At 44.2% G+C, this 72089-nt stretch overlaps 2 protein-coding genes and 2 long non-coding RNA genes across 20 annotated transcripts; 3 read left to right on the top strand and 1 right to left on the bottom strand.

Annotated features, from left to right (window-relative positions):
- The first annotated feature begins 31772 nt into the window (after nucleotides 1-31772).
- LOC120976734 (uncharacterized) lies at nucleotides 31773-32477 on the top strand. Its single transcript, XR_012180990.1, has 2 exons — nucleotides 31773-32085; nucleotides 32165-32477. It is a non-coding gene; the product is annotated as an uncharacterized lncRNA (long non-coding RNA).
- A 2403-nt stretch (nucleotides 32478-34880) lies between these two features.
- Nucleotides 34881-37674, top strand: LOC109738326 (putative receptor protein kinase ZmPK1). The gene has a single exon (XM_020297431.4). The coding sequence runs from the start codon at nucleotides 34961-34963 to the stop codon at nucleotides 37397-37399; it is 2439 nt and encodes an 812-aa protein (XP_020153020.1). The 5' UTR covers nucleotides 34881-34960; the 3' UTR covers nucleotides 37400-37674.
- Nucleotides 37675-43951: 6277 nt separating this feature from the next.
- Nucleotides 43952-53066, bottom strand: LOC109738313 (uncharacterized). Its single transcript, XM_073510567.1, has 6 exons — nucleotides 51639-53066; nucleotides 51003-51143; nucleotides 49181-50915; nucleotides 47688-47911; nucleotides 45898-46838; nucleotides 43952-45734 (listed from the first exon to the last, which is right to left on the bottom strand). Exons 1-6 carry the CDS (start codon nucleotides 52941-52943, stop codon nucleotides 44528-44530), a joined length of 5553 nt encoding a protein of 1850 aa, XP_073366668.1. The 5' UTR covers nucleotides 52944-53066; the 3' UTR covers nucleotides 43952-44527.
- A 3087-nt stretch (nucleotides 53067-56153) lies between these two features.
- On the top strand, nucleotides 56154-63193 carry LOC123497861 (uncharacterized). Of its 17 annotated transcripts, none has more exons than XR_012205031.1 (6): nucleotides 56154-57814; nucleotides 58185-58293; nucleotides 58382-59016; nucleotides 59111-59155; nucleotides 59389-61497; nucleotides 61571-63193. It is a non-coding gene; the product is annotated as an uncharacterized lncRNA (long non-coding RNA). The 17 variants fall into 17 exon arrangements; XR_012205032.1 differs by having other exon boundaries at nucleotides 59389-61501; XR_006672213.2 differs by lacking the exon at nucleotides 59389-61497 and having other exon boundaries at nucleotides 57056-57607; nucleotides 57690-57814.
- The last annotated feature ends 8896 nt before the right edge of the window (nucleotides 63194-72089 follow it).

Below are 72089 nucleotides of genomic sequence, written 5' to 3'. Positions count from 1 at the left end.
GTTGGTTATTGATCAGAGATGTGTCTCAATCATGTCTACATAGTTCTCGAACCCGTAGGGTCCGCACGCTTAACGTTCGATGACGATTTGTATTATGAGTTATGTGTTTTGGTGACCGAAGATTGTTCGGAGTCCCGGATGAGATCACGGACATGACGAGGAGTCTCGAAATGGTCGAGAGGTAAAGATTGATATATTGGACGGTAGTATTCGGACACCGGTATGGTTTCGGAGTGTTTCGGGTATTTATCGGAGTACCGAGGGGTTACCGGAACCCCCCTGGGAAAGTAATGGGCCACATGGGCCATAGGGGATAGAGAGGGCAGCCCACAAGGGGTGGCACCCCCCCATGGGGAGTCCTAATTGGACAAGGGGAGGGGGCGCGGCGCCCTTTCCTTCTCCCTCTCCCTCTCCCTCTCCTTCCCCCTTTCCCCCTCCGAAGAAAGGAAGGGGGCCGAATTGGACTAGGAGTCCAAGTGGGACTCCTCCCACTTCGCGCGCCCCTAGGCCGGCCTCCTCCCCTCTCCTCCTTTATATACGGGGGCAGGGGCACCCCAAAGGACATCAATTGTTTCTTAGCCATGTGCGGTGCCCCCCTCTACAGTTTACTCCTCTGGTCATATTGCCGTAGTGCTTAGGCGAAGCCCTACGCGGATCACATCACCATCACCGTCACCATGTTGTCGTGCTAACGAAACTATCCCTCGACACTTTGCTGGATCAAGAGTTCGAGGGACATCATTGAGCTGAACGTGTGCAGAACTCGGAGGTGTCATACGTTCGGTGCTTGATTGGTTTGATCGCGAAGACGTTCGACTACATCAAACGCGTTAAGCTAACGCTTCCGCTTTCGGTCTATGAGGGTACATGGACACACTCTCCCCCTCTAGTTTCTATGCATCTCCTAGATAGATCTTGCATGAGCGTAGGAAATTTTTTGAAATTGCATGCTACGTTCCCCAACACATCACAATAAGCCTTGCAAGCAATGTGACTAATGAGTTAGTTACGGGATGATGTATTAAGGAACGAGTAAAGAGACTTGTCGGTAACGAGATTGAACTAGGTATGAAGATACCGCGATCGAATCTCGGGCAAGTAACATACCGATGACAAAGGGAATAACGTATGTTGTCATCACGGTTTGACCGATAAAGATCTTCATAGAATATGTGGGAGCCAATATGAGCATCCAGGTTCCACTATTGGCTATTGACCGGAGAGGTGTCTCGTTCATGTCTACATAGTTCTCGAACCCGTAGGGTCCGCACGCTTAACGTTCCATGACGATTTGTATTATATGAGTTATGTAATTTGGTGACCGAATGTTGTTCGGAGTCCCAGATGAGATCACGAACATGACGAGGAGTCTCGAAATGGTTGAGAGGTAAAGATTGATATATAGGATGATAGTATTCGGACATCAGGAGTGTTTCGGGATGTATCGGGTACATATCGGAGTACCGGGGGTTACCGGAACCCTTCGGGGGAAGATATGGGCCATATGGGCCATAGGAGGGGAGCACACCAGCCCACAAGGGGTAGCGCCCCCCCCCCTTATGGTAGGAGGCCGAATAGGAGAAGGAGGTGGGGGTTCCCCCCCCCTTTCCTTCTTCCTTCCCTCTTCCCTCTTTTCCCCCTCCGGTAAAAGGAAAGGGGGAAGGCCGAGTTGGACTAGGGGCCTAAGTAGGATTCCTCCTACTTGGGCGTGCCCTAGGCTGCCTCTCTCCCCCTCCCTCCTTTATATACGTGGGGAGGGGGCGCCTAGAACACACACGAATCATTGTTAGCCGTGTGCGGTGCCCCCCTCCACAGTTTACGCCTCCGATCATATTCACATAGTGCTTAGGCAAAGCCCTGCGCGGATCACTTCACCATCACCGTCACCACGCCGTCGTGCTAACGGAACTCTCCCTCGACACTTTGCTGGATCAAGAGTTCGAGGGACATCATCAAGCTGAACGTGTGTAGAACTCGGAGGTGGCGTACGTTCGGTGCTTGATCAGTCGGAACGAGAAGAAGTTCAACTACATCAACCGTGTTGTCAAACCCTTCCGCCTTCGGTCTGCGAGGGTACGTGGACACACTCTCCTCCTCTCGTTGCTATGCATCTCCTAGATAGATCTTGCCCCAAGGAAGGAATTGCCTTCTTTCTCATGCCAACCAGATGGATGCGGCCCAGAGCTGAGTGAATTCCCTCTGGGTGAGTGCTATGGAGATAGGTGAGCGTAGGAATTTTTTTAAATTGCATGCTACATTTCCCGACAATAAGTGTTCTCCCCAAGTATGCACCATTGTGACAATTCATCGTGTTGAGAAACCACGTGATGATCGGGTGTGATAGACTCTACGTTCACATACAATGGGTACAAGACAGTTTTGCACATGCAAAATACTCAGGTTAAACTTGATGAGCCTGGCATGTACAGACATGGCCTCGGAACACTGGAGACCGAAAGGTCGAACGTGAATCATATAGTAGATATGATCAACATAGAGATGTTCACCATTGATGACTACCCCATCTCACGTGATGATCGGACATGGGTTAGTTGATTTGGATCACGTATCACTTAGATGACTTGAGGGATGTCTATTTAAGTGGGAGTTCTTAAGTAATTTGATTAATTGAACTTAATTTATCATGAACTTAGTCCTGATAGTATATGCAAATTATATTGTAGATCAATAGCTCGCGTTGTAGCTCCCCTATGTTTTTGATATGTTCCTAGAAAAAACTGAGTTGAAAGATGATAGTAGCAATGATGCGGACTGGATCCGTGATCTGAGGATTATCCTCATTGCTGCACAGAAGTCTTTGATGCACCGCTAGGTGACAGACCTATTGCAGGAGCAGATGCAGACGTTATGAACAGTTGGCAAGCTCGATATGATGACTACGTGATAGTTTAGTGCGCCATGATTTATGGCCTAGAACCGGGACTTCAAAAACGTTTTGAAGCACCACGGAGCATATGAGATGTTCCAAGAGCTGAAATTGGTATTTCAGACTCATGCCCATTTCGAGAGGTATGATACCTCTGACAAGTACTTTGCCTACAAGATGGAGGAGAATAGCTCAACCAATGAGCATGTGCTCAGAATGTCTGGGTACTACAATCGCTTGAATCAAGTGGGAGTTAATCTTCCAGATAAGATAGTGATTGACAAAGTTCTCTAGTCACCATCACCAAGCTACTAGAACTTCATGAAGAACTATAATATGCAAGGGATGGCGAAAATGATTCCCGAGCTCTTCGCGATTCTGAAATCGACAATGGTAGAAATCAAGAAAGAGCATCAAGTGTTGATGGTTAACAAGACCACTAGTTTCAAGAAAAAGGGCAAGGGAAAGAACAGGAACTTCAAGAAGAATGGCAAGCAAGTTGCCACTCCCGGGAAGAAACCCAAAGCTGGACCCAAGCCTGAAACTGAGTGCTTCTACTACAAAGGGACTGGTCACTGGAAGCGGAACTGCCCCAAGTATTTGGCTAATAAGAAGGATGGCAAAGTGAACAAAGGTATATTTGATATACATGTTATTGATGTGTACCTTACTAATGCTCGTAGTAGCGCCTGGGTATTTGATACTGGTTCGGTTGCTCATATTTGTAACTCGAAACAGGGGCTACGGATTAAACGAAGATTGGCTAAGGACGAGGTGACGATGCGCGTCGGGAATGGTTCCAAGGTCGATGTGATCACCGTCGGCACGCTACCTCTACATCTACCTTCGGGATTAGTTTTAGACCTGAATAATTCTTATTTGGTGCCAGCGTTGAGCATGAACATTATATCTGGATCTTGTTTAGTGTGAGATGGTTATTCATTTAAATCAGAGAATAATGGTTGTTCTATTTATATGGGTAATATCTTTTATGGTCATGCACCCTTGAAGAGTGGTCTATTTTTTGTTGAATCTTGATTGTGGTGATACACATATTCATAATATTGATGCCAAAAGATGCAAAGTTGACAATGATAGTGCAACATATTTGTGGCACTGTCGTTTACGTCATATTGGTGTAAAGCGCATGAAGAAACTCCATGCAGATGGACTTTTGGAATCACTTGATTATGAATCATTTGATACTTGTGAACCATGCCTCATGGGCAAGATGACTAAAACTCTGTTCTCCGAAACAATGGAGCGAGCCACTGACTTATTGGAAATAATACATACGGATGTATGAGGTCCAATGAGTGTTGAGGCTCGCGGCTGGTATCGTTATTTTCTGACCTTCACAGATGATTTGAGCAGATATGGGTATATCTACTTGATGAAACACAAGTCTAAAACATTTGAAAAATTCAAAGAATTTCAGAGTGAAGTGGAGAATCATTGTAACAAGAAAATAAAGTTTCTACGATCTGATCGCGGAGGTGAATATTTGATTTACAAATTTGGCCTTCATTTGAAACAATGTGGAATAGTTTCACAACTCATGCCATCTGGAACACCACAGCGTAATGGTATGTACGAACGTTGTAACCGTACTTTATTAGATATGGTGCGATCTATGATGTCTCTTGCCGATTTACCACTATCGTTTTGGGGTTATGCATTAGAGACAACTGCATTCACGTTAAATAGGGCACCATCTAAATCCGTTAACACGACACCATATGAAATGTGGTCTGACAAGAAACCTAAGTTGTCGTTTCTTAAAGTTTGGGTTGTGACACTTATATCAAAAGGCTTCAGCCTGATAAGCTCGAACCCAAATCGGAGAAGTGTGTCTTCATAGGATACCCTAAGGAAACAATTGGGTACACCTTCTACCACAAATCCAAAGGCAAGATATTTGTTGCCAAGAATGGAAACTTTCTAGAGAAGGAGTTTCTATCGAAAGAAGTGAGTGGGAGGAAAGTAGAACTCGATGAGCTAATTGTACCTTCTCTCGAATTGGAAGGTAGCTCATCACAGAAAACTGTTCCCGTGATGCCTACACCAACAAGAGAGGAAGCTAACGATAATGATCATGAAACTTCAGATCAAGTTACTACTGAACCTCGTAGGTCAACGAGAGCATGATCCGCACCAGAGTGTTACGGTAATCCTGTTCTGGAAGTCATGTTCCTTGACCATGACAAACCTACGAACTATGAAGAAGCTATGATGAGCCCAGATTCCGATAAATGGCTTGAGGCCATGAAATCTGAGATAGGATCCATGTATGAGAACAAAGTATGGACTTTGGTGGACTTGCCCGTTGATCGGCGAGCCATGGAGAATAAATGGATCTTCAAGAAGAAGACAGACATTGATGGTAATGTCACCATCTACAAAGCTTGACTTTTCACGAAAGGTTTTCAACAAGTTCAAGGGGTTGACTATGATGAGACTTTCTCACCCGTAGCTATGCTTAAGTCTGTCAGAATCATGTTAGCAATTGCCACATTTTATGATTATGAAATTTGACAAATGGACATCAAAACTGCATTCCTTATTGGATATCTTAAAGAAGAGTTGTATATGATGCAACCAGAAGGTTTTGTCGATCCTAAAGGTGCTAACAAGGTGTGCAAGCTCCAGCAATCCATCTATGGACTGGTGCAAGCATCTCGGAGTTCGAATATACGCTTTGATGAGGTGATCAAAGCATATGGTTTATATAGACTTATGGTGAAGCCTGTATTTACAAGAAAGTGAGTGGGAACTCTGTAGCATTTCTGATATTTTATGTGGATGCCATATTGTTGATCTGAAATGATATAGAATTTCTGGATAGCATTAAAAGGATACTTGAATAAGAATTTTTCAATGAAAGACCTCGATAAAGTTGCTTATATATTGGGCATCAAGATCTATAGAGATAGATCAAGACGCTTGATAGGACTTTCACAAAGCACATACCTTGATAAAGTTTTGAAGAAGTTCAAAATGGATCAGTCAAAGAAAGGGTTCTTGCCTTTGTTACAAGGTATGAAGTTGAGTAAGACTCAAAGCCCGACCACGGCAGAAAAATAGAGAGAGAATCAAAGTCATTCCCTATGCCTCAGCCATAGGTTCTATAAAGCATGCCATGCTATGTACCAGACCAAATGTGTGCCTTGCCACGTATATGGCAAGGGGGTACAAGAGTGATCCAGGAGTGATCACTGGACAACGGTCAAAATTATCCTTTAGAGGACTAAGGAAATGTTTCTCGGTTATGGAGGTGATAAAGAGTTCATTGTAAAGGGTTACGTTGATGCAAGCTTTGACACTAATCCATATGACTCTAAGTCTCAATCTGGATACGTATTGAAAGTGGGAGCAATTAGCTAGAGTAGCTCCATGCAGAGCATTTTAGACATAGAAATTTGCAAAATACATACGGATCTGAATGTGGCAGACTCGTTGACTAAACTTCTCTCACAAGCAAAACATGATCACACCTTAGTACTCTTTGGGTGTTAATCACATGGCGATGTGAACTAGATTATTGGCTCTAGTAAACCCCTTCTGTGTTGGTCACATGGCGATGTGAACTATGGGTGTTAATCACATGACGATCTGAACTATTGGTGTTAAATCACATGGCGCTGTGAACTAGATTATTGACTCTAGTGCAAGTGGGAGACTGAAGGAGATATTCCCTAGAGGCAATAATAAAGTTGTTATTTTATATTTCCTTATTCATGATAAAGGTTTATTATTCATGCTAGAATTGTATTGATCGAAAACTTAAATACATGTGTGAATACATAAACAAATACCGTGTCCCTAGTATGCCTCTACTTGACTAGCTCGTTGATCAAAGATGGTTAAGGTTTCCTAACCATGGACATGAGTTGTCATTTGATAACGGGATCACATCATTAGGAGAATTATGTGATGGACAAGACCCATCCGTTAGCTTAGCATAATGATCATTCAGTTTATTGCTATTGCTTTCTCCATGTCAAATACATATTCCTTTGACTATGAGATTATGCAACTCCCGGATATCGGAGGAATACCTTGTGTGCTATCAAACGTCACAACATAACTGGGTGATTATAAAGATGCTCTACAGGTATCTCCGAAGGTGTTTGTTGGGTTGGCATAGATCGAGATTAGAATTTGTCACTTCGAGAATCGGAGAGGTATCTCTGGGCCCTCTCGGTAATGCACATCATAAGAAGCCTTGCAAGCAAAGTGACTAATGAGTTTGTTGCAGGATGATGTATTAAAAAATGAGTAAAGAGACTTTCCGGTAACGAGATTGAACTAGGTATGAAGATACCGACGACTGAATCTCGGGCAAGTAACATACCAATGACAAAGGGAATAATGTATGTTGTCATAACGGTTCAACCGATAAAGATCTTCGTAGAATAAGTAGGAGCCAATATGAGCATCCAAGTTCCGCTATTGGTTATTGGCCGGAGAGGTGTCTCGGTCATGTCTACATAATTCTCGAACCCGTAGGGTCCGCACGCTTAATGTTCAATGACTATTTAGTAGTATATGAGTTATGTGATTTGGTGACCGAATGTTGTTCGGAGTCCCGGATGAGATCACGGACATGACAAGGAGTCTGAAAATGGTCGAGAGGTAAAGATTGATATATCGGATGATAGTATTCAGACACCGAAAGTGTTTCAGATAGTATCGGGTATTTATCGGAGCACCGGGGGTTACCGGAACCCCCAGGGGGAATAATGGGCCTTATGGGCCATAAGAGGGGAGCACGCCATCCCACAAGACGTGGAGCCCCCTCCTTAGGCAGGAGGCCAAATAGGAGAAGGAAGAGGGGGTTCGCGCCCCCCCCCCCCCTTTCCTTCCTCCCTTCCCTCTTCCCTTTTCCCCCTTCTGGTAATATGGAAACGGGGGCGAATTGGGATAGGACCCCAAGTAGGATTCCTCCTACTTGGGGCGCCCCATGGCTGCTCCCCTCCCCCTCCCACATATATATATGTGGGGAGGGGGCGCCTAGAATACACACCAACAATTGTTAGCCGTGTGCGGCGCCCCCCTCCACAGTTTACGCCTCCGGTCATATCTTCGTAGTGCTTAGGTGAAGCCCTGCGCGGATCACTTCACCATCACCGTCACCACGCCGTCGTGCTGATGGAATTCATCTTATTCCTCGACACCTTTGCTGGATCAAGATGACGAGGGACGTTATCGAGCTAAATGTGTGCAGAACTCGGAGGTACCGTACGTTCGGTGCTTGATCGGTCGGATCTAGAAGAAGTTCGACTACATCAACCGCGTTGTCAAACGCTTCCGCTTTCGGTCTACGAGGGTACGTGGACACACTCTCCCCCTCTCGTTGCTATGCATCTCCTAGATAGATCTCGCGTGAGCGTAATTTTTTTTTTGAAATTGCATGCTACGTTCCCCAACAATAAGTACCTTTATACAAGTTTTGATACAGTCGCAATTTAAATATTGTTATATCATTATAATCATGATGAGTTATTATATCAGTGGATGAAAGAAATGTTGATTAGATTCAAGTGGAGGCAACATGGTGCAGATCCAAATATGTGGAGGCAACATGCTGCAGATCCAAATAACATTATCATAATAACATGTCATACTTTGGATCTACACCATGTTGCCTCCACTTGAATCTAATCCATGTTTCTTTCCCACTGGTATGATAACTAATCATGATCATAATGATATAACAACTCATCATCTTCATCATAATAATAACTCATCATGATTATCATAATAACATGTCATACTCATCATCATCATAGTCATCTAACAACTCATCATTCTAGCACATCACTCATCATCATCATCATAATAATAATAACAACTCATCCTCGTCATCATAGTCATGACCAACACTAGTTAATTGTTCTTAGCACATGATGAATACTAGATAGGACTTGCTACCCTCTCTAAGGTAAAATAGCATAAAACAGGATAGCCCCTGACTCTCCATTGGGGAGAATGGAGATCATCATGTCTCCAATTCGTGGGCTTCGCACCATGTTGCCTCCAAGTATCTCCCTACGATCATCCACAACTTTTCTCATCCTTTAATTGTGAGGTCTTCCTCTCTTCAAGAAATCGTGTATGCACAATGGAGAACCATAGGTAGACTTGGCCATAAGCTAATAATATCAATGTCACCTTTCATATGCATCAGATGAGGCGCACAATCCTTCGGGATTTTCTGTTGAAGAACATAATAACAACATAGTTAACAATGTAGTTTAGCTTTAGAAGGATGTATGCAAAAGATGCACTGGTGTCATAATAGTGAAAAATCTTACCATGCCATTTCTATGGATGTTACCGTAGTTCAACACGTGGACTAGTGGCACGTATTGACCATAATGTGGAGGAGTTTCATAATTGTTATTGAAAGTCTCAACATAAATAATAAAGGGAGACTCTTCCTAACAAAAGTCTGATAGGAGCTAATCTTCAGGCTGGTCGAGAGACGTCGATGCAGCTGTAATCTCACGGCCAAAATTGTTTCCAAATCCCGTCGATGTGTTTCCAAATCTGGGCGATTTTCTCGCCATGTATTAACCCATAATCACTCCCTAATAATCGTACATGCCCCAAACCCACCCCACACATCCCTCGTCCCCTTCTCCATCGCCTGCTCCCGACTCACCTCCATCCTTGAGCTCTCACCCTGAATCCATCTGCCATGATTCAGATTAATCGGGCCGGTGCGCAGTCCCATCCGGTGGCTGCACCTCTTCTACACGGCGCGCACAAGGAATGATCTCACAACCCCTTGCCGTCCCTAGAATCTATAATACCTTCTTGGCACGCGACCACCGGTTCACCATGGCAGAGTGTACTCCCGGTTGAGGAACGAAGCCATCACGCGAGTAAGACAACTGGATTCTCCCCCTCGACCCATCTAACCTAGGTAGTGAGTCTAAGAAATCTTGATATACCCCTCTCATATTTATTTGTATGTTCTAAGTGTTGTTCTCTGTGTGCATATATTCGTATAGTCCCTTTTGTTGGGCCCGAATTTTGGCACTCCATTGTGCACTATATGACTTTGTCATCCACCGTTATCTCTAAATTTGTTGTGTACATGAGGCACATATGCTTCCCAATTTATTGTCACTGTTATCCTCCTTGAAACATGCCATGCTCCCATATTGTTCCCAATATGTTTTTGAATTCTAGTAATTTTGCTTCAATATTTCCATCTTATTCTCTGTTTTTTCATTACCCAATTTAGTAGATTGGTGCTTACATGTTATTCTTGCTTATATAGCTTGCTTCAATAATAGTTTTTTACCAGTTATTTTTCATTTCTATGTTTCACTTATATTTCTCGCATATGGTTCTATGGTAGTGAAGTTTTTCTTGAACCACATTACGTATGCTTCTATGTGGAAATTTTGCTTCAACTGCTTCACTTTTATTTCTTACAAATGCTTCTATGGTACTAGAACTTTGCTTCTACAGCTTCCTACTTATGTTTCTCACATATGCTTCTATGCTAGTAAATGTTTACTTCAACCACTACAAGTGTATGCTTCTTTTAGTGAATTAATTTGTTTCACCTACTCCTAACTCTACTTAACTATGCCTGATTGATGTTTCAGTTATATATAAATTTTTGCAGCATAAAATTGTAGTCGTGCTTCTTTTGGGCACATGTCAAGAATATTATAATGATGTCTAGAGCATTACCACTGGGATGAGGCGCCACTCTTTGTCGAGCGGATTCCTTTTTGGCGACAAACTAGCATTTCACGTGGAGCTCTTGCATGATCCGATGCTTCCAGGCAAGGGTAAAAATAATGGTGTATGTGTTGTTCTTGTTTTTTGTTGAAAAAATAATTGTCATTAACAATTTGTTCTTTGAGGACAACTAATCCATTGAAGCATATGTAATTTTCATAGAGTATCTATTCTTCTATTTCAATGCAAACAAACAAATTGCTATTTCGTCGGAAGCAATTCTTTAGTCAGTGGAAACAAGAGAGTGGTGCTTCTGAATTATTGTGTCGAGATGACAATAAACCTAACTCTACAATGCATTCCTGATGTTTGAAGCAACTTCTATGGAAGCAATTTCAGAATTACTTTGAAGCAAATTTTATTTTCTTCAGAAGCAAGCTCTAGTTTTTTTATGCAATGTTTGATACAAAAAAATTGGAAGCACGTCACCGATATACCCGAAACAATTCTTTGGTCGCATGAAACATATTTTGTCTGCTCAAACAAAATACATTGGACACAACTTCTAACATGAAATAGTCTGGAACAATTGTAATAATACCAAAGCAATCAACAGTTTCCATGCAGCCATATGGAAGACATTTGATCGAAACAAATAAAAAGGCAGTCGAAAACAAGAAGGGAAACAAAACTAAAGTTTTGGAAGCAAAGATCCTCACAATTGAAAATAGCGAAGGAATCAAACAAAAATAATCCTTATACGGCTCAAAAATTCTTACGAGGCAAAGAAAATTTTAGGAAGCAACGATCCTATTTGGTAGGAAGCAGAGAAAATTTTGTGAAGCAATGATCCTGTTTAGGAAGCAATGGTTCTCATGATTGGAAACAAATAAGGAAGCAATGATCCTGATTAGGAAGCAATGGTCCTCACGATTGGGTAAAATATCTTTAATTAATCATGCCTGGATTTGGGGAAGAAGCTGTTAGAAAATAATATAATGGCAATTAATGCAAAAGCATGCATGCAAACTGACTCACGATGGGGGAGTTTTGCTAGCAGATCCAACGACGTGTGTGCTTCCAACCGAACGGCCACAAACTAGTCTGATAAGTAGCAAAAATCAGTAGTCTGATGCCTAGTGCCTCCCAATAATAAATGAGACAAGATGATTTTTCTCCTCGTAAATTAGTTCAGAGCCATCAATGTAGTAAGTTTTGTCTACTACCTTCTGTACATTTCTTGAAGAATGTTAATAAGTTTTCAATGGAAATAATCTATCAATGATTTTTAAATATACAATATATATTACTTAACAAATTTATTTGACAAACTCACAAAGAGGTAGAATTCGAAGCGTGTCCACATCCACCCAATATCTTCAATTTCATCTTCGGGCCAAATATCGAAGGTTATTTTAATATCCTCCTTAAATCCATAGGCCTTGCATAATCCTCTCCAAGTTGAGCAACCAAAACGTGAGCTATTTGGTGCATTAAATAGCTTAACCCAAAAAGTGAAACCATGCTTCGTACTAAGGTGAGCTCTCTTCGTCTTCGTACTCTCCCTATCTTTGAAACCGAGCTTTTCCAAGACATATAGTATTGCATGACATGGGATGAACTACTCGAATTGTAGAAAAATGGAAATTACACGTTGAAGCAAAAAATCACAAGTCATGCTTAATACGGAAAAAAAATACTTGTCATTGTTACGTACCGTAAAAACGTCGAAAGTCTCCTTCTAAGGTTCTACCTGTATAGCAGTAGCGTTGCACCATTACCCCACGCTACTGCTAAGGTTCTTCCTATAAGGTTTCTCCTAGTAGTGGAAGGGGAAACTCAGTGCACACTTAGCAGAAAAATGTCGGGCAACACCCCACACAAGAGGGGTAGAGGGCTATTTATAAATGGGCGTCACAAACAAGCCGTTGGTCGGAATGCTCTGATCAACTTGCAACTCACGAAAGACTTCCAACTGTAGCACCGTATATCGACCAGGGGTGAATGGGAAATTCAACACTTCCTTCGAAAAAGCAAGTTCCTCAAAGAAAAACAGAGTACATAATACTAAGAACAAAGTAGAATAGACGTAAACCTAAAGAAGCAACAACTGACTTAGAGGAATATCAAGTTAAAATGGCCGAGTAAGATAGTATTCGTATCATCCATTAAATAAGAAGCGGTAGAAAAGCCAGATACAACTTGTAGCGACCAGACCTCAAATGGTCTGTGCTGCTGTGCACCAGTGTCATCCCTGGATCAGTAATGCTGACACGCACAGTACAAATGGAGGATTTATAACAGAGTAGCAATCACACACTTATTACATCGAATATCTCCAAAGAGATTAAGTATGATAAACATGGCTTAAGGCCATCTAATACGATAACAGCGGAAGACTTGGAAGATAAGTGAGTCCATCAACTCCAGCGGCATCACTGAGTATAAGACCATGACCTAAGGCACCTTACTCGTCGTCTGAAAAGTCTGCAACATGAAATGTTACAGCCCGGAAACGGGTCAGCACATAGAATATGCTGGCAATGTAACACATAGAGAGTAATGAACAATAGTAATGCTATACTACATGCATATATGGCTGGTGGAAAGCTCTATGGTTACAATTTTGCGAAAAGCCAATTTTATCCTACATCAAAGGAATAAATTTTATTTAACTATCATGGTGGTTGTGAAACATTGAGATGGTTGACAGCATCTCAATCCCAATTAAATGTCATCAATAACCCAACAAAATTAATTAGAAGTAACATAGTGATGAGATTCACATGATAATCCAAGTACTAGATACTCAAGATGTCCATAACCGGGGACTCGGCTAACCATGATTAGTTTGTACACTCTGCAGAGGTTTGTGCACTTTTCCCACAAGACTTGATCTCCTCCGTTGGATTACTCGCACTACATGATGTTTGAGTAACGGATGACCAAGACACAGTCTTTCAGAAGTGTTTGCACCTTACGTATGGGTAGACAGTTACACCTACTTTCCCCTACATCTGCTAGTCTACCACTGTAAGAGTTCACACTACTTAATCAACTATGCTAGAGCCCATAATAGCTTGCGGCTGCACACGGAAGTTTCTAGCATGAATAATCTCATGATCCCTTTGAACCTGGGTGGCGGTCCAAAAGAAAAACAGGCAATCCTGGAATACCCAGGTACCTCAATCCACCCAGATGTGAGTTTTAGTTGCCACCTTAAGTAAACCATTAATATCAATCTCACATCTGTCATGAATTTCACTCAAACCAAATCCACGTCTACGAGCATAGCATGGCAATAGTAATAGCAACGCAGAAGTAACTCCCAAGGGTTTGATAATAAAAAGGTAATAGGTTCTACCTCAACTACTTCCCAATACCCACAATTTAATTAGATCCTAATCATGCAAGTGTTTGAGGAAAAGATCTAATGCAATAAAACTGGGTATGAAAAGTATGATCAAAGTGTTACTTGCCTTGCTGATGATCCGCAAAACCTAGCGATTCGAAGTAACAAGTGGCACACTCCGGGTACTCTATCGCAAACAAACAAACATACAATCAATACTCATCTAATGCACAGGTAAAACTCGAATGAAAGATCCAACCAGAAAGTTCAACTTAGGAACTCCGGTTTGCAAAAAGAATCAACTCGAAAGAAGCAACGAAAATCAAACGGCGAAAGAAAGTAGCTTCGTTTACTAATCTGGATCTAGGTCAAATTTTACTGTAGCAAAAACTTGTTTGAGTAGGTTAAACGGAAAGAGAAATTCGAGACGAAACTCTAGGCGTTTGAATCGCCTGATTCCGATAAACGAGCGAGAAGTTAAACAGAAACGAAGATTCGATCAGAAATCGAATCTGAGATAATCGCAGAAAAATCCGACGAAAAAGAAAAACGGACGAACGCTTAAAGAACGGACGTTCGTTAACAGAGAAAAACCGACGAACGCGTTCGTTGAAACGAACGGTTCGGTGAACGCTCGCAAAATAATAAAACCGAAAAAAAACCGATCTAGGGTTTTTTTAAACGAAGGGTTTTTTTTAACAAAAACCGGCAACGACGAACGGCAGCGAGGCAGTACCTCGTCGGGGCGGCTCCGGCGAGGCTCCGGCGGGGCGGCGGGTGCGGCGGGGGTGCGGGCAAGGGCGAGGGGGCAAGGGGCGTCGAGGGGCGCGGCTCCGGCGACGAACGGCGGCGGCGGCGGCGAGGGCAAGGCGGGCGGCGGCGGCGAACTAGATGAGAGGAGAGAGAGAGGGGGGTATAAATAGGAAGGGGGGCAGCAGCTTGGGGAAGGGGCAAGGTGCGGCGGCGGGGCTTCCCGTGTCCGCCATGGACACGGCGACGGCGGCGTTGTGCGGGGAGAGGAGAGGGGCGCGGGGGTGGGCCGGCGGCCTGGGCTCGGCCCAGCGGGCGCGCGCGTCCTTTTTTTAAAAATAAGTTCCACGGAAAGTAATTCACAGAAAAATAAATAAAAATCAGAAAAATATAAAATAAATTTTCCCCGTCTAGTTAGAAAATCTAGAATAGGGTGGACATTTTTTTAACACAAAATAAATATTTTGAAAACATGCAATATTTTTAATGCAATAAAAATTGCAAATAAAATCCGAATAAATTCCAATAAATGATTTTAACATTTTTCCTCCAGTATTTCAATTATTTTGGAGAAGTCATATTTTCTCCTCTCGTTTATTTTTAAAATGAAATATTTTCCGGAGAGAAAATAATTAAAACCAAAATCCTCGTCTTATTATTTGATGAAAATCAAACTTGAAAATTCGAGAAAATCCCCAACTCTCTCCGAGGGTCCTTGAGTTGCTTAGGATTTATCGAGGATTTGTCAAAATGCAATAAAACATGATATGCAATGATGATCTATGTATAACATACCAAATTGAAAATTTGGGATGTTACACAACTCCTTTCGGCCATTATAATGCTAAACTTCGAGGTTAGCAACCGCACCAACCATGCCTACCACAAAGATGCCTCCCCTAGTCCAACAATGTCAAAGCCTCAAAGACAACGAGGTAAGACACAGAGCAACCCGGTAGTATAAAGAGCGAATCTAGAGACATATACAAAGACCATGACTCACAAACGACCTAAACCAACGTACCCCACCTATGCGCCTAAAGGGAGTCCTCAAGTGGATGACACAACTCAGTCGGAGCTAAAGAGTGCGTCGTCGAGGAAGCGATGGCATCAATGTACATGGCGCCTTGGAGGTCCACACCCTAAGCAATAGCCAACCTCGACTCTAGCAGCTAGCACAAGGACTCCGGAGAGGAGGTGTTTTGCCTTTGTTTCGTGGTTGTGGCCTCTGTGTTCATCATCTTTGAGATCTGATCACACAGGGTTGACGTAGTTGGCTAGGGGAGACGAGGTCGTATGGTACGACCAGCGATACGAGCATGTCTTGTCATACCGTCTTCTCTTTTGGATAGCCCGGCACGGTTGGGTTTCTTCTCACTTGATCTTCTCTTCATATAGTAGGTTATTATGACATCAATTATGATTTTTACCCAGAAATAGGCATTTTCCATTAATGCTTAAAATCTCCTGCTCCTTTGGGATTATGAAGAAAACAGGCAAAAAGAATGCGCAAACGCGATAAAATTCTATGTCTATGATCCAAAAACAAGAGGTAAAAGGTGATGCAAAATTCTCTCATCACTGCACAGAGACCGATATCCGCCACTCGTGTAGGAAGCGAGTGAAGAACCCCGCCCCTTAGGGAGAACCACGAGCAAAGCTGGCGCCAACAAGGGGGTCAGGTGGGAGTGTCTGCGGTGGCTAGGGTTTCGGCATTGTCCTGCCACGAGAGGGGCGGCACAGGAAGAAGAGGAAGTGGGGATGAGGCGGGATTGCGAGTTTACTACAATACTCCCTCCATAAAGAAATATAAGAGTGTATTAATGACAAAAATAAGTGGCTGGCTATCAGTAATAAAATTGAAGGAATAGGTTGTGACATAATTTGTCTGCATGAAACCAAGAGAGGGAGCTTTGACTCCAGTTACATTAGACACTTTTGTCCCAAAAGATTGAATACGTTTGGTTTCCAACCTGCTGTGGGTGCTTCTGGTGGTCTATTAGTGGTGTGGAATGACTCCGCGTTTTCTGGAGAAACTGTCTTCCAAAACAAATTCTCTATTTCCATAAAGTTCTCCTCTAAGATTTCTAACACCAGCTGGTGTCTGACTAATATATGGACCCTGTCTGACTGAAGAGAGAATTATCTTCATGAACTAGTTTAAAAATATAGAATTTCCTTTTGATTGTAACTGGCTTGTGCTGGAGGATTTTAACTACACCATATATCCCTCTAACAGAAATAGAGAGGGAGGTAACATTAATGACATGATGGTTTTCAATGAGGCCATTAGGTCCCTGGGACTACTTGAAATGCTCTTAAAAGGGAGGGCCTTCACTTGGAGAAATATGCAAGGAGCTCCTTTGCTTGAAAAGCTTGGTTTGGTTTTTTATTTAGAAGCTTGGACATCAAATTTTCCCAATACTGTGGTCACTTCTTTATCCAAGCCTATTTCAAATCATGTGCCTTGTATTATTTCTATGGGCCCTCTTATTCCCAAGTCAAAGATCTTTAGATTTGAAAACTTCTGGCTTCAAATTGATAGCTTTAAAGAGACAGTGAAAAATATATGGTAGCAAGAAGTGAATGAGCCCAATAGTGCTAAGAGAATCACTGCTAAGTTTAAGAGATTGAGGAAGGGCTTAAAGATCTGGGCAAGAAACATTTCTCAGCTTGCAATCAGTATTAGCTCCTGCAATGACATGATTCAGTTTCTTGATGATATTGAGGAGTTCAGAGAACTGTCCAATGTAGAATGGAATGGCAGGGAGATTGTTAAACATCATCTTCTCAACTTATTATCTCTCCAAAAGGCTTATTGGAAGCAGAGGACCACTGTTAGGTGGATCACACAAGGGGAAGCCAACACCAAATATCTGCAAGTTAAGGCCAAACTTAATTACAGAAGGAACCACATTGTGAATCTACAAGATGAACATGGCATTATGTAGGAAGATCATAATTCTAAGGCTGCAATTTTGTGGAGGACATTTAAGAACAGATTGAGCAACACAGATCCCACTTTCAATCTATGACAGTTGGACTCTTTAATTCAGAAAAATCACAACATGATGGATTTAGAGAAGCCTTTTCAAAAGAAGAAATTGATGCAGTTGTTATAGAGCTACCTTTAGATAAATCTCCTGGGCCTGATGGATTCAATACTGACTTCATCAAACACTATTGGGACATCTTTGCTCATGATTTCTATCTACTAATTGAGGATTTTTTATCATGGGAAAATCAATCTACAAAGCGTTAACTCTTCCTACATCACTCTTCTGCCCAAAAAAGATGCTCATGTCACGGCAAATGATTTCAGACTCATCTCTCTACTGAATTGTTCAATTAAAATCATCACAAAATTGCTGGCCAATAGATTACAAGTTGTGATTATGGAGTTGGTTCATAAAAATCAATATGGGTTCATAAAGCACAGACCAATTCAAGATTGCCTTGCTTGGTCCTATGAATTCATCCATCGGTGTCAACAATCTGGCCAAGAACTTATTATTCTCAAACTTGATTTTGAGAAAGCCTTTGATATGATTGAGCACACGGCTATTAGAGAATTACTTATTGCAAGAGTTTTTGGTCCAAAATGGTTAATGTGGATGGATATGATTTTTGCTTCTGGGTATTCCTCAGTGCTGCTTAATGGAGTTCCTGGCAAACAGTTCAAGTGCAAAAAAGGAGTCAGTCAGGGGGATCCTCTCTCATCATTAATGTTTGTCATTGCTACAAATCTGTTGCAATCAATTCTTAATGAAGCAATGGAACACAATCTAATTCAAGCTCCAATCATGTCAGCTTCTTGCAAAGACTTTCCTGTCAGATAATATGCTGATGATATTGTTTTAATCATGCAAGCTTGCTCTGCTCAGTTAAACCAGCTCAAGAACCTATTGATGCACTTTACAGCCTACACTGGCTCAGGGTTAACTTTGAAAAATCTATGATGGTGCCTATAAATACTCCTCAAAGTAAGATGCAAGAGTTGTCCCTGTCTTTGGGATGCAAAAAGATTGGATCCTTCCCATTTACCTACTTGGGCCTGCCTTTGTGTCTGGCTAAACCTAAAATTCAGGATTTGATGCCCATCATGAAGAGAATTGAGAGAAGGCTAGCTGGATGATCTTCCTTTTTATCTTATGGTGACAAGCTGGTGTTGGTCAGATATGTATTCTATAGTTTGCCAATCATTTTGATGTGCACTCTTACATTGCCAATTGGAGTTATGGAACTGATTAACAAATACCTCAGACACTTCTTCTGGAGAAAATATTGTTGGGGATCGTTGCAGAAATTAAAAAAAATCTACGCATCACCAAGATCAATCTATGGAGTTTACTAGCAACGAGAGGGGAGGAGTGCATCTACATACCCTTGTAGATCGCGAGCGGAAGCGTTCAAGAGAACGGGGTCGATGGAGTCGTACTTGTCGTGATCCAAATCACCGATGATCCAAGCGCCGAACGGACGGCACCTCCGCGTTCAACACACGTACGGAGGGGTGACGTCTCCCACGCCTTGATCCAGCAAGGAGGAGGGAGAGGTTGAGGAAGAAGGCTCCAACAGCAGCACGACGGTGTGGTGGTGGTGGAGTGACAGTTCTCCGACAGGGCTTCGCCAAGCACACGCGGAGGAGGAGAGGTGTTGGGGAGGGGAGGGGCTGCGCCTTGGGAAAGGTGTGGCTGCCCTCCCACCCCTCCACTATATATAGGGGCAAGGGAGAGGGGGCCCGGCCCCCTTAGATTCCATATGGTGGGAGGGGCGGCGGCCAGGGGGAGGTGGCTTGCCCCCCCCCCCAAGCAAGGGGGGCGCCCCCCTTTAGGGTTCCCCCAAACCCTAGGCACATGGGCCCTAGGGGGTTTGGCGCCCAGCCCACTCAGGGCTGGTTCCCTTCCACCTACAGCCCATAAGGCCCTCTGGGGCAGGTGGACCCTCCCGGTGGACCCCTGGAACCCCTCCGGTGGTCCCGGTACAATACCGGTATACCCCCGAATATTTTCGGTGACCGTATGGTGACTTCCCATATATAAATCTTTACCTCCGGACCATTCCGGAACTCCTCATGACGTCCGGGATCTCATCCGGGACTCCGAACAACATTCGGTAATCACATACAAACCTTCCTTATAACCCTAGCGTCATCGAACCTTAAGTGTGTAGACCCTACGGGTTCGGGAATCATGCAGACATGACCGAGACACCTCTCTAGCCAATAACCAACAGCGGGATCTGGATACCCATGTTGGCTCCCACATGTTCCACGATGATCTCATCGGATGAACCACGATGTCGAGGATTCAAGCAATCCCGTATACAATTCCCTTTGTCAATCGATACGTTACTTGCCCGAGATTCGATCGTCGGTATCCCAATACCTCGTTCAATCTCGTTACCGGCAAGTCACTTTACTCGTTCCATAATGCATGATCCCGTGACTAACTACTTAGTCACATTGAGCTCATTATGATGATGCATTACCGAGTGGGCCCAGAGATACCTCTCCGTCATACGGAGTGACAAATCCCTGTCTCGATCCGAGCCAACCCAACAGACACTTTCGGAGATACCTGTAGTGCACCTTTATAGCCACCCAGTTACGTTGTGACGTTTGGTACACCCAAAGCATTCCTACGGTGTCCGGGAGTTGCACGATCTCATGGTCTAAGGAAATGATACTTGACATTAGAAAAGCTTCAGCAAACGAACTACACGATCCAGTGCTATGATTAGGATTGTGTCTTGTCCATCACATCATTCTCCTAATAATGTGATCCCGTTATCAATGACATCCAATGTCCATGGTCAGGAAACCGTAACCATCTATTGATCAACGAGCTAGTCAACTAGAGGCTCACTAGGGACATGTTATGGTCTATGTGTTCACACATGTATTACGATTTCCGGATAACACAATTATAGCATGAACAATAGACAATTATCATGAACAAGGAAATATAATAATAACCATTTTATTATTGCCTCTAGGGCATATTTCCAACAGTCTCCCACTTGCACTAGAGTCAATAATCAAGTTACATTGTGATGAATCGTACACCCATAGAGTTCTGGTGTTGCTCATGTTTCGCTCGTGGAAGAGGTTTAGTCAACGGATCTGCGACATTCAAATCCGTATGCACTTTACAAATATCTATGTCTCCATTTTGAACATTTTCACGGATGGAGTTGAAGCGACGCTTGATGTGCCTGATCTTCTTGTGAAACCTGGGCTCCTTGGCAAGGGCAATAGCTCCAGTGTTGTCACAGAAGAGAGTCATCGGCCCCGATGCATTGGGAATAACTCCTAGGTCGGCAATGAACTCCTTCATCCAGATTGCTTCATGTGCTGCCTCCGAGGTTGCCATGTACTCTGCTTCACATGTAGATCCCGCCACGACGCTTTGCTTGCAACTGCACCAGCTGACTGCCCCACCATTCAAAATGTACACGTATCCGGTTTGTGACTTAGAGTCATCCAGATCTGTGTCGAAGCTAGCATCGACGTAACCCTTTACGACGAGCTCTTCGTCACCTCCATAAACGAGAAACATATCCTTAGTCCTTTTCAGGTACTTCAGGATGTTCTTGACCGCTGTCCAGTGTTCCATGCCGGGATTACTTTGGTACCTTCCTACCAAACTTACGGCAAGGTTTACATCAGGTCTGGTACACAGCATGGCATACATAATAGACCCTATGGCCGAGGCATAGGGGGCCGACACTCATCTTTTCTCTATCTTCTGCCGTGGTTGGGCATTGAGCCGTGCTCAATCTCACACCTTGCAATACAGGCAAGAACCCCTTCTTGGACTGATCCATATTGAACTTCTTCAATATCTTGTCAAGGTATGTGCTTTGTGAAAGACCTATGAGGCGTCTCGATCTATCTCTATAGATCTTGATGCCTAATATGTAAGCAGCTTCTCCAAGGTCCTTCATTGAAAAACACTTATTCAAGTAGGCCTTTATACTTTCCAAGAATTCTATATCATTTCCCATCAATAGTATGTCATCCACATATAATATGAGAAATGCTATAGAGCTCCCACTCACTTTCTTGTAAACACAGGCTTCTCCATAAGTCTGTGTAAACCCAAACGCTTTGATCATCTCATCAAAGCGAATGTTCCAACTCCGAGATGCCTGCACCAGCCCATAGATTGAGCGCTGGAGCTTGCATACTTTGTCAGCATTCTTAGGATCGACAAAAACTTCTGGTTGCATCATATACAATTCTTCCTTAAGGAAGCCATTAAGGAATGTCGTTTTGACGTCCATTTGCCATATTTCATAATCGTAGAATGCGGCAATTGCTAACATGATTCGGACGGACTTCAGCTTCGCTACGGGTGACAAGGTCTCATCGTAGTCAACTCCTTGAACTTGTCGATAACCCTTAGCGACAAGTCGAGCTTTATAGATGGTAACATTTCCATCCGCGTCCGTCTTCTTCTTAAAGATCCATTTATTTTCTATCGCTCGCCGATCATCGGGCAAGTTTGTCAAAGTCCATACTTTGTTTTCATACATGGATCCTATCTCGGATTGCATGGCTTCAAGCCATTTGTTGGAATCTGGACCCGCCATTGCTTCTTCATAGTTCGAAGGTTCACCGTTGTCCAACAACATGGTTTCCAGGACAGGGTTGCCGTACCACTCTGGTGCGGAACATGTCCTTGTGGACCTACGAAGTTCAGTGGCAACTTGATCATGATCGTCATCATTAACTTCCTCTCTAGTCGGTGCAGGCACCACAGAAACATTTTCTTGTGCTGCGCTACTTTCTGGTTCGAGAGGGGTCATCTCATCAAGTTCCACTTTCCTCCCACTTACTTCTTTCGAGAGAAACTCTTTCTCCAGAAAGGACCCGTTCTTGGCAACGAAGATCTTGCCTTCGGATCTGAGGTAGAAGGTATACCCAATGGTTTCCTTAGGGTATCCTATGAAGACGCATTTTTCCGACTTGGGTTCGAGCTTTTCAGGTTGAAGTTTCTTGACATAAGCATCGCATCCCCAAACTTTAAGAAACGACAGCTTAGGTTTCTTTCCAAACCATAATTCATACGGTGTCGTCTCAACGGATTTCGACGGAGCCCTATTTAAAGTGAATGCGGCAGTCTCTAAAGCATAACCCCAGAATGATAGCGGTAGATCGGTAAGAGACATCATAGATCGCACCATATCCAATAGAGTGCGATTACGACGTTCGGACACACCATTACGCTGAGGTGTTCCAGGCGGCGTGAGTTGTGAAACAATTCCACATTTCCTTAAGTGTGTGCCAAATTCGTGACTCAAATATTCCCCTCCACGATCTGATCGTAAGAACTTTATTTTCCTGTCACATTGATTCTCAACCTCACTCTGAAATTCCTTGAACTTTTCAAAGGTCTCAGACTTGTGTTTCATTAAGTAGACATACCCATATCTACTCAAGTCATCAGTGAGGGTGAGAACATAACGATAGCCACCGCGAGCCTCAACGCTCATTGGACCGCACACATCAGTATGCATGATTTCCAATAAGTTGGTTGCTCGCTCCATTGTTCCGGAGAACGGAGTCTTGGTCATTTTGCCCATGAGGCATGGTTCGTACGTGTCAAATGATTCATAATCAAGAGACTCCAAAAGTCCATCTGCATGGAGTTTCTTCATGCGTTTGACACCAATGTGACCAAGGCGGCAGTGCCACAAGTATGTGGGACTATCATTATCAACCTTATATTTCTTGGCATTCACACTATGAATATGTGTAACATCACGTTCGAGATTCATTAAGAATAAACCATTGACCAGCGGGGCATGACCATAAAACATATCTCTCATATAAATAGAACGACCATTATTCTCGGATTTAAATGAGTAGCCATCTCGCATTAAACGAGATCCAGATACAATGTTCATGCTCAAAGCTGGCACTAAATAACAAATATTGAGGTTTAAAACTAATCCCGTAGGTAAATGCAGAGGTAGCGTGCCGACGGCGATCACATCGACCTTGGAACCATTCCCGACGCGCATCGTCACCTCGTCCTTTGCCAGTCTCTGCTATTCCGCAGCTCCTGCTTTGAGCTACAAATATGAGCAACCGCACCGGTATCAAATACCCAGGAGCTACTACGAGCGCTGGTTAGGTACACATCAATAACATGTATATCACATATACCTTTGGTATTGCCGGCCTTCTTATCCGCTAAGTACTTGGGGCAGTTCCGCTTCCAGTGACCGTTTCCCTTGCAATAAAAGCACTCAGTCTTAGGCTTGGGTCCATTCTTTGTCTTCTTTCCGGCAGCTTGCTTACCGGGCGCAGCAACTCCCTTGCCGTCTTTCTTGAAGTTCTTCTTACCCTTGCCTTTCTTGAACTTAGTGGTCTTATTCACCATCAACACTTGATGTTCCTTTTTGATCTCCACCTCCGCTGATTTTAGCATTGAATATACCTTAGGAATGGTCTTTTCCATCCCCTGCATATTTAAGTTCATCACAAAGCTCTTGTAGCTAGGTGGGAGCGACTGAAGGATTCTGTCAACGGCTGCATCATCCGGGAGATTAACTCCCAGCTGAGACAAGCGGTTGTGCAACCCAGACATTTTGAGTATGTGTTCGCTGACGGAACTATTCTCCTCCATCTTACAACTGTAGAACTTGTCGGAGACTTCATATCTCTCGACCCGGGCATGAGCTTGGAAAACCATTTTCAGCTCTTGGAACATCTCATATGCTCCGTGCTGCTCGAAACGCTTTTGGAGCCCCGGTTCTAAGCTGTAAAGCATGCCGCACTGAACCAGGGAGTAATCATCAACACGTGTTTGCCAGGCGTTCATAACGTCTTGGTTTGCTGGGACGGGTGCTTCACCTAGCGGTGCTTCAAGGACATATGCTTTCTTGGCAGCTATGAGGATGATCCTCAAGTTCCGGACCCAGTCCGTATAGTTGCTACCATCGTCTTTCAGCTTGGTTTTCTCTAGGAACGCGTTGAAGTTGAGGTTGACATTAGCGTGGGCCATTTGATCTACAAGACATATTGTAAAGATTTTAGACTAAGTTCATGATAATTAAGTTCATCTAATCAAATTATTAATGAACTCCCACTCAGACAGACATCCCTCTAGTCATCTAAGTGATACATGATCCGAGTCAACTAGGCCGTGTCCGATCATCACGTGAGACGGACTAGTCATCATCGGTGAACATCTTCATGTTGATCGTATCTGCTATACGACTCATGCTCGACCTTTCGGTCTCTTGTGTTCCAAGGCTATGTTTGTACATGCTAGGCTCGTCAAGTCAACCTAAGTGTATTGCGTGTGTAAATCTGGCTTATACCCGTTGTATGCGAACGTTAGAACCTATCACACCTGATCATCACGTGGTGCTTCGGAACAACGAACCTTCGCAACGGTGCACAGTTAGGGGGAACACTTTCTTGAAATTTTAGCGAGGGATCATCTTATTTATGCTACCGTCGTTCTAAGCAAATAAGATATAAAACATGATAAACATCACATGCAATCAAATAGTGACATGATATGGCCAATATCATTTTGCTCCTTTTGATCTCCATCTTTGGGGCGCCATGTTCATCATCGTCACCCGCATGACACCATGATATCCATCATCATGATCTCCATCATCGTGTCTTCATGAAGTTGTCTCGCCAACTATTACTTCTACTACTATGGCTAACGGTTAGCAATAAAGTAAAGTAATTACATGACGTTCCAGTTGACACGCAGGTCATAAATAAATTAAGACAACTCCTATGGCTCCTGCCGGTTGTCATACTCATCGACATGCAAGTCGTGATTCCTATTACAAGAACATGATCAATCTCATACATCACATATATCATTCATCACATCCTTCTGGCCATATCACATCACATGACACTTGCTGCAAAAACAAGTTAGACGTCCTCTAATTGTTGTTGCAAACTTTTACGTGGCTGCTATAGGTTTCTAGCAAGAACGATTCTTACCTACGCCAAAACCACAACGTGATATGCCAATTTCTATTTACCCTTCATAAGGACCCTTTTCATCGAATCCGATCCGACTAAAGTGGGAGAGACAGACACCCGCTGGCCACCTTATGCAACTAGTGCATGTCAGTCGGTGGAACCTGTCTCACGTAAGCGTACGTGTAAGGTCGGTCCGGGCCGCTTCATTCCACAATGTCGCCGAATCAAGATAAGACTAGTAATGGCAAGTAAATTGACAAAATCGACGCCCACAACAACTTGTGTTCTACTCGTGCATAGAAACTACGCATAGACCTAGCTCATGATGCCACTGTTGGGGATAGTTGCAGAAATTAAAAAAATTCTACGCGTCACCAAGATCAATCTATGGAGTTTACTAGCAACGAGAGGGGAGGAGTGCATCTACATACCCTTGTAGATCGCGAGCGGAAGCGTTCAAGAGAACGGGGTTGATGGAGTCGTACTCATCGTGATCCAAATCACCGATGATCCAAGCGCCGAACGGACGGCACCTCCGCGTTCAACACACATACGGAGCGATGACGCTCCCACGCCTTGATCCAGCAAGGAGGAGGGAGAGGTTGAGGAATGAGGCTCCAACAGCAGCACGACGGCGTGGTGGTGGTGGAGTGACAGTTCTCCGGCAGGGCTTCGCCAAGCACACGCGGAGGAGGAGAGGTGTTGGGGAGGGGAGGCTGCGCCTTGGGAAAGGTGTGGCTGCCCTCCCACCCCTCCACTATATATAGGGGCAAGGGAGAGGGGGGCCGGCCCCCTTAGATCCCATCTGGTGGGAGGGGCGGCGGCCAGGGGGAGGTGGCTTGCCCCCCAAGCAAGGGGGGCGCCCCCCTTTAGGGTTCCCCCAAACCCTAGGCGCATGGGCCCTAGGGGGTTTGGCGCCCAGCCCACTCAGGGCTGGTTCCCTTCCACCTACAGCCCATAAGGCCCTCCTGGGCAGGTGGACCCTCCCGGTGGACCCCCGGAACCCCTCCGGTGGTCCCGGTACAATACCGGTATACCCCCGAATATTTCCGGTGACCGTATGGTGACTTCCCATATATAAATCTTTACCTCCGGACCATTCCGGAACTCCTCGTGACGTTCGGGATCTCATCCGGGACTCCGAACAACATTCGGTAATCACATACAAACCTTCCTTATAACCCTAGCGTCATCGAACCTTAAGTGTGTAGACCCTACGGGTTCGGGAATCATGCAGACATGACCGAGACACCTCTCTAGCCAATAACCAACAGCGGGATCTGGATACCCATGTTGGCTCCCACATGTTCCACGATGATCTCATCGGATGAACCACGATGTCGAGGATTCAAGCAATCTCGTATACAATTCCCTTTGTCAATCGATACGTTACTTGCCCGAGATTCGATCGTCGGTATCCCAATACCTCGTTCAATCTCGTTACCGGCAAGTCACTTTACTCGTTCCGTAATGCATGATCCCGTGACTAACTACTTAGTCACATTGAGCTCGTTATGATGATGCATTACCGAGTGGGCCCAGAGATACCTCTCCGTCATACGGAGTGACAAATCCCAGTCTTGATCCGAGCCAACCCAACAGACACTTTCGGAGATACCTGTAGTGCACCTTTATAGCCACCCAGTTACGTTGTGACGTTTGGTACACCCAAAGCATTCCTACGGTGTCCGGGAGTTGCACGATCTCATGGTCTAAGGAAATGATACTTGACATTAGAAAAGCTTCAGCACACGAACTACACGATCTAGTGCTATGCTTAGGATTGGGTCTTGTCCATCACATCATTCTCCTAATGATGTGATCCCGTTATCAATGACATCCAATGTCCATGGTCAGGAAACCGTAACCATCTATTGATCAACGAGATAGTCAACTAGAGGCTCACTAGGGACATGTTATGGTCTATGTGTTCACACATGTATTACGATTTCCGGATAACACAATTATAGCATGAACAATAGACAATTATCATGAACAAGGAAATATAATAATAACCATTTTATTATTGCCTCTAGGGCATATTTCCAACAAATATGGTATGGAAGATAGAGGCACAACACTCATGCTTGGGAAAAGGTTTGCAAGCCCAAAGATAAAGGTGGTCTTAGAGTTCTTGATATTGCTCTTCACAACAAATGCGTGCTTATGGAACATCTACACAAATTTCTCAATAAAAATGATTTACCATGGGTACAAGTGATTTGGGAGTCTTATTATCCCGATAAAGTGGTTACTGAGGCTCCTCAGGGATCCTTTTGGTGGAAATCAATACTCAAACTCCTTCCAGAATACAAAACAGTTGCCAAACCAACAATAGGTAATGGAGACATTGTCATGTTATGGCAAGATACTTGGTCTGATGAACCTCTTAAAGAGAAGTATCCTGAGCTTTTTTCCTTCAGTCTGAATGAGCACATATCTGTCAAGCAATTCTTGAACTTGGATGCACAGTCTCAACACTTTCACATGCCACTTTTATTTCAAGCATTCCAACAGTTTCAGACTCTAACCAACTCCATGCACCAAAATGGTTTGTCTACCAACTTAGACAAATGGTCTTGCCCTTGGAATTCTATAGAATATTCTTCTATTAAGATGTACCACCATCTCCAACAAATAGATGCGGTTCCAGGGATTTACAGGAAATTTTGGAAGAGTGCAGCAATGCTCAGATACAAGATCTTTCTATGGCTCATGACTTATATGACAAAGTTAATACAAAAAACCTCCTTCAAAGGAAAAGTTTCTTCCTGCCTAGCTACCTATGTGCTTTATGTGATACACACTATGAGGAAATTGCTCATCATCTCTTCTAGGATTGTCCATTTTCCCTTAGTTGTTGGGATACTATCATGCCGGACAGGAAAAGGGGCATCAATGTGCTAGATGAATTAAGGGTAATGGTAGACCACCTTCCTGCTCAATTCACGATGGAGATTGTCATCATGGGTTGCTGGAACTTATGGATGCAGAGAAATGCCAAAATCTTCGGAAACATCACACCCTCGGTTCTGTCATGGAGGATCCAACTAAGGAATGATTTACAGTTGATACTTTTGAGGACAAAGAATAAGCACAGAAATGCTTTCGAGCAATGGATTGAGATAAATCTGCTTTTGATTTATTTATGGAGTTCCCTAGAACTGGTGTTGGCTAATTGTGTGTGTTTGTTTTCTTTCATTCCTTTGTAAATATTTTAATTAATGAAAATTACCATAGAACAATTGTTCTACGGTCTTCGGTTCAAAAATATATATCTTTAGTGATCTAAACGCTCTTACATTTCTTTACGGATGGAGTATATTCAGTATTGTGGGAGCTAGCGAGCTAGGTTCAGAGCAAGTGACACAAGCTAGACAAAACCAAAAAAGAGCTATAGGATATTATCCAGCATCACTTTGCAAAAGCCATTGGGAAGGTCCCCCCCCCCCCGCTCCAAGGACTTCAATTGGGGCTGCATCCCATCATCGAATTGTGATCTCTCAGACCTGGGTGCTTTGTTCACTGAGGAGGAGGTCCATGCTGCGATCAACGAACTACCGGGGGACAAAGCCCAGGGACCGGACGGATTCACAGGAGTTTTCTTCAAAGAATGTTGGGACATCATAAAGCCAGAGATTATGTGAGCTGTTAACAGTTTTTCCAATCTACATGTCAGGAACCTCCACTGGATCAACTCAGCTAACATTGTTGTCATCCCTAAAAAGGATGGGGCGGAGGACATCTCTGATTTCCGACCAATAAGTCTCCTTCACGCGGTTGCAAAAATAATTGCTAAAATGATGGCCACTAGGCTGGCCCCTCACATGCCCGCTCTGGTCTCCAACACGCAAAGTGCATTCATCAAGAAAATAAGTATACATGATAACTTCATGTATGTGCACAGTCTGGCCCGTCGATTTCATCGAACCAAATCCCCAACTTTGCTATTCAAACTGGATATCAAGAAAGCCATTGATTGAGTCCGATGGGACTACCTCATGGATTTGTTGCGTCACAATCATTTCCCGAACCATTTCTGTGATTGGGTTTCAGCTCTTCTCTCCACAGCCTCATCTAGAGTGCTCCTCAATGGCATTGCGGGCGACCCTATCAAGCATGGATGTGGGCTACGGCAGGGAGACCCACTATCGCCACTGCTCTTTGTCCTTGCCATTGAACCCCTTCATAGTATCCTTGCTAAGGCAATGAGCAAGGCAACCTCCATCCCCTCCGTGGAAATCCTATTCGGGCATCCTTGTATGGCGATGACGCGGCCATCTTCGTTGCGCCAATCAAGAACATCCAATTCCTGGCTGCGACACTGAGCTCCTTTGGTGAAGTCACTGGCCTCGTCACCAACTGCACGAAGAGTTTGGTTGCGCCCATTCGTTGTACCAATATCGATCTTGATGACATCCTTCAGGCCTTCCCTGCCGTCCGGACCACCTTCCCCATGCGATACCTTGGCCTTCCGCTCTCAGTCACGAGACTTAAGGGCATACATTTTCACTACCTCGAGGACAAGGTCGCGCAAGCTTCCACCTTGGTCGGCTCTCCACGTGGCTGCCCCTGGACGCATAATTCTGATCAAAGCGGTCCTCACGGCCATCGCAATCTATCACCTAACACCTTTTGAGCTCCCTGCTGAAGTTTGGAAGAAAATTGACAGCCTCAGGCATGCCTTTCTTTGGGCATGCTCTGATAAGGTTTCTGGCGGCAAGTGTAAGGTCAACTGGAATACTATCTGCAAGCCCAAGACTTATGGCGGCTTGGGTGTTCTAAACCTCGAGAAATTTGCGACCGCGCTTCGACTCCGCTGGCTGTGGTTCGAATGGGCCGACCCCCCCCCCCCAAGACTTGGTCCGGCATGGAAACACCTTGTAGCGATGGTGACAAGGACCGCTTTGCGTCTTTCACGACGGTGACCATTGGTGATGGTAAAAAGGCTAAATTCTGGGAATCTTCATGGCTTCATGGTCTCCGACCCAGGGATGTCGCGCCCAAGATCTTTGAGATATCTAAAAAGAAGGAGTGCCTGGTCAGTAAGGCCCTGGACAACAACTTCTAGATCAGTCAGATCGATACTAGTAAGGGCATCACCTTGACCCATATCCAGGAGTTCACTACCCTTTGGGAGATGCTCCATGATGTTACTCTCAACTCAGACAGGAAGGACACATATCTTGGAAATTCACTTCCAGTGGTGAATATTCGGCGGCCACAGCTTACAAGGCACGGTTCGCGGGGCAAGTTCTCAGTCCAACCTCTACCACAATCTGGAAGACTTGGGCTCCGCCTAAGTGCAAGTTCTTTGCTTGGTTGATCGTTCAAAACCGAGTGTGGACGGCCGATCGTTTGCAGCGACGGGGATGGCCAAATTGTGTCCTTTGCCCCTTGTGTAAGCAGGTTCAGGAGTCCGCTGCTCATCTCCTATTCCAGTGTAGATTCACCATCCGCGTTTGGAATGAGGTCGTCGCTTGGCTAGGCATGCACGATCACTCACCGATGACTTGGCAACATGAGGTCTCTGTTCATGATTGGTGGCTAAAAATGATCGACTCGGGCGGCTACGTCAAGAAGGCGATTGTCTCCATGATGATGCTTGTCTCGTGGGAAATTTGAAAGGAGCGAAACGCTAGAGTCTTCCGCAACACGGCTACCCTGACTTCCGTTGTCGTTGTCAAGATCAAAGAGGAAGCCCATCTTTGGGCGCTGTTGTCAAGATCGAAGAGGAAGCCCATCTTTGGGCGCCGACTGGAGCCAGGCACCTGAGTACTCTAATGTTGCGAGAGTAGTCTTTTTCTTTTTTTGCCGCTTTACGGCTTATGTCTACACCTTCTCCTTAATTAATGAAAATGGCAAGTCTTTTGCCTCATTTCAAAAAAAAACTATAGATACTTTAGCCGCATATAAGAAGGGGGAATGTTTGTAATCGGCGTGCCGGCGCAACGCTCGGCCGGTCTCCATCTCCGCGTCACGCAGTACGTCCTCCCACGCGTCAAAACAGGCCCACGCACCGCTGTTTCTCCTTTCCTTATCCCCTCGCGAGCCTTCCTGTCCATTCATTCCTCACCTCCTCTTCTTTTCCCCATGGATCTCAAATCAGGGAGGACATGGCCTGCACCTTCTCCATGCTCATGGCTTCGACGGGGAGCGGGGCTGCTAACCACTGCATGGCGGCGGCCTTGGGACGGCGTGGCGGAGCGGATGCTGGAGACGGGGGCATCCAGCGATGCTGCAACCGGCCGAGCATGGCGCTGCCCACCATGGGCACGGTGACCACGCCGACGGGTGCTGCAAACCACGGTGGCAACTGTGGTGGAGGATGTTGGAACCGGCATGGGGATTTGCTTCAACCAGCGCCGGGATTTGCTTCAACGGTGAGGATGGTGGTGGACGGCGACAACGGTGGCCGTCGTGGTAAGTTGTTCTTTTTTTAATTTTTGCTGGAACTACTTTCGAATTTTGCTGGAACCATTTTCTCGATTTGTTGCAACAGGAGGGGACAATGTCGGGCGACCATGGCCGCGGGTGCCGTGATTTTTGCTGCACAGATTTTTTTGCTGTAACCAGCATTTTGACTTGTTGCAATCGGCAAGGATGGTGCTGGGGCGGCTACGACGACAACGCCGTGATTTTATTTTTTTTTGCTGCATTGATCTTTTTTCTTCTTTCTGAGGAACATTTTTCATTTTTGCTGGAACTATATCAATTTTTTGTTGGAACCATGTGTGTTTTTTGCTGGAACCATATCAATGTATTTCGCTGGAATCATAGTATTTTTGCTGCAACGACATTATTGTTTGCTGGAACCATATTAATTATTTGCTGGAACCATGTGTTTTGCTTTCAAGCTGGCATTGCTTTGTTTTTTCTGCTGCAACCGACGAGCGGCGAGGCCGACGGCGAGCGACGAGCGTTGGGGAACCAGCGGAGCTTCCAGGTCGCGCGAGCATAGAGGTCGCACTGGCATGGATCAATGGCACTTTTTGTGTTTTGTTTCCTTGTGCGTGTGGGAAAAGACAGGAAAGGGGAAGAAAGAGGAGGCGAGATCTGACGGTTCGCTACTTTCAAATCGGATGGCTAGCAGCGACCGACCGAAAGTTTAGGCCGGTGCGCCCTATCGTTGCCCTATAAGAAGTCAGAGCCCCTCGTGCAGCGGTGCAAGAACCAAACTCGATTAGTAACTTGGCTGGCATATTCATGACGACTTCTTTCAAGGGAATACGCACCATGCAAGTAAGATAGTACACCAATTTTTAAAGAAAAAAGGTAAGATAATACAGACCGACACTCATACCACGAGACGAGATGCCCACGCTATTAGGTGAGGCTCCTTTATTTAGGAAACTAGGCTAGACACGGAGGTAGTGGTTTCCGTGCCGTTCCCACGAGCCAGCCAAAACTAGCTCCAAATACGGATGCCACCCGCAGAAAAAGAGATCCAGATTTATAAAAGAAGTTAGAGGGGAATCCAGCCATAGAATATCTGGTTGAAATAACAAACCGATGCACGATAGCCATCAGAGATGACCACACGGGGCCATGTATGAACAGATGACAATGACTCAACCATTGTAGAAGACATTCAATTGTGAAGCTTTGAAGACTAACTAAATTAAAGACCACAGTTATTGAGCAGCACTGTAATCGCAACGAGAGGAACATGCCTGAGTCAGTGGTCACCCAGAAGCAGCACATGATCGATATGAGTAAAGTCTAAAATAAACCCTGAGATTGTAGAGGTTGACGCAAACAAACCTTCACCTTTAAATCCCTGAAGTTTGTATCCCGTATTTACAGATCCCGGTCAATCCAGACCTGTATGAGTAAAATCCTATTTGATGTAATAGGAAAGGCTTGATCCAAGGCGGGATTGATTTCTACTGTCACTTACTACATGGGCCCATCTGTCATATGCTTTCCCCAATCTCTTCTTCAGTGTCAAGTGTGGCGAGGCGCGGCTGGCGTAGGTGTTCGATCTGCTCCCGGACACGGACCTACTCTCCTGGGCAGACGACCCCTGCTACGGCAACCTCCGCGAAATGTTGTGGCTGGTGTTTCTCCCCACCATAAGCAGCCGCTGCCCTCGCTGATCGCCGCCGCATACTGCTACTGTTTGTGCTCTCGCCGTCGCAGCGCGCATAGAAATAGGCAAAGAACAGCTTCCTACACGCACATGCTACAAGCTAAACTCACACATGATGACTCGTCCTTCTTGTGCTCTGTGCTAATGCATAACAACACAATAGTGAGGAAAATAATCAGAAGGCCCTCCATTTCCAACCGTGCCCGGAGCTCATGCACTAGCTTGGCCTCAAACAAGAAGAACGTCGCTATATATTGGCTGCCAAACTCTGGGTCTATTGTCGTCGTACGTTGGCTGCCATCTTGTGTTACTCTCCTCTGCTCAAGCTCGGGCGCTGCTGCGAATGGCATCTGCTGGGGTGTAAGTGCGGGGCCAATGCAGCAGAGACCGGGAAGGACACGGCCACGACGTCGGCGAGCACCACGACGTCGCCAGCAGTGCGCGCGTAGGTACGCGATCCTCATGTGCGTGTGCAAGTACGCGTACACATACGCTAGTGAGAGAAGCGAGATCATGGCCAGGTTTGTGCTTTTCCCGGTGTGCCAAACGTATTTAGGGTTCGGATAGATTGGGATCAGAAAGGTCAAGGTACAGACTTCAGAGATTTGGAGGTGAGGATTTATTTGTGTCCGGCTCTACCATGTGGACCACATATATGAAAGCGATATCTGGTGTAAATTTCTTGCCTCCAGCTTATCTTCCTCTGGGGCAAAGTAGCCCTGCATTGGCGACACGCAGCGAATCCACCGAACAAGGATGGGAGAGGATTACAGCCCAGCACAGGCCAAGGGAAGAGACACGCAGACGCACACGCGTGCCAACCAAAAAAATACCGAAGAAGACCGAGCCGCCGCCCGCCGCCGCACCGAGATTGCTGCTTTCCGCCGTGACGACAGCCGCTGGAGATGAAGCAAAGGGCCAGCGCAACTCTCAGTCTCCGGTCTTGTCCAGATCAGGCCAGTGGTTTTGTGGGTCAGAGAAAGTTACTACTCAAGATCACACACTGAGAGCAGTATAAGTAGATTCCTAAACGAGCAGACGCACTCATCACCTCCGTGGTCATAAACAAACAAATGGATTGTAGCTCAGTACACAATACTGGTCACGAGATGGACAGACAGGAACCCCACTAAAAGAGACCCGCAAAGGCTGCATAAGGAGCCTACTCCCCTGTCTGTCTGTCATCACCTCCAACAACCAGAAAAGATGCCTAGGCTCTTCTTCTACCCAGTAGCCCTTCTTCCCTTGCTCTCCACTCTGCTCTGCTCCTGTGCGTCCCCATGGCAGAGCACAATAAGCACAGGCACATCTCTGCAAGTAGATCGTGGGAAAGTCCTGCTCGTCTCACCAGACACAACCTTCTCTTGCGGCTTCTACCCGTCCGGAAACAGCACCAACGCCTTCTACTTCTCCATCTGGTTCACCCACGCCACCGACAAGACCGTTGTCTGGACGGCGAATCCTTGCTCTCCGGTGAACGGCCAGGGCTCCAGGATATCCCTGAACCGTGAGGGCAACCTGGTCCTCACCGACGTCAATGACTCCACAGCATGGGAGAGCAAGACAGGCTGGGGCAAGCACACAACAGTGGCTCTCCTCGACACCGGGAACCTCGTGATCAACGACTCGACCGGTAAGACCGTATGGCAGAGCTTCGATTTGCCCACCAACACCTTGCTCCCGACGCAGCATCTGACGAGAGCAAACAAGTTGGTCTCCCAGTCAGATAGTTACCATGTCCTCTATTTCGACAATGACAACGTCCTACGCCTCCTGTACAATGGACCGGACATCACAAGCATATACTGGCCAAGCCCTGATTACAATGCACTGCAGAACGGCCGGACTAGGTTCAACAGCAGCAAGATCGCGGTCCTGGACCGCGAGGGCAAGTTCTTGTCAAGTGATGGGTTCAAGATGATAGCCTCGGATTCAGGTTTGGGGATCCAGAGAAGGATCACCATCGACTATGATGGGAACTTCAGAATGTACAGTTTGAATGCATCAAGTGGCAACTGGAGTATCACAGGGCAGGGTGTGCAGCAGATGTGTTATGTGCATGGATTGTGTGGAAAGAATGGAATTTGTGAGTACTCACCAGCAGGCCGCCCCAGATGCACTTGTCCTCCAGGATATAAGATGGTTGATCCCGAGAACTGGGACAGAGGCTGCAAGCCAACATTCAGCATCCAATGCGGGCAACCACAGGAGGATTTTCAATTCGTCAAGGTTCCTCATGGTGACTTTTATGGCTTCGATCTCACTTCCAACAAGTCAATCTCCCTCGGAGAATGCAGGCGGATTTGCTTGGAGAGCTGCATGTGCATATCTTTCACATACAAAGCTGGAGAGGGTTTATGTTACACTAAAAATGTGCTCTACAACGGCCAGGTCTATCCATATTTCCTGGGAGACAACTACTTCAAACTTCCTAAGAGTGTCAGTTCAACATCTCCAGCTGCCAATCATCCTGGTATTACCTGCAGTCCGGAGAGATCCAAGGTTATGGTAGTGTCTGCAGATGCATACATAAAAAACTCTGACCACATAAGCTGGGCATACCTCTACATCTTTGCTGCTATATTAGGGGCAGTTGAATTGTTTTTTATCATGACAGGATGGTATGTCCTTTTCAAAATGCACAACATACCCAAGTCCATGGAGGAAGGTTACAAGATGATAACAAGCCAGTTCAGGAGGTTTACGTACCGTGAGTTGGTTGAAGCAACAGGGAAGTTCAAAGAAGAGCTAGGGAAGGGTGGCAATGGAGTAGTTTACAGAGGAATACTCGGAGACAAGAAGGTTGTGGCAGTAAAGAAGCTTACAGATGTTAGAAAAGGTGAAGAGGAATTTTGGGCAGAAGTAACTCTCATTGGGAGGATCAACCACATGAATTTGGTACGAATGTATGGGTTTTGCTCAGAAGGCCAACACAGGTTATTAGTCTACGAGTTTGTGGAGAATGAGTCATTGGACAGATACCTTTTTTATGGCAGAGGCACTGAAAGACTGCTCTCATGGGGTCAACGGTTCAAGATTGCCTTGGGGACAGCAAGAGGCCTTGCTTACCTGCATCACGAATGCCTCGAATGGATTGTCCATTGTGATGTAAAGCCAGAAAACATACTGCTGACACGAGAATTCGAAGCCAAGATAGCAGACTTTGGACTATCCAAGCTCTCTGAGAGAGATAGTTCTAGCTTAAATTTCACTCAAATGAGAGGCACAACGGGCTATATGGCGCCAGAATGGGTGATGAATTTGCCAATCGATGCAAAGGTAGATGTTTACAGCTTCGGAGTCGTGCTTCTAGAGATTGTCACTGGGAGTAGGGTTTCCAGTGGGGTGACAGTAGACGAAGATGAGATGGGCTTGATGCAAATTCCCAGTGGGGCAACAGAAGGCGGAGAAGGGGTGGGGTTCATGCAATTTGTTCAGGCCGTGAAACAGATGCTCGCTAATGGGGCTGAACTGGATATAGTGGATGCTAGACTGAAAGGGCATTTCAATCACAAGCAAGCAACAGTTATGGTGAAGATAGCTATTTCATGCCTTGATGAAAGAAGCAAGAGGCCAACAATGGATCAAATTGCCAGAAATCTCATGGAATGCGACGATGAAGATTATCATCCAGCATACTTTTGATGGCATTTTACCAGAAGCATGAAAGCAAGCTGAACAAGGCATCAGAAGAGAGAAAAAAAACAGCTATGCCATTTTCTATGCAGTGTATACCTTATGTCATGAAGTGGAAAGATTAGATCCATTCTCCAGATTTTCGGCCTTGCCTTATTCAAATTGTGGTTGGTATCCTCACAGGCTGGTAGGGGGGAGTTAGGTGCAGCGCAGTATTTTCTTTCATGTTTGTATGACATTTTTACTCATCATGCTATAAATATTTTGATAATGGTGGGCTCAAATTGGATCAGTGAGTTTGATAATGCGTTGCGTTATTCAAATTGTGTCTGGTATAAATTATTTATAATGCTAAAAGAGTTAGAGGTCGGTTCATTGAGCTCTGCAAGTAGTAGTTTCTAGATATGGATCTGCAATAGAGCAGCGCATTATGTTCTTCCATACCGGTTGCTTTTACTTTACAGTTTCATAAGCCAGTAGCCAGGGAACATGATGTGAAGTCTCAGGCACTAAGCCAAGATTAGCAGTGCCAAACTTTGTTTTGTTATGCTGTCTATCACTAGTGGGCCGCCAGGTTTATACAAACTGACTTATCCCCTGTACCGAGCCTGCACTCTATATATAACACTATGCAGTATAGGCTGTTGTAATTTTGCGGCACATAATAAACCATGTCGGTACTATGCAGTATAGGCTACCAGAGATGGGGCAACGAATGTCATGAAGGTATGTGTGAGAATGTTGTAATGTGTGAGACCTACGTTCTTGAATTATGTGTCATTTTCGGATATTTTGGTCTTTTGAACATATGAAGTGGCTTACAAAATTCTTGACCTAAGTGACTTGTACTCCCTCTGTAAACTAATATAAGAGTGTTTAGATCACTATTTTAGTGTCCTAAACGCTCTTATATTTGTTTACGGAGGGAGTACCATATTTTGATGGCTTAATGCTAGCTAAATGCTTCCAAAAAATGGAAGTGCCCAGAAATTATTGAAAAAAATTCTAAAAGTGAACAATGCCCTTGTATTCAGTCTGGGAAAATTTCAAGAAGTTTTTTCGAACAGGAAAAAAAACTACATGCAAAATTCAAATTCGGGAGCATTTTGGGTCAAAATTGGCCAAAAAAGGTTTCCAGAAAAAATCCAAAAAAATCTCATAAATATCCAATCTGGGAAGTTTCAAGAAGTTTTGCCAAACAGAAAAAAAAAACTAGAAGCAAAATTCAAATTCAGGAGTTTCCAAAAAAAACTCAAATATCTACACTGCTCTTATATTCAATCTGGAAAAGTTTGAAGAAGTTTTGCCGAACAGAAAAAAAATAGAAACAAAATTCAAATTCAGAAGCATGGGTAGCATGGCGGCTGACTGGGCTGTTGACCAGTCAGAAACAGTTAAAAACCAGCCAAGGGTTGTTCCTTGTCCAGTTTTGAAAGTTTGAGGTTGTAAAATAGACGGTTTCGTAGTTCAGAATTGTATATTAGATTTTGAGCGAGAAAGGCACGAAAGTGGCAACCAAGAGGGGGTTGATGCACACTTGTCAAGGTCCAACGAGGGTGCAATGCCACACCGCCTCTCTACTTGTCAGGATGCCACTCACACTTCTTTTTTGTCTTCTTGGCGGTGGCACGAACGGTACGGCCACATCAGCTTCGATTCACTCCGGCAGACGGCACGTCAATAGATGGTTCGAGGCCTACCACCTCTGTGACACCCGCATCCTCACCAAGCAGCCACACTCGACTTTCCTGGCGAAGTTAAAGTTCAGAGCAGAGCGTGAGCGTGCTCTGGATTTAGTCCATGGCGACCTCTCTGGCCCAGTCCACCAGCAGGTCCCAACAGCAAACGTTTCTTCCTTGTCTACGACCACAACCGCTTCAGTGGCTAGTGTTATTGGCGGCAAAAAGAGCGAAGCACCGATGGCGATCAAGCGCTTCTAGGAGGCTGTAGAACTCAGAAAGTAGCAGCAAGTTCCGAGAGCTACTAGCCGACAAGGGCGGTGAGTTCATGTCGGTCGAATTCAGCGAATATTGGGAAGATCAAGGTGTGTAGAGGCATCACTCTGCGTCATACTCACTGCAGCAAAACGACGTCGTCGAGCAGTGGCGGAATCAAACCACCGTGGCGACAGCACGCAGCCTACTCAAGCAAAGCAGCATGCCTACTAAGTTTTGGGGCGAGGCGATCTCTACGGCCGTCTTTCTCCTGAACTATGCGCTGGCAAAAGCCCTCGACGGAAGGACGCCGTCCGAAGTTTGGCATGGCAGCCAGGAACCCGATGGTGAGCTTTCTTTGCACATTCAGTTGTCTGACTTTCATGAAGAAAGTGAAGTCATTCCAAGGTCGAAAGACTGCAGCAAAACCATCGTCTTCATCGGCTACAAATCAGGCTCGAAGACATACAAGATGTTCGATCCTGTGTCACAACGTGTGCACGTTGCACTCGCTGGCACACTGGCAAGTTCAGCTGAGATCTCAACGCAGGTGTTGAGCACACCTAAACCAGCAATGATGGGGAAAGGGGGTGCAGAGCACAGCAGCAGCCAGACACCGGATTACCACGCAGCAGTGGTGTCGAATTTGTCCTTCCTGAAGTACACTGAGATTCACATAGGTTGGCTTTTTAAAGAACACTGAGCTACATGTTGTTGTGGTAGTCTTGCTTCAAGATTACCCCCTCATCTTCACTGTTAGACATCTTCTTCTCTGATGAATCTTCTTCATTGGCAGCAGAGGAACACCATTTCTTATCATCTCAGCCAGCTAACTGAATCTCCGGTTAAGATTGCACATACGTTTGGATATGTTGTTCTTCAGCATCCATCCTATTCCCCTATTCTTCCATGTTTTGCTGCAGCTCACTCTCAAAGAGGACACCAAGAACTGGAATGGATCAACAGGACTGCGATACCACCTAAAACAGCACAAGGTTGTGGAGGAGAAACTCTACCTTACTGCTACAAAGTGTACAACACACGTGTTGAAGGAACTACTTCAACGTGTTGCCCTAGATATCGTTCTAGAGGTAAAGATAACACATATGGCACCAGGAGTTCAATCCAAAACTCGTGGAACACAAGATCTAGTCCAAAATCTTAGATAATAACACCAAGTTCTGTTCAGAATAGTGGGTACATAGTCTCCACTACAAAATCAGAGGGCTTTGTGAAACCTTCACATCTCAACTTAGCTAGAAGACCTAAAAAAAATTACTTTAACGTTCCAGCTTATCCAGAATGGAATACAAGTATGTAGAAGACGTCAAAATGGGTTTGCCTACTGATTTTTTTCCTTATTGTCCCTCGTCAATCTATTTCGTTTGACCAAGTGTATCGAAAAAATTACTTAAAGCTTCCAGCTTATCCAAAATGGAATACAAGTTTGTAGAAGAAGTCAAAATGGGTTTGCCTACTGATATTTTTATCTTTATTGTCCCTCGTCAATCTATTTCGGTTGACCATGTGTATCGATGACCATTTCGGTGCAGCTCGCGCAGCTCCAGATCAGCGAGCGCGGTAGGAGCGATCCATGACATGGCAGGGAACATTGGCATTGTTTTTATCTTGGGCCCGATCAATCATGTTAAAGTCCCCTGGTACCTGCAAGCTGCCTCCTTGCAGTGCAGTAAATTGTGCCTTCTATCATTTGATTACTTCTACATTCATCCAATGTTCCTTTCGTGTGTTACTCTAGTTCAAAGAGCATTAAAATTTTAAATTTTCTTTAGGATACAATTGCAGTTGAGTTGCACAGGAAAGTTTCTCTAACTCGGAAGTAAAACTATTAGTTCTTGCTTCCAAATTCAAACAGAATAACACAATGTTTCCTACTCCCCGTTCTTATATTATGGGATGGAGGGAGTAGTTGTTATGATAACTTGCTAAGATTTGGTGCAGTTACCATTCTAGCAAAGTGTTGCGTACAAAGGCTATATACCTTTATCTGCAACAAATTTACATAAACATCCCATAGCTATCGTCGTTTTGTCTTGCAAATAGAATGGTTTGTTAGACAAAGGTACAGTAAAAAAACACAGTATTGAAAGAAATAACTACAAAAAGATTAAATAGCCATTTCTTGTATGTGTTATCTTGAAACTTATCACAAGATAAGTAAGAACCTAATACAAAAACTACTGAGATGATAAGCCAAAACTCACTTGAATTTAAGGCACTCTTCTCATGGCAATAGCTATTCTCCTTCCAACTTCATTTGCTGGCCTGTTAGATAAATCACATATTTCTCCTAGCATGATAGATATGCAACCATATTGTTCCCAACCTTCTGTGGCTAGAAAAGGTTGCACATATCTGCCAAAGGCTAGAAAAATGAAACATCATTAATCATGTCATAAGAAATCTGCACCTTCCATTGTGTGGTGCAATGTTTTCAGTTTTCACATGTAATTTCCCTTCACTCTTTGAAAATAAAATACACATCTTCCTAACCATATTTATAATGCTCAATAGGCATCACTTAAGCTGAATCGCTATGAGTAGTTTTCTTAATCAACCCACAATGGAATACAAGTTTGTAGAAGTCAGAATGGGTTTGCCTACCTTTCTCATTTATTTTTGAAAATACGCAGGAGAGACCTGCATATCTTTTCATTAATTACAAGCAAACAGTTATACTTACGATCCACCATAAGGCGCAACACCCTTCCACAATCTTTTTTTTTGGGGAATGTAGTCAGAGGCATTAGTTTGTTTCGCAATAAGGTCTAAAGGTTGTACTCCCTTAGATAGCCTCATGCCCCACCAACACATGGTGATACATTATTTCATTTACCTCATACAAGTTACAACCCTCACTACCTGGTTTGCAAATATCAGATTATAATTACACAGTTCATTCGGAAAGAGCTGCCAGTGCAGTGCTCTGCGAGTCATATAGGAAGTACTAAAGCACCTGCCAACAAACAGTGCTGAAAATTTGCAGCTAGTTTCTTGCATCAAGAAGAACAATAATTGGTGTTCCTCAACACATATTTACTTACCTAGCTAAAGCCAATCCTGGTGGTAGCTCAAGACAGCTCAAACTGGTTCAAACAGTAACAAAGCAAGTGGAGGATTATGATTGGTAATAGCGGTGGTTACCTAATTTTTTTACAAACAAGCTGATGTGGAGGATTACGATTGGTAATAGGGGTTGAAGGGGCCTACCCCAGTTCAATTCGCGCGCGCGGGGGGGGGGGGGGGGGGGGGGGGGGGGGGGATTAGTTTGTAAAGTTAAGTAAAATATTTGTAGATTTTTGTAGGTCTAGCATTATAGGCAACTGTAGATTGTGGTAATACAGATAGTGTGAAAATGTTGTGGACATCAGAACGTTGCCTCAAAGCAGCATCACATGTATTGCGGCCGGCCAGCCAGCAAGGTGTACAACATGAGTTCTGCATAGGTAAGAGACGCCCAATGATATTCGAGCAAGGAGTTGGCTAGGGAAGAGTTCAGGAAGGAGATGACTTCAACTGGGAAAGATGAGTTAGAGATAGAACTAGGAATGCTTAATTCAGGACAGTAAGGATTAGGAAAGTATGGATTCAGATACACATATTAGAGGGTTTCCTAGTTAGAATGCAACACCTTGGGTGTCAAGTTAGGAAATATTATATACATGCAGATCATGTAAGGTTTGGGAATCAAGCAAGAACAATAAATCTAATCTACAGTTATTCTCTCATCCCAATCTATGTCTACCCAGTCCCTCGCAGCCATGCTATCTGGTTATCTTCAGCATGGTAGTTATCCAGTTGTGAATCAAGGTTCCCAACAGAAAAATAGTCAGTAGTCTTACTGACATATTGCCCAGGCAAGTTCACTATCAAACCCGGTCATATAACCAGGAGGTATGCATGAATCAGGGAGAAAAGAAAAACAGCAGCCTGCTATAAGTTACAATCATGATTAAAAATCCAAGAATAACAATGTAGTTATAATTACTGCCTTCCCTAGTTATCCCAGTCAGAGTCTGACTCTAGTACATCGGCCACTGTTAATGTATATTTGATTCAAATCAAATTTCAATTTATTTTAAAAAGGGACCATATGCAAACCAGTTTAGCCACTAGCTGGATAATATCTGGCTCTTTTAAATATGCCTACACACTGTTAACAATCCTGACCGGTATTTGCACATGTACTAATTCACCGTCTGAAATCAGTCCACTAACAAAATTATGAAGTGATCTTAATAGCGTAGGCAAGTTATATCCTACCTTCCAAGTCGCAACTACCCCTAGTCCAACAAATATACCCAGTTGAACTTTCTTAGCTTCAAAACAGATAAGCCATGGCCAAATATAACCCCTAACACAATCGATGTATTGCTGCTGTGGCAGTATTCGGAGACTTGACATGATGTGCGACCTAACCATTGCATATAAACATTACCTATGGGGTTCTAACCCATCAGTCATAGTTTTGCATCAAACATCTGATAAGAGTTTCTTACTGACACCTAAGGTTCACTGCTTTCTCTATATTGTTAAATATACTGTCATAGTCACCACCAATCAACAAAATAGTGTTAGTCATTATTTCTGATTAACTCCGCTGGAATAACAAAAAACAGCACTCTTAATTTCACTCATGTCAGAATAACAGCAGACTCACAATTATACAGAACTATCATGCTGAAAGCTATTTGCTCATTACAAAGCATACCAGCGAGTCAGTGAGCAGTCTGAATGTAACACCCAAATCTGCTAATATTTGTCAACCTTGTTTCAACTTGATGGCTTAATTGAGTTGTAATACATAATACAATGAGATTTGAGAAGGCATCATCATTCATCTAGTTCTACAGATTCCAGCATCAGTAACAGCAGTCCTTGTCTACAACAGAGCCACTTAATTAACAGAAGATCATTTGCTCCACTTCTCTTCAACCAATCCATATCTCACACCGACTACGCAAGCCCGCATTGGCGCATTCCACTGTCAACCATAACCGATAAAGGAGATTTATTTGCAGAAGGCTAGCGTGAAGTTGCATCGAGGATGAGAAACAGAAGACTTGCTACTCTTGTGGTATGTACAGAACTGGAGGTGGGTCAGCTCAGAGCAAAAATCCTAAACCGCAGCATCTTTAGCATGGCCAAACACATTGTATTTTTATCTGCCCGCATGATCACATCAACTGGGGATCTGAACGAGCATAGAAATCGTTCCAGGTAGTGAGCAAACACATAGTCTTTTAAAGCTGCAATGAAGTGTGGTCCCTGCAGTGAGATCTTGTGGCATCAAAACACCATCCTTGAAGAAAAAACTTAATGATTGTCCACATAAAGAATGCCTCTCCTTATTACTGGCTTCGGCCTCTGCACTGCTTTCCAAGTGACATGCACAATCCCTTGAAACAAAACTAACATCACCCTGACAAACACAATGCTCTGAAATGATTTCCAGATAACGCTTTTTTCCAATCTCTTCTTGACAACCAACTACACCTTGAGAGCTGTGCCATTTTCCAACTGTTGCTAGTAGATTCAGTGAGCAAGATGAGAGAATGTCATGCATATCATCAACGGTTAAGCAATGCTTATTAGGCCGTACTGAATTTGAAAGAATATCATGAGACACCTTAGAAACAGCACGGAAGCATGAGGAGCAACATTCATATAGACATGAAGATTTTGGAACTGAGAGATTATTTCTTCTATCTTGCATATGACCATTAATCGAATGACCTGACCCAACATCATTAAGAGGAAAGCTGGTATTCAGCTCATTACCACTGCCATGAGATTCAGAAGACATTGTCTTCTTTGATACTTCTACACTGTCCATAGTAGCTGGGCATGCACTTAAATTTTCTGCCCTTTGCATATTATTGAAATCTTCAACAGATTTAGAGAGGCTTTCAGATCTTTGAATATCTGGCTTGCATTTTTCTTTACCATTGGTTACTCTGGACATTTTCCAGCCGTTGTTTACTTCACCAGATCCTCCATCATTTATGACTGGATCTGCAGATGTAAGAGCACCTTTGTGCGCATCAGGCGAAGCTGAACAGACAAGATCATGTTCCACTGCATCCATCCTGGATATAGATGTCAAATGATCATTACCAATGTTGCAGACCACACTATGAATTTCAAGTTGGTCAGGACCTTGTTGGACTGGCTTGTCATGCATCTCACTAGGACAGGAAGCAGGGCCAACCAGATGGCCGTGTGACTGTTGGGCTGAATTGTCTTGGACGTGGGGAAAGCCGCCAACAGGACCAGCCAGTACATTGCTTTCTGTAGCGTAACTGGTACTTTCACACTCTCTTGTGCATGACTTTCCTAGACTTGCTGTCTTTGTACCTAATGCTCTTGTCCTAGTGTCAGGATGTAATCTGTAGATGAAAGCAAAAGGAAGAAAACAAAGGTCAGTAAAATTCATCACAGGATCAGCAATATTAAGTACCAACATGATCTTGCTGGCCTAGCGCACCTGACTTAAGAAAAAAAACAATACTGGCAATCAATAGAAACATGAGACTGATTCGTCAGGCATACCTTTGGAAGGTGTACGCCCAGCTGTTCACGATGTCATCCAGATATGCTACTTGAGATAGAATATGGAAGTACCGATATCGACTTTTCTTTTCCAAAATTTTAATTCGGATCTGCTCAACTAACAGTTCCAAAACCTTTCTCACCTCAGCACAGACTTCCATAACAGATGCATAGACACCTCTATATGCTAATAAACCAACAGCAACCAATCCTCTCACACAAAGGGACTTCTCCTTGCCCTTAACAACACTGTGTCCTTCAGACAATGATTTAACGGATGAGGTGCTGCTATGTAATAAACAGGAGTTAAACGGCCAGCCTTTCCATGGTCCATTTATATCAGTGCAGGGGCCTTCCCGCAGTTTTGAGGTAACCCAACAGAGTTTAGAGAACTGTGGGTGCTGCAGTATCTGAATTCCGAAGGCAATAATAGAAAGTGATTCATTGCCCTTCATAGTTCTGCTAGAAGGATTTCTTGAGACACTCTCGTGAAAATCAAGTTTCTCAGGATCTTCCTCTCCATCTTTCACATCAGATGCTGATGGCTGTAGCTGAGCACTGCACGTGGCCAGCTTTGTAGGATATGAGGGCCGTTTGTAAACATACAAAGAAGACTTCGCCAATATGATGGATTCCTGGTTCTCACAGGATTTAGATTCATCTGGTGCACTAATTTCCATGGGCGCAAAGACTTCTTTCTGTTCATCACGATTGTTATGAGCCCTGTCATGCAATAACTGAACATGATGCTGAATTAAGTCATGTGATAACCGCAAAGCGCATGAATTGAGCACCTCGTCCCAGCTAATAGAGCTGTCAACATTCACAGAGAATCTTGGTACAGTGTGTTCTGAAGAACTAAGACATTCATCTACAACATGTGTGCTGAAGAAATGCTTGACTCCGCATGGAAGATCTTGGAACTTCAGCTCACTAGTGGCCTGTAAGTGAATTATCAGCTACATATCCCATTTATATATAATCAGGTCAGCTAATTACCACTAAATCTCAAGTCCAAATAGTGATGGGCAATCGCAATGGTGATAACATTCACTGTGTTCAACATGAATATGAGATGAAAGATAAACCAGCAAGGCAGCAACAAATGAACCAACCAGCTCTTTATCATTTGCACAAACAGACCAAATAACATATACAAAACTGAGCACATCACTATTGTTGCTATTAAGATCCGTGGGGGAACTGCTGCTATACAATGTTGCACGATCGAATTTGAGCAATCACTCCCAGCTACGAACTACTTGCTACTAACTTCTAGAGCAAATTGGGGTTAGTTTGGCAATGCAGTGACTTTTACGTTACGGTTTTGTTTATTAATTCCAGATATTTTCAGTAATTAACTAAGAGCCATAGCAGAAATATTTTACAATGATTGGTAAAGATTCTCTCAACTAACTATATGTTGCAGCATGGACTGATCACAACCTCTATGTCATTTTAAGTTTGTGTTGTAAGGCCCAAAAGCATGATTTAACAAAGATAAATACAAAATATCATTTTCTTAATAACAGTTTTAGTTGTTTTTAGTTAGATTATCATATAGAAAGAAATGCAAACAAGGTGATAACATTGCATGACTACAAATCCTCAGAGGCGCACTCATTGTGTTAATGAACTTAAATGCAGTTTTTTAGCCATGAACTTACCATGCACATTCCTTTGTGACATTTTATGGAGGACAGTACGAATATGCATACATATATACAGAAAATCTTAAGCAAAAAGGAAGTCAAAAGACATATGGCATGAAGAGTGGAGATGAAGCTTACCAGAACACTTATGGATACAGATGCTGATAATGAACCCATCTGATCAACCAAAGTATTCCAAACTTCTGAACATTTTGGCATGCTTTCAACTGGCGAGGAGGCCAACTTGCTTGTACCCATGTTGTGCCCATGATCTTCTGTTTCCTGTTCATGGACCGTGTTGACTGCCCACAAATCAATTCTAGGCATGTAGATTATGCACCTTCCAAGGTGTAGACCTTTCACTGGTCAAGGAAAAGCAGAAACAAACTATGGTTACTCACTTATATCCATTGGAAACAAATGAAAGATACTAATAGAGTACTAGATGGATAGTCAATAGATCATTGGACATCAACTAAAAGAGGAATTGGGCATAACATAGTTTACCTATATATAAAACCATAAAGGCATTCTCTTCCAGGAACATAAGTTACTGAAACAACATGACATTGATTGCCTTTGGAATTTGTATAGGGTGACAATGGCTTCTAAACTCACATGATGTGGCCAAAAAAGGATAATGGTTCAGCTAAACTAAGTCTGCTAATTTACATCAGGCCAGATATGGGTTGGCAACTTCGCATTAAATTCAATCTATAAAGAATCATCATTGCTATGGTGCATCAATCTTCAGCGCATATATTCAGTAACTTGGCAATGTGCAGCTCAACTGAAATGAATTCAACCTCAAATGGATAAAACAACTTGAATTGTCCAATGTAGATACATATTAGCTACATGCTCAACTCGCTTTCTAATATGTGATGAACTCTTCACAGAAAAATGCAACTTTGATCAGCAGAAAGATCCAACATCGGGTGCATGACTATCTTCATATAGCTAATTTCTTGATAAAACAAGTTTTTTGTTTTTACTACGTGCCAACTGCACAGTGCTTGTGAAAAGTCGGTTGGTTGTGGATGACTAGCTGCCCATATCAGATAAGAGTAGCGCATGCACATCAGTGAAGCCCAATAAGATAGTTATCTATAATGTATTTGTCTATTTAAATACTCCTGAATACATGAACGAAGGTTACATCCAGGAAAGCTCCTACTTTCTAAGTAACATCCAAACCTGTTTAGACAGGACAGAATATGTTGTTGCGTTATAACTGCAGAGAATACTAGTCCAAAGTCATGGCAGTGTTCTCTATGCTGCTGCAGTTACTGTGCCGCGGGCAACAGCAGCACCATGAAAATTTCATAATGACAGGATCTGCTTGCAAAGTGAACAAATTTAAGCCTAAAGGAAGTTGTTGACTTATCATCGATTCTTATACAGATAACTTCTGAGTAGGCATTAATTTCACATACTCACGAGTCACCTTTTTTAGATGGTGGAGATTTTATTCATCCCCAGCCTCTGTTGCATGCATATGGACAGTACAAATGAAAAATAAAATACGCAGGCAAAGAAATTGACACTCAAGGTACAGGAAAAACACAGACGAAAAGTTAACTGCTTCTCAGTCAACATTTCAGAAGAAAATGGAAATAAAAGTAACTTACACAGAATTTGTGTCAATCCATTAAGGATGTCACCATTTCCCTCCTGTGCCATAGTTGCAAGATCAAGCTTGTGTATTACAGTCTGACCCACAAAACCATGAAGAAGGCAACGGACTAGATGTTGTTGGCCTGATCTGGGTGCCCCAGCAACTAAAGCTCGAAAACCTGCTAACTTATATGCTAACCCTCCTTTGTTCAGAGAACAGGTGGAACTCAACCTGCGGTCATCGAACTTCTCATGTTGTTTGTTTTGACTTAACAATATTGAACCATGATTTCCTAGTTGAGATGCTGTAAGACCATAGCTTGACAAGATTGATACAATTTTATTTCCAACATCTTTCTGCTGTATCAAAGAGGGAAGATAGGAAGACCAGAAAGTGTGAGGTACGTTGTTCTTTTCCATAGACGAAAACACCACTGCCTTTATAGAGGAAGATGCCTTCAGAAGAGACGAAGGTAACCAGATCCGTTCATCCAAACAGAGGGAAATAAGGAGGTGAAGTAATGGTTTAAGAAGGCATGGTAAAAGATAGGAATCAATAGGAGCGGAAACTAGATCATTTGCAGCAATCCCTGCTTCCCTTTGTGAACAGGGTGGGGGTGCTGCTGCAAGAGCAGACAACCAATCCCTTTCCTCCACGGTGATTGATGGTAGAGGAAGTTGTCCATGTTCAGTTCCTTTCTCAGCGAAGCGTAAGATATCTTGCAATGGGCAAGTCCTTTTCAGAGCATTTAATGCAGCTTGGGTACAAATTGCCTGCAAATCAGCACCAGCGTATCCAATAGTTTGGCTTGCAACAGCTGAGAGGAATGTGCCTGAAATAGGACTAGGCCAGTTTTTTGTGTGTAACGAAAGAATGGCAGACCTGGCCTCTAGGGTGGGGAGCGGGAAGTATATCTCACGATCAAACCTTCCTGGTCTCCTAAGAGCAGGGTCTATAGCATCAGGACGATTAGTAGCCCCTATAACTATAACTGAGCCACGTGATTTCAAGCCATCAAGTAACGAGAGCAAAGTCGCTACAACTGAATTGTGCGTCTGGTCTTGTTGTCTGGATCTACAAGGTGCTAAACCATCCATTTCATCAAAAAATATGATAGAAGGTTGGCATTTTTCAGCTACCTGGAATAGAAGTCTTAACTGCCTCTCAGCATCCCCAACATACTTGCCCAAACAATCAGCACCTTTTCGAGCAAAATAAGCAATCCTTCTGTTACCCTGAGAGCATGCCCCTATTAGTGCCCGTACGACAAGTGTTTTACCAGTACCAGGATGACCATGCAGCAGAACACCTCTTGGTGGTGTAAGACCTAAAGAGCTAAAGAATTCAGGATATAGAAGAGGCAGTATCACCACTTCTTTCATGCTCTGAATAACATCACTAAGCCCAGCAACAGATTCCCAACCACCGTACGCCTTGTCATTTTCAGAAGAACCTCCTATGTAAACAGGTGCAATCCTCAAAAGATCTCTGTTTAGCCTCTTCCCCTCACGTTTCAAGAACTCTTCATCTTCCCCACAGTTCTCTAACCATTTCTCTTCAGCCTCTATATCCTTTCTCCATGCATCATGTGACAACTTTCTGATATTGGCCTTCATCTTCTTTATCTTCATCTTCCTGAGCAGTTCAGCATATTTATCGCCTTGAGGTTGGAAGAGATGTCGATGATCATTGCAAGTTATAAGAAACTTCCGGTGATCAAATATGCAGGCTTCTGTTCGACTACAAGGCTACAGAATCGAGACGGGGAGATAAATAATACATATTAAAGAGAAATAATAGAATGATGAAGTGCAGCCTAAGCATAAAGTAATTACCAAATGGTAGGTTTTTGGACACCGGTCGACACGGCACCCGATAGTTGCTCCAGGTCTGCCACACCGACTGCACTTCAAAAGCCTTCCACGGCAAAGTGCTGCCCTTACATTTTTTAGGCACCCCAGACCAGCAAAGTAAACCTGAAATTTAACACCCAAAAAAAAAATCTCAGCATCACTAACATGGTGTATATGGATGCATTCAGCTGTTTTTATTGGCAATACATTCTATTGGAATTCAGCAAGTAATCCACAGCAACCAATGCTTATCCATAACCAGTTAACCACGTAGTGGAACATACTATTTTCAGGAAATACAATCATGGTGATAAAGAGGGGGTTATTGAGGAAGTGAGCCTAACTAACTTGGGTGAGGCCATGAGAAGGTGGATGTACAAACCCACAACCTAGGTTCAAGTTCTCGCGGGCACAGATCTGAGCTCCTATTTATATTGTGGGGCCTTCCCCTACAGTAAGGGGGGGGGGGGGGGGGGGGTATAGACAAGGACATAGCTGCATGCCTTCCTTAAAAATAGAGCTAAAGAACAGCAATAATAAGCAACAGAAGAAAGAAGTAACTCAACATACACATTCATATAAACACATAAGAATTTGAAACACATTGCAGGAACTGACCTCGGGACTCCAAACTGCACAATTCTGATGAACCCAGACACGGGCAATCCCAAATCTATCATGTATTGGACCCAGTAACCTTCCGAGCCATCCAGGATCGTCACTGAACCCATCCCATATATCATAGTTGGGCTCCTCTGAAGGCATGGCACCCTCATAGGCTTCATTCTCGCTGTCAGCAGTATCATGCAGTGCAACCTTGGGTGGTCTCCCATCAGTCCCTCCTCCACATAGCCCACACCTCCTTCCTTCTTTAACATCTACAACTCCTCGTTTTTCATCTGAAATTAGAGATTTTCCGACTCTCTCGTTCAGAGCCTCCTCAGGCAACACTATATTTGGGTCATCATCCATCTGTTCATCCTGCTGGACCTCTTCCACTTGCTCATCAGGACCATCAAGTTCCATTGGCTGCTCGTCAGGAAGGTTGCTCACTTCTGCAATCTGCCCATGGTGCACATCGAGCTGCTCATTCTCCCCTAAATCGCCGAACTCAACCTCATCAGTATTCTCATCACCATTTTCTCCTTCTAGTACAGGTAAATCCAACTGTTCAGGTTTCTCTTCACCCTGCAAACTATCATCCTCCCCCACTTCCTCCATGTTGCCTTCGTCTAGATCAGTTCCCACACCAATTGCTTCTTCCTCCTCGTCACACTCATCACCTTCCTCCCCTGCTCCTTTTTCCTCACCTTCCTCTTCTACTACAGTGACACCTTCAACAGTCTCGTGAGTTTGTACACTAACATCGATGGTTAAATTGATCTCGCCCTCTCTGATTTCCCTCCCACGCGATGACAAACCTCCGCCCTCCTCGCCCCCCTCTTCCTTAATCCCCTCTTCATCTTCGTCTTCATCTTGGAACCACAGGGTCCTCACTCGCCTCCCCGCCCCGGCCTTCCCCTTTGCCCTATCCCGCAGCCGCGAGCGCCACGCCGCATTTCCCCCGCCATCCTCCTCATCCTCCTCGCCGTCCACTACTCGGGCAACCGCCTGGCCCCGTGCCCTACCCTTGCCTCCCCTCCGCGGGCTCCCACTGGACCCGGCCACGCCCCCGCCGCGGCGGGGCCTCATGCGGCGGGGCGAGGGGGCCGGCGAGGTGTCGAGCGTGACCGGCGCGCGGCGTGACCGCGTGCTCCGGCGGACGGACTCCGGGTCGGAATCCTCGCCGCCGCCGCCGCCGCCGCCGACCCCCGGGGGAGGCGTCGGCGCGACGTCGCAGATGGCGTCGAGGCGTTTCTGCTTCTTCCGGCAGCGGGGTGAGGCGGCAACGCCGCGCCGCCGCTTCGGCATCGACGGAGGCATCGTGGGGGAGGGGGGAGGGGGGAGCGATCGCAGACCGCGTGCTAAGCGAGGGTTTTGGGGGTCTCGCTCGCTCAGCCTCCAGAGTCCAGACGGCTGTGGGTACGGCGGCGCGGCCAGTCGAGGGGAGGGTTACGGGGAGGGCAACTGATGTCAGTCTCAGGCACAGATTTACAGTTACTGATAGGTGGGTCCCATGTTTTTCTGGGCTCGTCTGTCAGTGCGGCTAAGGCCAGGGAGCGGGTGATGCAATGCAATGGCTCTTCCTGCGAATTTTGCATTTTGCAAGACGCCCTGTCAAAACAAAACAAAATGAACTTTTTTGAGCCTGTGAGTTCGGAATGTCAATGGCGACGACGGAGGATTAGAGCAACTCTAGCACATCCCCTGTATCCTCGCCCGGACCGTATAGTTTCCGCGGTTTTACAGTTTTTCACATTTTTACGGCTGGAACAGGTCTGTTAAAAGTCCGTCAGTCCGTAATTTGTTTTACATGTGTCTTTTAGAAAAAATACATGTAACTTTATTTATACTCATAATAATTATAGGTATATTGATTGGACCTAAAATTCAAGAAAATACGAAGTAACTCTTATGACTAAGAATTACAATGAAATCTCTTGAAAACACTTTCTTCATGACGTCAATCTCTGCTTGAAGAAATACTCCAAGGACTTAGATAAAGCGGTTGCAATTTGACTGGAGCAACGATGTTGTTACTCTTTCACCCGCACGAACATTATCAATAATGATTTTTGAAAGCGCCTTGAGTCGCCCATCCAAAGAGATGTGAAGTCTTGATCGATGAACGTACTTGGGCCGGGGATGATTCCCCATAAATGCAAGCCGTCAAATCACTATATCTTCACCATGCTGTCAGTGAAACATTTCACCTCCACAAAGAATCAGACTAACAAAAAAACTTGACACAACAACATAAACTCATCAGATCTGAATAATTGGATCTGAGAGGACAAAAAACTCTCTAACCTCATGGCACCGCCAAAAGAACGAGAGAAAATTTATTCTCACAAAACTATTATGATCACTAGACGATGGCGAGAAACATTGAGGTCTTGAATATCCGAAGTCCCCCCACCTCTCAACGCCAAGATGGCAGCCGGAGGCGAGGGGACCTAAATTTTTTAGATGACAACGGTGGCGGCACAAGAAACCCTAGTTGAAGACGTTGTTTTACAGGTGTCCCGCGAATCCGCTCGTCCGCCGCTTAAACCTGGGCATGGGTGGCCCGGCCCGACAGGCTTGGCCTGAAGCCCGATGCTTGGACCGAGCTCGGGCCTCACTTTCCATCCGCAACCCGGCCCATAGCTCGGGAAAAGCCCGACAAAACATGTTTTTTAATTTTTTATATAAATATAGGCATAGAATTATAGTATTAATCTCCCAAAGTAGCTATTTTATAATTTAAAATACAAAAGGTAGGCCGGGCCCAGGCTTGGGATTTTGGGGTCGGGCTTTTTGAAACTCGGTCCAGCCCGGAAATGCCTAGGTCTACCACCTCACTATGTGGGTTTTGAAACCAAACCGAAAAATCATACCGAAAATAAACCGAACCAAACCAATTTTATGGTTTTTATGATTTCTGGTTTCGATATGGTATGAACTTTCATACCGTTTTGAACTTTGGCTTTTATGGAATATACCAAAAAAAAGGATGGTTAACTGAATAAGTTGAAGTTTAAAATATATTTGTACTTGAGGCCAACAACCATACAAGTTGTCATTTTTGTTGTACATGAGCCAAATTCACTACTAAGCATACAAATCTTTCTTGTAACATAGTCATTTTTCTCTTTAAAAAATGCTAAGCATGTCCATAACCATCACGGTATGAATCCATGCATGCATATATACTTATATATTTATTCTTATATACTATTCATGTAAAATAGTGTGTGATTTGAGTCATAAATTTGTAAATTATTATTACGTCATTTTCAATTTGGCGCCAACTTTGGTTATTACGGTATATACCAAAACCCTACCGAGATAATTTGGTATATATTGAAACCGAACTGTATTTTAATTTCATATCGTATTTACCGAAGTATTAATACCGTACAAACCAAAAAAACCGTATAAACCGAACCATGTAAACCGAATGCACAGAGTAACTACCGCCGCTATATTACAGGGTTGGGGCATTATAGGGTTCGCGTATCGAATAAGCTCTGCTGCAATCAGTCCCCTTCGTTGTCTCCTTTCCTTTCTCTCGCAAGCAATTAGTCATGCGCTTCTTTTCCTTTCCCGTTGATCCATGGTCGGTGGTGCTCGCGGGAGTAGTGTCATGGTGGATCACCGTCGGGCAAGCTCGCCCGCCACGACGCGGATGCCGGCAACTCTAGTTGGCTCGCCGCCGCGCCATGGCAGTCGAAGCAGGCGCGCAAGCACAGCCGCTTCTCCTACATCGGAGAGCATGGCGTGTGGGCCGGCTTCATTGAGCTCCATGAAGCCCTTTTCCCCCACACCCTGAGGTGCCGGGAGGTGGATGCCGAGCTCCTCGCTGCAGAGTGCGTGCTGGCGGCCGGAGAAGAAGGCTTCACCGACAGGCTCGCCACCGCGAAGGAAGATCACGCATACGCCCACTCTTATCGCAAGTCGACGGAGAAGTTCCACCTCGGCCTCAACGATTTAGTCGGCCTCCCCTAGGTTTAATTTGTAGTTTGATCTATATTTAAGCCATGTATGAACTACAGTTGTGTTGATGAATTTGTAGCACGAACTAGTTTTTTAAATTTGCAGTAAAAACTATAGCGGATCTGTTCTACCGAGACCTTTGAGTTCCTGGAAAATCATTTTAGGGGGAACCCTAAAATAGTTTTGCAATACCGATTTATACAGGATATGCTAGAGTTGCTCTTATCCGAGAACAGACCAAGGTATATTGTGACGGTCTAAATTTGATATAGTATCATCTAAAAAGATTTCTCTTATATGTTCTACATTTCCTAGCAAAGTAGTCCATGTCGCATTCTCTATACTAGAAGGGTTGAGTGCGCTTCGCTGTGCCATTTATGTTGTTGAGCTTTCGTAATTTTCATTTGTTATTTGGTTTGGCACGTGGAGAAGATGGTGTGTGCTTTTTTATATAATGCGGTGTTTTGGTGGACTTTCTTGGCAGTGTGATTATGTTGTGTTATCTCCTAATCAACTCATGCTTATGTGTGGAAGTTTCTTGCACTTATGGTCGTATGTACTATTATATTGGTGCTACCGTGTCACATTATGACGCTTCTTTTTTCTAGGTGGTGAGATGATGCAGAGGACTAATGTGTTTTTTAGGTTGGTTGATGTTGATTAATTTGAGAAATCGATGACCCAGTCAAAATCGTGAATCAAACACAAAATTGATTACCTTAAATGAATGAGAGAGCTCCTTAAGTAATTGTTGATCCGGTCAAAATCTTGAGCCAAACCCGTAACACCTCAATTGAATGGAAGGGCTCTAAAGGGAGCATAGTCTTTGAGAATTAATTGACCGAATCAAATCATGAATCAAATCCAAAATTTATTACCTTAATTGAATGAGAGAGCTCCTTGAAAATTGTTGACCCGGTCAAAACTGTGAAGCAAATCCAAATGTAACACCTCAATTGAATAGAAGGGCTTTAAAATTAGGGACTAGAGTCTTTGAGAATTTGTTGACCCAGTCAGTATTGTGAATCAAATCCAAAATTGATCACCTTAACTGAATCCGGTCAAAATCATGAATCAAATCCAATTATAACATCTCATTTGAATGAGAGGGCTTTAACATTAGGGAGCATAGTGTATTAGATGATGATTCTCTCTCTTGTATTTTATAATATTTAATAACTACCGGTCCAATTATAATTTCAACGACTATAATTCCAACGATTATTGTTTTGAATGTCTACTTTTCCAACGCCTATATTTTCAATGGCTATAATTAAGTCGATGGGCTTGTTCAGGACTCCTCAAGCTCTTTTTTATGAGATGCACAAACTTTATTCATATGAAATAACAATTATGTCATTTATAAGATGGGTACAATCAAATCATTAACAGTCGCCACAATGGTGCCCGCTGGTTGCCTCCACCTCTCTTTTACTGTGCCGAACGAGAGAGAAAAGAAAAAGGAAATGCATCGATATAAGGACCAGCGATGGAAACCCTAGACTATCGTTTCCCCAGTCCCGCCGCCGCACGCTCTCCCTCTCGCGTGCTCATTCTCCCACCTCTCCACCTCCAAGCCCCTGCTTCCGCACGTCATTCTTCTCCCATCCTCGCGTCGCCGGTCTGGAGGCTAGAGCTTGTGGCCGACGCCTCCGCTCGCCATTTGCCACGCCTCCGGATCTGAACTCGCCCGCGGTGGCAGCGATTGGTGGATGAGAGCCGAGTCCTGAACGGGAAGCAGCGCCTGTCCCTGTCCCACTGCCGTTGGAGAGGCAAGGATGGTATCGGCCGTGCCGCAGCAGCTCGGCGGCTGCCACTTCTTCACATCCCCATCGAGTCGGCGAGTCGCCCTCTGTCGGGCCCACGGAATCGGCTCCCATGACTACACGTTCTTCCTCGGCCTGTTGTAAACCATGGTTCTTCTCAAGCGCGGGCTAAGGTGGCACCATGGCTCGTGCCAAGGAGGCAGCAGCGACCTGCAAACCCTGCAACCAGCAGTAACACGACATGTCTCCATCAATCCGTTGCTTCCTATACTAGGTCGATTTCCTCGGACCTGAGAATTTTGACTGCCTTTTTTCTAGTATGCAGGCTGATATTTCTTCAGGGCGTGGCTGGACTCCCCTCCCAGGATCTCACTCCACCACGGGGCCTTCCTGCTGTGAGCCTCTCTGGACGGGAGCTACAACGCCCGTCCCCATCTCACCTTAGGCAAGGTACAATTTCGACTATGTTCTTAAACCACTGTTCTTCTCATGTACTAGGAGTGGTAGTAGCATATAGTATTTCTTCTATAAGTTATATGAAATCTGAAAGAGCATACCAATTACGAGAATTGTAAAGACACAGTGAATAAAAAGAAAAGTAACCATCAGCGTCACACCAAGGTATTCAAGTAGGGAAGCATAGGTCTGACCATTATGATTTATCAGCCATCTCACTAGGTAGAAAGAAACTACCAATACAACTTTGACCACTCTGAAGTAAAACAAGTTCAAGATTATAGAAGTTTCTTAGTATTCCTAGATTGCATTATAGGTCGATCAATTTGCTGTGATGCGTAGGACTTGACCTCTGTTTATATAGATATGTGTAGAATTTGGAAAGGACTTGCGAGCTAGGAAAATTTGGGAAAGGACGTTGGGAAGATAACTAGGTTTTCAGTGTGGAGGAACATGACAATTTGAACCAACTAGTAAGATATAATTTAGTTTCTCTTTAGTTCTTTTGTACGTTTATAGAAATAATGACTTATGCATTGGAAATTGCATGTCTTTATTCAGAGATGCAAGGGCATGCTTCACATGGATTCAGACACAATTTTTTTTGGGAATAGATGGTTTTACTAGCCGATGGCATCAGAGGAGCAGCTGCATCTTGTGGTCACTTGAGACAGAGCACTACCTCTGCTTGCAAGTGTCAGAACTACAGGTTTTTGGCTGAACATTCAATTGTGGCAAAATTTTATTGATCCTCATGATTTTGAGATCTAGTGTGCCTTGTTAGTTTGGAATCAGAAGATGCATGCATGCTGCAACCTTCCTGCTTATCAATTAAGTTCTCTGCATCCTAAACTCGCTGACCTGGTATGATCCGTGTGATTAAGAGATGTTTCACCTTTTCTCCATAACAATTGTACAATGCCCCACAAGAGGGATCCACCACGCCGGTGGACTTCACTTGCCACTCCGGGAAGGGTTTTCACATTCCATTTCCATCCATCAGCTTTTCAGTTCTTGTTAGTTTTCACATTTACATTTCACCATATCGGGGATTTAGAGGGCAGCACTTCTTTCTTGGTTATATTAATCAGCCGCATTGTTTTGTGATTACAGAGAAGAAATGACTTCAACCAGGGCAAATTGATAGGGAGGATAGATTACGGCGAACTGTCTATGTCCCAAACATTGATCAACATGTGAGAATATCAAAGAGATTGAGTTGTTGTATTATATCCTTTTTTAGTTTTGTTCTTAATTCACTGACCCCCAAAACTCCTCATTGATTTGCAGGATGCTAAATAGAAGCTTGCTCAGGTTTTCTCAACTTGTGGCCAAGTAGGCTCTTAGACTCCTTGATATTCAAGTAACATATGTTGTTTGTTTGTTCGTATAAGTTTTTATATTTTTTGAAATAAATTAAGCAACTTGTTTTTTAATGACTAAATATTGCATCACTGAAGTAGATGGAATTCATCATCTTAGACAAGTATCTACGACAGTTCATATATGTTAGGTATCTTGAATCTAGTGACAGTTAATACTTATTATGTTCCTTGCTCCTATAGCAGATTGGATTGGGCAGCACTGGTACGTGTCGGTCCTAAACAAACGGTTTTTAACCCCTTTCCGCGACGGCACTCGGAACCGTCGCCAAGTGAGTGTGGGCGATAGGGGGGTCCTTCCCACACGACCCAGAAACCGTTGGGGATATGCCCTCCTGGCACACACGCTCGGCAAAATGAGGTCGTGTGCGACCGGTGAGCACTCAAATACAGAAATACGTACAGTAGTGCTCAAAAAAATACAATTATACACGCGAAATCATTTCCGTCGTAAGTACATCCCACACAGTCAGTCACCACTAAATGTTTCCGTTCGTATATACATCCCACACAGTCACTACAAGGAAAACGTTTGCGCAAGGTGGCGTAACGCAAACAGTTTTGAAGAGAATGTCGTGTGTGATTGTTCATTGATCCAACACTGTTTATTCCTAGAAACTATGTGCGTTGCCTGAGGTCATCGCTCACGGTGTTTTCTCATTAACCGTTTGCAATAGGAAAACCCAATTAGCAAGCTAATTGGCCAATTAGCAGGCTAATTGCCCTATTAACGGGTTAATTTCCCTATTATTAATAATCCATTTACTAATCTAATTGGCATTCATATTAAGCACATAATATATTCCATTTCCATATTAAGGAAGCAGGATTTCATAATTGAAATACATCGGAGTACAACATGATATAGCTTCAGCACTCAGCTACCCCATTACACAACTGCACCAGCAGCTAGTTTCACATGCAACATCTAGAACCTTTTAAAATTAGCATCATAGACGGTACATAGAGAGATGCATCTTATCTGGAAAACTGCCGAAGCGGAAGGCGAATATTGAGCCTTCATTCATGTTGAAGGTCTTTGCAATTTTGGGCCAGTGCCTGTGGATGATTGACTGTCCATCCTTCGACCTTTTCAGAAACACTTCAATATTGAACCGTGGGTGTTGTATGAAAACTTTCCTCGCCTCCTGACCATAGAGGTGGTTTGAGAGGTAATCATCAGTGAAGCCTGAAAATAAGGATGTGCATAAATATTTTCTCTATATTGGAAATGGGGCAAAGGAATACAAAAAGGCAAGGTATAATAGTTAGTACCATCTTGTAAACCTCAGTGCTTCCCATTGTTTCCCCGCAACACATATAAGGTAGTTAGTCATCAGCTTAAGTAAGGGTTCGCATGCTATCAGTAAAATATGTTGATGAAAAATAAGCACATTGCAGATTCATCAGATTAATTCAAGCCACATGGAAAACCCATTTATCCAAACCAAGCATGATTAAGAACTAGGAAATATAGCACCTGTATATGTTTCTCATGTATTAAGTGCAGCCAAATTCAATTTATTCCTCACATGGTATACAATAAGAGAATGCAACCACAATAATTGAACATCGCATTGCAGAATTGAACCAAGCAGTTAACTAAACACCACAAAAAATGAACCAAACGTTAACCGAGCACCACATTAAGGACAGTATAACCGAGCCTAAACCGAGCTCCCACAACGATTTGAATTTTCGACCGTCCGTTTTTCTGATCTGGGACTTCCTGGCCGTCCGATTTTGTGGCTGTGGCGATCTATTACGCAGTCTGTGTTAACTGCACCCGGCTGTCCTGTGGGTTGCTGCTTCACGGGCCAAAACCGACGCCTGTGGTGCATTGGGCCTTGGGCGAGCCGGCAGCCCATTCAAAGGCTCTGTCAAAACAAAAACCCGATCGAGGCTGAGGGAAACGAGACCGCATCGACTCCACCAGTCCATCCCACAATCGAGCCGAAGAGAGGAGCAGCCGGTGCCGTCAGGATGGGATCGAGTCCATCCGGTCGACCCCAGCGACCGGAGGAGAGGAGCAGCCGGTGCGGCTGGTTCCATCCATTGAAGACAGGGTGAGGGATGGGATCGAGTCCTTCCGGTCGACCCCAGCAACCGGAGGAGCGGGATCCGGATCGAGGCAACCAATCTAGCGCGTGACAGGATTACAGGGAGATAATGGCATACGCCTCGCCTGCTTGAAACTGCTCTGCTCTCCTTCAAGCTCGCAATCATGGCCCTCCTCTGTTGGAAACTGCCCTGCTCTCTTTGAAGCTCGCAATCATGGCGTATTAGTCATTCATGGTTGGTAAAGTCGCAAACTTTTCTTATGCCCAGTGGTACTATATAATGCTTCCCTCTATGGCTGTGTATGCAGACCCTACTCAAGCATCTACATCCTCTTCAGCGACCGACCCCCTGTCTGATGGAAACGAGAGACGGGCGGTCGCTCTGCTTGAAAAGAGAGACAGACGGTCTCTGAGCGAGGGAGGGGCGGAGGTTCGTCTTTGCCGGCCGTATGACATTCCTGGTTGCTGGTGGAGGTGCAGGGCGCTCACCTGATTTAGGGAAGGCACCGTGGCTGTTCGGTGAAGCGGGTTGATGAAGCTGATGTGCTTTGTTCCTAAAAACAATGCATCATCAGTTCCTGGAAGAGTTCAGTACATGCACGTGTATATGTTTCTCTGATGCTCTCCTGTCGCGTTCTTACTCCGGCAGCAGAATCTCAAGCAACTATGGTTCTCGGACTAGGTGGCCCCTCTATCTTCATTTTTATTCTCCAGTACGATCACTTCTTTGACCCAACAATTCCGTTGTGCTATTTTCTTTCCAATCTCAGAATTGTACAGTTGGTTTTCATCCTAGTTCTTCGGGCAAAATTTGAAGTTTTGCTCCCATTTTTGGTTTGAGGAAATTTAACTTGCAAAGCTACCGCCAGGTGAATTAATTAGGTCCCATGGGTTTGGATACCTCATCTCTTCACTGACTGCATCTCTTCATGTTTCCAGATTGTGCATTGGTCTAGAAATACATACTTAACTCGGTAATGTGGACTTCACTACTGTGGTACACTGTAAATGGCAAGCTTTTACATGAAGCACTTTTGGTGATCCTAAGGATTTGCTACAGAAAAGTATAATATGATATTGAGTTTCATTCTCTTCCTTTCTGCATTTCCTTGAATATTGTGCGTTCAATTAGCTCAACCGGATAGCAAGGTATGTGTTGTTTCTCTGATCCCATAATATTGGATTACCAGCTATCATCTTGATTTTAACTGTACACTATGGTGCCTAGGACGTATCAGACACAAGTGTTGAGGCTCTAACAAAAAATGTGATTTGTTGCTTATCCATTTTATATTTTTGACTCTCCATAGTTGTGCCCCTAATTGCATGACCTGTTTGCGGACATGCCCAGTTAGCACACCTCTGCTTATTAAACCGGTATAAACATATTGTACTTTCTAAATCTCTGTATTTTAATCATTTTCTGTTAGCTACAATAGTGCTCCCCTTAAATATAAAGAAGCCACACTTGATGGTGCTATTAGCGACAGATGGCTATGAGATCCCTCATCAGCAGTTTGAAGCAACCATTATCCTTTCACTCCATCTATGATACTAGGGATGGCCATGGATCTGACTTGGGGAACGTATGACCTCTGCAATTAGGGTGAGATCTGATTCATCAAGGGACTCCATCCGATTCTTAGGGCAGCTCTAAAATTCTAGTCTTTCTGATCTTACAGATAATTTGACAAGCTTGTGTGGTGATTCTGGCTTTGGTTAGTTCTAACTTATGTGTAGTCTTTCTTTTGACAACCAGTCCTTCCTAAACATGAAAATATGATGGATTGTTGTCAAGTATTACCACATTTCTACTGTGGAATTTATTTTTGTGTGTCCTAATTTCCTATTATATAACCACACTGTAGTTATTCCATATCCATCTTCGGATTTGGAGGTTCTTCAATACTACGCCGATACCTCTTTCTATGAACAATTACTCTATGCATTTACTATCAACAACTGACAATTGTGATGAAACCTATCAACAATTACTCTTGTTTCATCATGCAATTTTAATGTGTACTTGTATGTTAACTAATACAACCCCTGTCCCAAATTAGTTGAATCAGATTTGTCTACATATGGCGTATATATATTGATAGCAATCTTCCAACTATTCTACCGCTAAAATGGACGGGCGCGGCAACGCGCGCCATCATGATCTAGTTGCACAATATAACATACTCTTAATAGAAGATCAGACAGTTAACCAAACCAAGCATGTTAACAACTTGGAAATATAGCAATTGTATTTGTTTCTCATGTATTTAGTATAGCCAAATTTAATTTATTCCTCACATGGTATACAATAAGAGAATGCGGCCATAGTAATTGAACATCGTATTGCAGAATTGAACCAAGCAGTTAACCAAACACCACAACAAATGAACCAAACGTTAACTGAGCACTACATTGCACAATATAACATATTCCTAATAGAAGATCAGACAGTTAACCGAACCAAGCATGCTTAACAACTTGAAAATATAGCAATTGTATTTGTTTCTCATGTATTTAGTACAGCCAAATTCGATTTATTCCTCACATGGTATACAATAACAGAATGCAGCCACAACAATTGAACATCGCATTGCAGAATTGAACCAAGCAGTTAACTAAACACCACAACAAGTGAACCAAGCCACAACAAATGAACCAAGCAGTTAACTAAACACCAATTGAACAATATAACATACTCCTAATAGAAGATCAGACAGTTAACCAAACCAAGCATGCTTAACAACTTGGAAATATTGCACCCTGAAGAATTGAACATCACATTTGCAGGATTGAACCAAGCAGTTAATTGAACACCACATTGCACGACATATAGAACATATACACTATAGCAGAAGATTGCATGGTAAAAGTAGATAACACAATTCACTAGAATTTGTTAAGGAAAGGCAGTAGCTAGCAAACTGAACATGGGTCCTTATTGTGAGCTAATAAGACAAGCTACTCCTCATTGTCGGAGATATCGATGACAATTGGCTCCTTGGACATGGAAGAGGGCGAGGCCTCCGCATCGTGGGTGCCCTCGTTCTAGTGGTGAGTTGCCTGAGCCGCTCCGGGCACCAACCTGCTGGCTCACGAGATGAGGTAAGCACGTGCACGCTGAGAAAACACCTCGTAGTCTTCGTCGAAGGCACCGACGGTGGCCTCGAGAAAACGCCACGAACTGTCGTTTAAAGCAGCCAACCGCGTCGTGGCGTTGGCGCGCGAGGCGTCAACGGTGGCCTCGACGACGAGGTGCTCCTCCAAGATCTGGGGGTCGGCACGAATGGCAGCCATCGCGACCTCATCTACGCGTGCGGCCGCGATTTGCTTCTCTGCTGCCAAATGCTCCTTGCGGTCCTGGCTATACTGCGTGCACTATGGCTTAGGCCGGCGCTTATTTGGTGGAGGGGTCGATGATTTGGGTGGAAGGTGTCGCGCTCGCGCCGGCGGTCGGGGCATGTGGGATGTGGAAGGAGGAGGAGGATGGGGGTCCGGTGTGGATTACCTGCCTGGATAGGAGAGGCCGAGCAGTGTGAAGGAGGGTCGCCGGCGAGGAGGCGGCGGCGCTGCAAGCAAGGAGTGAAGGTTTCAACTTGGAAAGGAAGGCGGAAACAGGGGAAATGTGGCTTTTGGTAAGGGGGTGGGGCGGGGAGGTTGATATTTCCGCAGAAGCAGAAAATTTGGAATCGCTTCAGCCAAAAAACTGGTGCGCAAAGTGTCATCAGACACGGTCCCTTATTCAGAGCGGGCTGTGGACTGTAGCAGTCGCACCTTCTCACGGTGCTCCAAGATATTTTGTGCTGCATCTCACACGGTTCGTTATAATAAACTGTGTGGGATCTACTTGATTTTTCATCTTGATTTAAATTACATAATGGGGTCACAGCGGCCATGGACGGTGTTTGAATTGCTAGACCTTTTATCTGCAGTGATCATAAAAGAATTGGAATTATTCAGGGTTCGTTTGGACATTTTTATGCGTTAAGTAAGTTTTCAATGCATTTATGTGCATAATTCAAATTTGAACTACATGCACATGCTCCAGTGCATATAAATTGGTTGAAAAATCAAATCTTTGTCCTTGGGTGCATGCTTAGGTCCCATGCAAGAAATAAGAATGAATTTCAAACACCAGGGCACCGTTGATTGCCGGCAAAACATTGAGATGCCTGGTTTTTAAATTCTAGCAAATCCAAAACTCGCCTGAAATTCATGAAACTTGGCATGCTATCATGGAGCGGCATCAACATGGTGTGGTAAAGTTTTTGTCCCATTTGGGGCAGGTTTGGGTATGTGCTTCTCACAAACCAGAGCTTCTCACAACAAGCATGATGGTTTCGGTAGGGAACGCCCCAACTTTGGGGGCGAAACGATATCCATTGCCTCTTATTGCTTTCAAATTTTTTCCCGTGTCAACATAGAACAACAGGAGTGTTGTGTTAATTTTTCTGATTTTTCGTGGTTCGTTTGGACATTTTTATGCATTAAGTGAGTTTTCAATGCATTTATGTGCATAATTCAAATTTGAACTACATGCACATGCTCCGGTGCATATAAATTGGTTGAAAAATCAAATCTTTGTCCTTGGTTGCATGCTTAGGTCCCATGCAAGAAATGGGAATGAATTTCAAACACCAGGGCACCGTTGATTGCCGACAAAACATTGAGATGCCTGGTTTTTAAATTCTAGTAAATCCAAAACTTGTCTGAAATTCATGAAACTTACATGCTATCATGGAGCGGCATCAACATGGCGTGGTAAAGTTTTTGTCCCATTTGGGGCAGGTTTGGGTATATGCTTCTCACAAACCAGAGCTTCTCACAACAAGCATGATGGTTTCGGTAGGGAACGCCCCAACTTTGGGGGCAAAATGATATCCATTGCCTCTTATTGCTTTCAAATTTTTTCTCGTGTCAACATAGAACAACATGAGTGTTGTGTTATTTTTTGTGATTTTTCGGGGTTCGTTTGGACATTTTTATGCATTAAGTGAGTTTTCAATGCATTTATGTGCATAATTCAAATTTGAACTACATGCACTGCTCCGATGCATATAAATTGGTGAAAAATCAAATCTTTTGTCCTTGGGTGCATGCTTAGGTCCCATGCAAGAAATGGGAATGAATTACAAACACCCTTCCACCGTCACTCAACCGCAAACATTGAGATACCTGGTTTTTAAACTCTAGTAAATCCAAACCTAGTCTAAAAGTCATGGAACTTGGCATGCTATCATGGAGCGGCATCAACATGCCGTGGTAAAGTTTTTGTCCCATTTGCGGCAGGTTTGGGTATATGCTTCTCTTTCTTTTCTACAAACCAGAGCTTTTCACAACAAGCATGATGGTTTCGGTAGGGAACGCCCCAACTTTGGGGGCGAAACGATATCCATTGCCTCTTATTGCTTTCAAAAAAAATCTCGTGTCAACATAGAACAACAGGAGTGTTGTGTTATTTTTTATGATTTTCGGGGTTTGTTTGGACATTTTTATGCATTAAGTGAGTTTTTAATGCATTTATGTGCATAATTCAAATTTGAACTACATGCACATGCTCCGGTGCATATAAATTGGTTGAAAAATCAAATCTTTGTCCTTGGGTGCATGCTTAGGTCCCATGCAAGAAATGGGAATGAATTTCAAACACCAGGGCACCGTTGATTGCCGGCAAAACATTGAGATGCCTGGTTTTTAAATTCTAGTAAATCCAAAACTCGTCTGAAATTCATGAAACTTGGCATGCTATCATGGAGCGGCATCAACATGGCGTGGTAAAGTTTTTGTCCCATTTGGGGCAGGTTTGGGTATATGCTTCTCACAAATCAGAGCTTCTCACAACAAGCATGATGGTTTCGGTAGGGAACGCCCCACCTTTGGGGACGAAACGATATCCGTTGCCTCTTATCGCTTTCAAATTTTTTCTCGTGTCAACATAGAACAACAGGAGTGTTGTGTTATTTTTTTAATTTTTCGGGGTTCGTTTGGACATTTTTATGCATTAAGTGAGTTTTCAATGCATTTATGTGCATAATTCAAATTTGAACTACATGCACATGCTCCAGTGCATATAAATTGGTTGAAAAATCAAATCTTTGTCCTTGGGTGCATGCTTAGGTCCCATGCAAGAAATGGGAATGAATGTCAAACACCCTGCCACCGTCACTCGGCCGCAAACATTGAGATACCTGGTTTTTAAATTCTAGTAAATCCAAAACTCATCTGAAATTCGTGAAACTTGGCATGCTATCATGGAGCGGCATCAACATGGCGTGGTAAATTTTTTGTCCCATTTGGGGCAGGTTTGGGTATATGCTTCTCACAAACCAGAGCTTCTCACAACAAGCATGATGGTTTCAGATAGAACACCCGTATGCAAAGTGAGAGCAGGATTTGTGCATCTCTTGAACACAAATGGTTCGTTTGGATGACCCGTGTGAACCACTTACAAACAATTTGGTGCGATTTGCATCTGTCATATTGGGTATGTCGCCATTTGTCAAACTAGAAAGATTGACATTTGTTGATCTAGTAACATTGCCATTTGCCAACCTTGTACACTGCGATTTGTCAAAATATGAAGCTAAGAATCACTAGCAGTATCTAATTTTTGCAACTAAAATTCAGTAATTAAGCGTAGATGGAGGCGAGGAGGCGTGTTCAGCCAGGCATGCAGCGGGCGGCGCAGTACTATTCGATTTGACAGCGGGTGGCGCAGTTCCCGATACGGCTTTAATGCAGACGAGGGAGAGGGTAGCGGTTCCCGAAATGTTGAACGACCAATGAGGCATCCTCCTTCAATTAGCATCGTGCGAATGCATGAGGGAAGTAATGGGAGGACCGGGAAAAGAGGCAGCACGATGTGAATGCAACGTAGTTTGCACTCATATAAAGGCGCCCCTCCATTCCAATGCATCTACCACATCGTACGCACCTAAGCATTTGCCTAAGCACCTACACTAATAAGCGCAAAAGTGCCCACTCCAGACCCATGGCGGCGATGAGCGCGATCAGCCAACGGCTGTGCCAGATGGTCCACGATGCCGGCCTGCGGCATGGCACCGTGGATCGTGTCCATACGGTGTTGGCGACCGGCTGGTGGATGGTCGTCGTCGACGCCAGCTATGACTCCCAGTTGGACCAGATGATCGTTCGCACCACCAACAGGTTCGCCGTCGTCAAGAAGCTCGTGGATGACATCGCCGTACTCCTCCAGCCCGCGTGCCCGGGCTCCTCATTGCCTGCCACCCTAATCGGCCTCCATGGTCGGAACCTCTTTCAAGCACTAGTGGCCCTGCGACTGCCCACCGACGCCACGAAGAATGTCCACCTGGAGGTCGCGCTCGCCGCGAGGCGCCTCCATTTGCAAGAAATCATCAACCTACACATCCATGTGTACGAGCGAATCGTGTACATAGGTATCTACAAGGCTAGTGAGGACGCTACGAAGTTGGCCTTCTTCAGCCGGCTAGAAGCCTTGGATGCATTGGTTGAGAAGCACCTTGACCTCGCCACACAAGCCACCGCTCCTTAGCCATCGGTCGATGGCCTGGCCGGTGCACTGAGTTGAGGAGGAGGAGGTCGTATGTTGATGGATGCATCTTTCTTCTTGCCTGTTGTAACCACCACTGCGATCGCATCATCGTTGCCTTAATTCTTATTTTGCTATTGCATTCTCGTTCCAGTCAATACAGACATGTGCGATCCCTTTGCTCAATACAGACATGTTCGTTCTAGTCTTATTTTGATTGGCTTGAATGAAGGTCTATCCCATCGTTAGGCGCCGCAGCGCGCTCTGCTCGCTTCCGTCGGCGCGCTCGGCTTGTGGACAGCTTTTCCTTGCGTGTTCAACTGCTATATGCATATATATATGGTTGCTCGCCGTTGAGGCGACCGCGGAGCGCTCTGCTCGCGTCCCTCCGTGCGCGCTCTGCCAACGGTTGGGCGTGCGCACGATCATGTCGGGGGCCCCGTATGCATGCGGTTGTGCCGCGCGCGTTGCCACGCGATGCAGTTACGTGCGACACGATGGAGTTACGCGCTGCAAATTAGAACTGCCATCAGGGCCTGCCGATATTCCTGGCCGTCCGGCTTCCCCTTTAATTCCCGCGGCCATTATAACCTTAGTCTCTTCACCCTTTTGATCGCGCCCCACAACACAACAAGCACACCCACGATGACACATAGAGAGGGGATGTCTAGCGGCGCTCCAATGGAGTTGGCGAGCATAGAGTGGAGACCCACGCAAGGGAGACGGATCTCTTAGTGGTGTACACCATCGACCCGGCCGTGGTGGACGACTACATCAACAGCGTTGAGCAGTTGCTTGCTCGAGATAAGTACAAGGTGGTCGACATCGACCTCCAGTACACTGTTGGTCGTCCCGGCATAGATCAGAAGGTTGCCGTCGCCTAGTTGTGTGTGCTCCATCATGTCCTCATCTACCACTACTGCATGGCCACAGAGCCTTGCGACCGTTTCAACAGGTTTGTCAACAGCACCGACTACAAGTTTGCCACGGTGGAAACCAAAGACGATGTAAAAGCGCTCAGTGTTACGGGCTTGGCCTGCAAGAACCTTGTTGAAATCCATGACCACTACAGTGTCTGGGGCAGCACGAAGCAGGACTCCCTGGTCGAACTCGCCTCGGCCATCATTGACCCCTACTATGAAAAGATGAAGCAGGATGCCCAGAGAACAAGTCCCGTATCCTGGCACAAGGCCTGGTGCGGCAACTGGATGAACCTCAGCTCAGGTTCGTGGCCAAGAGCGTGTACACATGCTATGAGATGCACATGCGGATCGTTGACATGAGGAAGTGCCTCGTTACCCAAATCGATGAGCCCAGATCGAGCCACAAGCAGAGCAAGCGTCACAAGAGGTAAATGATGATCAGATGATCGTTTATGCTAGTTAATCATGCATGTAATATATAGTTTACTTTATTGGTGTGTGGAAATGTCATGTGTGTAGTAGCCACCTATATAATTATGCATGTAATAGTTTACTTTGGTGTGTGCAAATGCCATGGTTGTAGTAGCCACCTATGTAAGTGGATGTTTAATTTGGTTATGCAACCATGTCCTTATAAGTGTGTATATAATGTTGTTGTTCTGTATGCAATCCCATCGCACAACACACACGTCTTATTAGCAGCAACCGTCTGTGTTATTATTGGTCTTCGCACACATTTCTGATTACAGACCTGTTTGCCGCGTATCACACATATCTTGTTATATTGAATCGTTTCTGTTCTCTTGTCTCAACACAAACAGTTCATCCGTGTGAACCGCATGCCGTATATCGCACACACCTTGAATCTGGCTGACCGTTTCTTTTGTGTTGCCTAATCACAAACAGTTCATCCGAGTGAACCGCATGCTATATATCTCACACACCTTCATCTGGCTGCCCGTTTCTTTTGTTCGTCCTCATCGCAAACAGTTAAGTAGACTGAACCGTATGCCCTGCATCGCACATGCAACTAAAACCTGAACCATGTTTGATGCATCCATCATCGCAAACGTTTTATACATTTCTGACGGTTTTCATACACCACCGTTTGCGATTATTGCATGGCACACAGTTTCTCGAAGGGTCTCGGATCGTAGTGTCGCGTTAGCAGCATCCTACAGTAGTGTAGGGTTTCCTTTTGCTCTAAAGATTGGATTGGTGGAGGTATTTAGTTTTATGATGGCCATGCATCACATGGTTGTTTTTCAAGTTTGAGAAGAAAAAGACACCGGGACAGGTCATTGATCAGACCACATATTTCATCTTTTCTACATATATTTCATTCTTCATTTGGTATTGTATTCCACCTTAGTTGCAACAACTTCAGGCTGGTCTATGTTTTGTTAGGCAGTGAGCTCTCTTATTGGTTCACATGCATGAATCTACTCTAAAGGCATTTTTTGTATTCCTGTCTTGAGCTAACTACTATGCATCTCTTTCTGGTAGGATAGGTGGGTTTATTGCGTCCTTTTTATATAGCCGGAGAAGATATTCTATGTAGCCATAACAAATTTTCTTGTGACTATCATCTACCAATGTTGTGTCTACATAGAGCTTGTGTCTGATATAATCTTAATGTGATCGTTTTGCAGACAGTGGAAATTGTTGCTATTAAGAAATGTGCTCAGATTAGTTTAGGAATACTACTACTTTGTGTGCGTGTTCTTCATTTTGTTCTGTTTGATCTAAGTATGACGCGCCTGCTTCAGAAATGTCGAGGGTTAGCTCTTCTGAACATATTCCTCATGGTAGAAATGGCTGGTATACATGCCGACACGCCCATCCGTGTGTTCAAGACTGGCTGATTCACACCATGGCTGGTATACATGCTAGGATGCCTCTCCCTTCTGAATCATAATTTCATGAAATGTTGTCAAATGCAAATAGTCAGTGTATTTTTTTTGCTATTCAATTTTCACACACATTTTCTTATTGATCTATCCAGTCATAAGAGCAGGTATATTTGTATGAGCATTAGATTGTACTAACATTTATGGAAGTGACGATGTTTTAAATTTCTCAAGAAATTAATTTTGATGCGCAGGCCATTGAAATAGTACCATGATCTGAATTTTTATTAGCAATCACATGTTATACCTTGATGCAAGTTTGGGAGGGTTGAAGCTATTGGATCCAGACGAGCTCCTCGTGTTCCAGATTGCCATTGATAAATTGTTCCATGTATTGGTGCAGATGTGTACACACAAGCTAACCAAAAGGAGCAGAAAAGGGGTGCACACAACATGTCTGCTCGTTAATAACAAGTGAGTAGGGGTGCGGTTTATCTTTGTATGTAATGTATTATGTATGTGA

Source organism: Aegilops tauschii, chromosome 3 (assembly GCF_002575655.3).
Source record: "Aegilops tauschii subsp. strangulata cultivar AL8/78 chromosome 3, Aet v6.0, whole genome shotgun sequence".
NCBI classification, from domain to species: domain Eukaryota; kingdom Viridiplantae; phylum Streptophyta; class Magnoliopsida; order Poales; family Poaceae; genus Aegilops; species Aegilops tauschii.
The sequence above is the reverse complement of the archived record's forward strand: the minus strand, read 5'-3'. Positions and strand labels throughout refer to the sequence as shown.

Coding starts and splice junctions, on each gene's coding strand:
- LOC109738326 (XM_020297431.4), top strand. CDS start 34,961: ATGCCTAGGCTCTTCTTCTACCCAGTAGCCCTTCTTCCCTTGCTCTCC.
- LOC109738313 (XM_073510567.1), bottom strand. CDS start 52,943: ATGCCTCCGTCGATGCCGAAGCGGCGGCGCGGCGTTGCCGCCTCACCC. Junction 47,912..49,180: donor TGGATTGACACAAATTCTGT/GTAAGTTACTTT, acceptor TTCCTTGACCAG/TGAAAGGTCTACACCTTGGA. Junction 46,839..47,687: donor CTGTATCCATAAGTGTTCTG/GTAAGCTTCATC, acceptor ATTCACTTACAG/GCCACTAGTGAGCTGAAGTT.